This window comes from Protopterus annectens, chromosome 9.part0 (genome assembly GCF_019279795.1).
Source record: "Protopterus annectens isolate FY-2018-M chromosome 9.part0, PAN1.0, whole genome shotgun sequence".
Taxonomy (NCBI): Eukaryota; Metazoa; Chordata; order Ceratodontiformes; family Protopteridae; genus Protopterus; species Protopterus annectens.
In genome coordinates, this window is record NC_056743.1 from 1375267752 (window position 1) to 1375339840 (window position 72089).

Consider the following 72089-nt stretch of genomic DNA (forward strand, 5'->3'; position numbering starts at 1 on the left):
ATATTATGACAAGTATGTTTCTTGACTATTTCATGATGTCACTTCATATATGTAATATATTTGTTCTGAAAAATTTAGGAATGAAACAGTTACCATTTGTCATGTTTATTGCTTTTACGTAGTTTTGAAATCCAGCTACGTACTTCTTCGAGTATGACCTTACATTATCCACTGCAGTCTGTTTTAAATTTTGTTTCACTAGGAAACTTCAAATACACCTTTTTTACTTTATGTGGTCATAAACTTTCGAGATTTCTTGTTTTCTATTATGATTTTATTTTCAGCACAAAGATTCTCTCTACCAGTGTTAATTGGCCAACACCAGTTTGTCACTTTCTGTGACAGAGGGAATTTCCAATTCCGAAACATGGCAAAACTTCACAATCAATTATTTAGTGGATAACTATCATGTCTTTGAATGGAACACTGCACTGTCAGACCTAACAGTGCTAGTGCATTCCCTAGTAGCCCATGAGCCCATGTACTGTGGCAGAAAAGACACTTCCACTTGCATGTGAATACACACATACACACACACAGACACACACACACTCACATGCACACACACACACACACACACACACACACACACACACACACACACACACACACACACACACACACACACACACACACAGATATGTGCATGCACACATTCAGACAATTGCCCATACTTTCACTGACACAGTCTTTGAATACTTTCTATGAAGCCTAAAAAATGCAACATCAAAGCAGTATTCAATAGCTGGTCTCTTTTGTGTGGTATGATATGATACAGTGGACTCTATGAAGTGATTATACATGACCTTGTAGTGTAATATTTATGAAATTTAAATCAGTATTGAGTAATGAAAGCAAATTTAATTTAATTTCAGACAAATATACATGGGTATTTTGTCATCAGGCTTACAGATAGTGCTTTATGAATGATTCTTTTTAGTAAAATTCTACTCTGTATTAGCCAGATTAACAACATATACTCATCTTCAAAATTATATATTTCCATGGCTTTCATTCTACTGTTATATTCTTATATTATTTGATTACATTAAATGCATTGAAATTTGTGGCATTTACATGCTTTCTTAATGTACAACAACATGCCATTCTTTTTGTGTATATCAAAGGATATAAGATAATGTGAGCTGATTCTTTTAAAGAGTATACATCCCCACTTTACATTTAAAACTCAATACAATTGTTATGGCATATAAACATCTATGTTTGTGAGAACACGTCCAAGTCCAAGTGTGTGTGTGTGTGTGTGTGTGTGTGTGTGTGTGTGTGTGTGTGTGTGTGTGTGTGTTTGTGTGTGTGTGTGAGAAAGGTTTGTGTGTATATGACCATGTATGAATATTTACGTGTGTGTGTGTGTGTGTGTGTGTGTGTGTGTGTGTGTGTGTGTGTGTGTGTGTGTGTGTATGTGTGTGTGGGTCACAAACTGAGGCCAGTGATGTTTGTGTAGTTAGCATTCAGCTACTTTCAGATATTTGTATAATAATCAGTGTATAGCATTAGGAATAAACATTGAGGATTGTTGCTGAAATTACACTCTCTTACGACATAAACTTGCACACTCACAGGCTTAATAAAACACAAGAAAATAATGTGAGTTTATGAGAAATAAAATTATACTTGCAAGTACAAGTTTGTTATATTTATTCTAAATGTGGCTGAAGAAATGATTCTGTTTTGAACAGCAATCAGGTACACATGTGCAAGTGATCATGCTCATACCCAAGCTCAAAATTCAGACCCTTAATAAGGGTAGGTCAGATGATACTGCCAAGATGAAGGAGGGAGGGTTACCACTCTAAGAAATTGTTATTCATAATTCATTTTTATCACCCACCACCCCCCTTTGAGTATTTAATGTGACTTGGCAACTTTTTCCCCTCCTACACTGATACAGACCCAGAGAGAGAGAGAGACAGCGATAGAGTGAGAGATAGAGAGAGAGACTTCCTTGATTACAGTGTGACAGGATCTCTATCATATGTTGTTACTTTCTCCATTTCTATAAAGTGCAAATGCAAAATGTCTCAGCTTCAAGTGCAAATAGAGCTTTGTCAGTGCACAGTTACACTGTATTGCTAATGATGTTTAGATTTTTTGTAGTATCTAGCTGTGCATTGTTAATGCTCGTTAGCATCCAAACATTATTACCTGTGCAAGTACAAGGGCAGAGGGATATAAAGGCAGTACATGTGAGTGAGTGTAAAAAATTAGAGTTTTCGTTTTCTTTAAAGACTTTTATTCAAGTGTGAAACATCCAATAATAGCAGTAGAGTATAGCAGCATATTCAAATCAGCATAACCAGAGATACACATATAGCATAACTGTAAGAATGAATATCATAACTTCATCTAAACCAGTCTTCCATCTGAACAAGTCTTGCATCAGACTTGACTGACTGCTATCCTGTACTCCACATATTATATCCTTTTTCCCAGTAAGTTTCCTCTATAGACTACATTCACACTTTGGTTCTCAAGCTACGTCTTGTTTTGTAGCCTCACAGGAGCCTGGGCGTTACCTTATCTTTAGACTCTTCCCTTGAGAAAGGAACAGAACAGGAACTGTCTGCAATCTTCCCTTGAGAAACTATTATCTCATGCTTATTCAGCTAGGTCAACCTTCAGTGAAAGATTCTTTCTTTCTGCTCTTCTAAATGAAACACCATTTCTAGGCCTATTTTATTCTATAGCCTGTCTAATGTCTAATAACTACTTTAAAATAAAAAACCCTAATCTAACAGTTGGCACTGAGGTCCCTGATGAAGGTTTATAGGGACCTGCTTCTGTAGTTACCTCACAAATGTATTATGCCTGCATGACCAACCACCGTAATCTGGTTTGGACATATGGGCTTCATGCTACTTGCCTCAAGAAACTTGGCAAGGCAAAGTCTACAGAGCGATATTACAATGCTTAATGCTATTAAAATAAATATGACTACTAGAAAATATTTTAAAACTGTCCCACCCCAATCCTGGAATAGGCTTGCAAACCAATCCATCTATGAGGTGTCACCAATACTTTGTACCTTAGTCATAACCTCACTCATAATCTGCAAATGTGTCCAAATACATTCACTTTTATCTGGTATATAACTACAGCATTCCATCCCAATCAACTCACAAGTCCCATGATGGGACTCCAGCAGGTAATCAAGGGCTATACGGTTCTGGAGGACCACCATATGCATCATGGTCATTTCGAAAGTGATGTCCTTTATGCTTTCAAAGGTATTATTGGCCAAAACCTTCAGTAACTTGGCTAACTTGTGCAGTTCCCAAATGGCTTTAACAGCTCCATATGCAGGAAATACACCTGCTCCAGTTATTACCCCATCACCTAGATCCATAACTTTCAGAGTCTTCAAATCCAAATTCTGATGTATATGTGATCTATAAAAAGCCTGCACCTTATCCTGAAATTCAATTACAAGGTCTCTTTTGACTTTGTGGTTTCTGAAACTTATTGAACCAGGTAGTTATTTAAAATGTCTTATGGCTGGTATTACATATCCTGTATAACATGAGCCATACCAACTTGGTGGTAGCCATTTATAGGTTCTGTTCTCACACACATAATACATGTGCCTTAATCTATAGTTAGAATGCCAACCCTGTTGTTCCAGAAGTAGCATGAAAAAAATGCCATATACAGTTTCAACTTGTTTGTGTGAGTCTTCAGTCAAGTTAGACAAAGTATAAACTGTGACCCCTGCATATTTTCCTTCCCCATCTCTAAACACTGTAATAGTAAAATTACACCGATGATTGCCTTAGGAGTTGGTGCATAATTATACCACGATTCCTCTCTCTTATAGCAAATGAACCCTTTCCCTGTTGACCACAGAGTTAAATATTGGATACTATTAACATTGATTTCCTCAGACATTATACTGTTCAGTTCATTTCCTTCTTTATTATATAGCCTGTCTGGCATGATGGTTATTTCATGAAGACTAATTGAAACTGGTACTAGAGGGATACCTTTCCCTGCTCTGGCACATGCACACAAATCCAACATTGGGATAAATTGAATGCATGTGCATATGTAAACTGAAGCTTACTAAGTGTATTATAAGGTGGATACTAGCCTTCCCATTTTTGCACTTCTCTCTTTGCCAGTTGATGCTCTGCAGATATAATAGGAACCCAAAACTCACCTTGTAAAACTTGTTATTGTAATGTCACTACCTTGCATGAATACAAACCTGCATCTGACTTATACACTTGTGTCAATTATAAAATATACCTTCAGAAGTTTGAGACAAATCAATGTACATTCTACTGGCAAGCTGTTTGTCTACTAAAAAATCTGTAACATTTATAACATTCCATGCAAACAAAGTGCTAATATTTCTGTACCACTGATACTCTATTACATCTAAAGAAGGGTAAAAAAACAATAAGCTGTAAAAGTTTAATTCTCTAGCACATAAACTGTTTCACAGTCACTTTTCATCTTCAGGTGTACTTCTGCCTGTAGCCCAGTTGCACTAATCCCAAACCTTGCAAAGTATGCAATCAAGCCAAGCAACAATACCAAGGTAAGCCCTACACTCCATCATCCCAAGTCACTGCTGAAGCATTGGAAAGGCCTCCCTACAGTTCCAATGTCCTTTGATGTATCCCTTGTACAATTAGGCCTTCCAATCCTTCCCTCACTAATCTCTTGTGCAAGGCTGGATGGCTGTTGTTGACAGATGGCTATTTCAAAAGACTATATTAAAAAATCCAAAGCAGGCAATATGTTCTGTATCACGATCTGTAAAGCACAAAAAGCAGCATCATTTTCTTTTATTTGTATCTGCACTCTTAACAAGCTTTAATTGATCAATGTGTACAATTTTACATTTCCTGTCTCTGTGGTTCTTATCATTCCTCTTCATTTGATACACTAGAGGCCCTGCCTGTTTAACTGTAGTGTTTGGCCCTTCTCAATTTGAAGCAAAAAAAGCCTCCAGACACAGATCGCTTTTACATGACCTGTTGGCCCTGTTTCAGCTGAACAATATCAGCTGCATCTCCTAACATTTAGTACATCCTGCCTGCATGAAATAGACTCATGTTGTTGATAGATTCCTGCAAAGCTTGTAACCAGCCCTGATGATGTGTCTCTGTACAATAAGAAGGCTGTGACCCCAGAAATGGCTCAAAAGGAAAATTTAATGGCATTCTTCTTCCTGTCATTAACTCAAAAGATGAAATTCCTGACTTAGCATTAGGTGATGCTCTTATTCCCAGCACAATAGCTGGCAGATAGATACATGACCCAGTTAGGTCCCTTTTCCATACAAGTTTTAGTAAGTCTCCCCTTAATGGTCCTATTCATTTTTTTCTACTAGTCCGTTAGACTGTGGGTGATATGGAACATGGAATCACTGCTGTATCCCTAACAGGTTACACACTTCTTTCATAACCTGACTTGGGTTTTTTAAAATGTAGGGTTAGTCTGCAGACATATTATACACTCCTCCTGAATTTCTTTACATAGTTTTTTCAGCTGAGGATTCCAAAATGTATACTTTATGATAGGCCATATTTTCTGAAAACCTACATGACCTAGTAGCTGATGGTTGTACTTGATTAGCTACTTGGCCAAAAATTTTAGCATGTAGGGCAAATGTGCTCCTTGTTTTGTTTTATACACATACAACCTTACTCCAGGGACTCCACTGGCATCTTGGCATTGTGCCCTTTCATCAACACCCCCCTGCATGTCTTGGAACTTTGCCAGACCTGCGTCAACTGTTGAGCCCACTTGACTCAGCTCTGTTATACCTTCCACCTTAATCTCCTCACATGGCACTAGATATAAAGGAATCCCCTCCTTAGCAGCTTTTTTGTGTTGCTGCATCCACTATGGAATTGCCAATAATGTGAAGATTACTGTCTCTTACTTGATGTGCCTTTACCTTGCAGATGCTCCATTTATTTCTGTTTTTCCAGCGTTAGTCATTTAACTCCTTCAGAACTGCTGCATGCTGTAAAGGTTTACCTTTGCTGTCCACAAATCCCCTCCTAGCTCAAATTTCCAAATATACGATAAGGGGTGTTACCACATAGGACCTCTCACTAATAATGTTTAACTGACTGTCTCCATACTGCTTTATAGCATATAGCATAGACTCCAACTCTGCTCGTTGGACTAACAGATACCCAGGAAGCTTGATCATATGAGTCTCTGGCTGCACAGTGTTAATGTAAACTGCAAATCCTGTATAATATGTGCCTTCCTCATAAAATCTTGAACCATCCACATACACACAATTGGCCTCTGTATTAAAACTGGTCTGACAAAGGTGAATTAGGAACCTTGTCCATCTGTTCCTCACAAACATGTGGAGTCCCTCCATAAAGCAACTGTTGAGACAGATAATATTTCTCCCCAACCTCTATTCAAATATTCTTTTGCTCTAAAGCTATAATCCACTTAGATAATGTGGCCTGATTCACAGCTCTACATCTGTCTCAATACAATAGGGTCTTGTCTGTATGGTGTGGTGTTTGCACTATTAGTGCAGAGAACTGTGTTATAAATTCTGACTGTTGAATTCCCCAATATATAGCTTACAAAGCTTTTAGACAAGGGTGATAACCCTTCTCAACTGATGCCACCATTCTGCTAAAACAGGTAATAGCTCTTAGCCTGCTCTGATTTCCCTGCTGTAGGGTATGAGGGTATCTTTGTAGCAGGACTTCAAAGATGCTGTCATTTCCTGCTGTTGCTTGCAAATAAAAGAGATATTCTGCTGCTGGTATAATTAATTCAGTAACTACTGCCAGCTTTTGCTTCAGTGCTTCCACTGACTTCTTTCCCTCTTCTGACCATACCAAAATTGTAGTAAAGGGCATTTTGACATTAATCATTTTATACAAAGGGTCTGCCAAGACTGCATAATCTTCTATAAATTCTCTAGTATAATTCATGATTCCCAAAAACCTTTGTAAATCCTGAATGGTAGTAGGTAAGGGCATACTCAAGATAGATTGCACTCTTTCCCTGCGAGTGGACCAAACCTGGGGCTGTACAGTTACCCCCCAAAATTTGACTTGTTGTTTTAACTGCATTTTGTTGGCATTGACTTTGAATCTAGCTTTCTGCAAAGCCAGTAAGACATCATGTAGTATCTGCAAATGCTCCTCCTCGGTTTCTGTCTGTATCAGAATATCATCTATATATTGCAACACTTTATTGCCATAGTTTAATGGCTGCAGTACCCGTGCCAATGTCTGATGAAACAGCACTGGGGAATTTACAAAACCCATTGGTAGGTGTGTCATTAAATACTGTGTATCCTCAAAGGTAAAAGCAAACTGCTTCTGTAAAGATTCAACTAGAGGTATAGCAAAAAATCCATTTGCTAATTCAATAACTGTAAACCATTTACTCTGTGGATCTAATTTAACAGCCATTACAGGTGTACCAGGCACTACATGTGCTGCTGGAGTTGTGAATTTATTCACTAGCGTCAAATCTAAAACCAATCTGTAACTACCATCCTTCTTCTTTACTGACCACATGGGTGAATTACACAGGCTAGATTCTCGGAATATAACACCTTTCCTTTCCCAGTCTGTAATGCATTTATGAATATCTTCCACTGCTTTTCGTGGAATGGGGTATTGTTTCTGATAAAGTGGCAACCTGTCTGTAGGCTCCTCTGCCCTTACAGTGGCATTGGCAACCAGACCACAGTCTGTTTTATCTTTAGCCAATAATTCTGGACATTCTTGCATCAATTTATATTTTAAATCCTGCCCCTGTTCTGTGCAGTCTACTAAACACAACTTTTTGAACATCTCTTCTGCCTGTAATACTGTACATATTATGGCATCTTTATTCCTCCACAATATCTTATTATTAAAATCTAACACAACACATAATTCTGACATAATGTCCATTCCCAAAATTGTACTGTCACACTGGGGATGTAACAAGAATTTTGCTGTTATCTTCTTTCCAGGCTGATTGACTTTATTTAAAAATCTAATCTCCAAAGATTTGCCGCTGACTGCAGGTACCGTTGACCGTTCAAACCCTGATAACATAAGAACTGTACTCATATCCTCTGGCAGAGGTCTGTTTGTAAGTGAAACTAAAGCCCCTGTATCAAGTAACGCATTGTGCCACAATTTCTTTCCCATGAATAATGAAATGCATGGTCTGCCATCCTTTCCAACCTGGAATGAAGCCAAATACACCAACTGATTCAGTGTTGAACTATCACAGCCTGCATTCACATTCTGAAAATCTGGTACATCCCTGGCAACATTAACCTGAACTATGGCATGCTTTTGATCATCCCTTGGGCTTGAACTTTGTACATCACTTACATAATCCGCCCAGTCAGTAACCATAGTGTGCTGCCTTTTATCTGAAAAAGTAACAGACTTTCCTGCCTCTAGCCATGTAGTATGTGCACCCCCCTGAGAAAACAATAAATCAGTGTCAACTTCACTGGGAGCAGGAGCTGTAGGAACTATCAGTGTTGCATCTGGTTCAGATTTCAAAGCATCCAGACAAGGATACACTGAATCATACTGTGAACAATGAGGTGGCTTGTCAGAAATCTCACTCACTGCCCCACCCTCATATTTTTTAACCTGTCTAGCTTTATTAGAAACAACTGGAAGTGAGTCATCAATACCAGCTTCCACATGCTTGTGTTTCCTTGTAGTTAGGACACTGTTTCTTTTACAAAAAAAAAAAAAAAAAAAACATTCAACTGCTGGGACTGGTGAAGTCTGCTTTACTGCTGCAATATCAGTATCAACAGAATAAATCTTATTACTGACATCTGATGCTTACAAAATCTGTTTCTGTCTAACCACTAAATGGACAACTTCCTCTAAGGTCTTGGATGTAGCCATTACATTTAACTTGATAGCTGTATCTAGTCCCCAAACTCTTTGCAAAAAAGCTTCAATCACTTGACACCATCCTGAATCATTTATTTGTTGGAGTAATTGTGTACTACTGCATACGTTAAATAAAATAATGCTGCAGTTTCCATAATATTGCTTGTGCTAGTAATTCTGAATTGATCTAACAACCTAGGGTCAAAACATGTTCTCTGTGTCAAAGCTTGCAAAGCTGCATTTAGCTGGGCATGAAGTTTATTAAGAGGTAAGTCATGTATCTCAATATAAGTCTTAAGAGTTTTAGGAAGAAAAGCCTTAAACCATTTTGGCAATTCTTGACTCCAAGTAACCCCCGTATTATTGCACCAGTCTTCAAAAACCATAAGATCTTCCTGTCATCCTATTTAGGGAGTAACTGTAACAATTTTGATGTATGATACAATGCTCAAGCAGTGGTTACATCCACTACATCTGCAGGCAAAGATTCAGACTGAAAGGAAGAGTGCCCTTGATCTGACATGCCTTTTGTAGCTGGTTTAAAGGGCTACTTATTGTCTTAGGAAAGTCCTTTAGTCCATTAATAAGTTCCCCTGCATCCAGTCTAAAAGTAGTTATGTACTTATCCTTGTCTGCAAGCCTTTTTTTTATATTCCTGAACTAACTTATCCTGTTCACTTGCAGCATCAGTGGCTGAATTCCTACTGGACAGAAATGAATCATAATCTGGTAATAAATCAGGGTGAACCTTTTTCCGTGATGCATCAAGTTTGCTAAGTAAAGTATGCAAATCATCAATTTTCACAGCATGCACTGGCTAACTAACTAACATTAGTGCCTTGAGTACTGGAATTCTGATACAACATGTAGTTATGCATGCCTAGCACAGCTTTTGCAACAATCTGAAATTTAGCAGTACGTTTAAAAAAAATTCTGTCATTACATTGAACACTTTGTTGCATAACCCAGTCCATAATTTTTGACCATACAACAGCAGGTAATTCAACTGTAGAGATATCTAAACTAGCGGAACATTTACTAGCAGAGTTAGTTATAAAATCCAAGCTAACAAAAGTTATGTTTACATAAGGAGATTGAAACACCATCTGTAGTGGCTGTCGTCTGAAGAGTCGAGAGCCGGAGTTGCTGAAGTCTTCTGTAGAAGTATGGATATACAGCCCTCATCTAGAAAAATATCGGTGTGACCAAGTTAACTGAAAGGGTGGTCTGTAGCACCATGGATTACCTTTACTGGGTTGGAAAACCTCGCGAGCACTGTGGAAAGTCCATAGTACTTCTGCTGTATTGAGTTAGAAAACAGCCACTGTGAACTTAAGAAAATATATTCTGCACTGAAAACCTGAGTTGAAAAGGTTACACACTACAACTGAGTCTAATGTGTCAATTGACAGAGTAGCTGTGTGCTGGACACAAGAATGATATATCTCTCCCCAGACAGCAGGCTCGTTCGGGTGCCATTGTAAAAAAATCAGAGTTTTAATTTTCTTTAAAGAGTTTTATGCTAGTGTGTAACATCCAGTAAAAGCAGTAGATTATAGCAGCATATTCAAATCAGCATAACCAGAGATACACATATAGCATAACTGTAAGAATGAATATCATAACTTCATCTAAACCAGTCTTACATCTTAACAAGTCTTGCATCAGACATGACTGACTGCTATCCTTAGTCCACATATTATATCCTTTTTCCCAGTAATTTTCCTCTATAGACTACATTCACACCCATGACATTGGTTCTCAGGCTACATCTTGTTTTGTAACCTCACAAGTGCCTGGCCATTACTCTATCTCTTGATGCTTCCCTTGAGAAAGGAACAGAATAACAACTGTCTGCAATCTTCCCTTGAGAAACTATTATCTTGCTTAGCCAGCAAGGTCAACCTTCAGTGAAAGATTCTTTCTTCCTGTTTTTCTAAATGAAACATCATTTCTGGGCCTGTTTTATTCTTTAGCCGGTTTAATGTCTAATAACTACTTTAAAATGAAGAACCCTGATCTAACAGTGAGAAAGGATGAATTCAGCCCTCTTATCTAAAGTGTATTAAGTCCTACTGGAGAATCTCTTTATGCATTTTCTTCTGTAGCTTGTACAGCCCTTTCATGTTACTGTCTGCAATCTTGGTTTATGTCACAACTCCAAATGTACTGTGTTCGTAACAACATGTCTACTGCATTCCTAAATGGTAAGATACTTCAGTATTGCCACAACACTGCAAAGCAATATGTCACAGCTCCAGTTAGGACCCCACTGTGAATTAGACATCTCACAATAGGGTTGCCAGTGCACAATTGTTCTTTGTTACTAACAATCTGTGTCCCTTTTTTCTGTTTATCTTTCAGTTCAAAAATACAGTATGAAACATTGTGCTTTGTAGACACTGTAAATGCAGTGTCTTACATAACAAAACCAGTTAGAACTGTTTACTAATGAGACCTTGACTATTGGTCAAAAACACAGAAAAGTTAAGCCAAGGCAAAAAGAAGCAGTAATGAGATTTAGGAGATATTTCTAACATGACACAAAATGAGACAAAAAGGACTATTAAATCAATGAGTGCAGTAAGACACAATGAAAAAATATTAGAGGAAGAACAAGATCAACTTACCTAAAACTTTGAGATCTTTAAAAAGTTCCAGCCACAATTAGGAAAGTTTAAAACACTTTCAAGTATCTATGAGAAATGATGCTTAAAGGTGGATAAATGTCAAAATGTCATTATACTGAAACATCGACTAGATCAGCAATAATTTCAACTTATGTATTAAGATCAGGAGCCAAAGTTGATGAAAAACAAAAGACGACTGAAAGGTTTTGGGTATTTGTGCTGGTTGTGAACAAGCTTAGCTCAGGCTCAGTTTAAACACAGGAGCTGTGTCAAAGTGAAGCTGTCAGAACAGGTTTGAAAAAATCTTTTGCAAATGAAGGAATAATAAGGTGCACATGAGAAATGTGTGAAAACTCTGACTTTCTCATAAAAATAACTCTTTTACCACTTTTTCCAATCTATCATCACCTTTTGATGTATATCTCTGCCATGTGCAGATGAGTTATAAAAACTGAATCTGCACATTTTCTTTCTAGTTTGCAATCCATAAAGAAGTTCACTTTTGCTGTAAGCTTGGCTGGTTCCTGCAGTGAAATGCTCATTTAAGTAGTGCTAAAACCCAGCCTGCAGAGCAGTACTCTCCAGCCTAGAAAAATAAGAAGAAAGTATAGGTAAACGGTAGCTCTCCTGAACTTTACTAAGCAAGAATTATTCAACAGGTTTATAGTACACAGGGAAATACCATGCTTTGTTGAGTTAGTATGGTCCATAAATCAGAACTGGGGGAAAGCATGGCCTTCTTGTGGATATCAAGATATGTATATCTCTCACTATACTTGCCATGGAGACCTTTCAGAGACAAACTGAGAACACGCTGGATATCTCACAAACTTCTGCCTTGACAATACTACAGCAGTTCATCAATATATTCATTGTACATGTGGATGAACATATTTCTGTCCCAGAGTCTCCAAAGGACTGAGCCAGTGCTATGCAAGCCTTCTTTGGAACTTTCCTAAGATGCTTGGTGCAATAGATTGCACCCATGTTGCTATCAGGACCCCATTTGAACCACAGGGGAGTGGTACTAGAATAGGAAAGGCTACAATTCTATCAGCAGCAAAACAGGGTATTATTTATTATACATACCAGCTCGACATTCTGGCAGTTCCCATGTTTCTCACGTTTTGCATACAATTTCTCTGTACTGCTTCTTGTTGCTTGGTAGAATTCTTCCTCTTCACCTATTTGATGAGTGTAAGTTATTCTAATGTGTTACCATAGTTATTTCTGCATCTATATAGTGACATAGGTAGCACTGAGAAATCTCCCTCTATTTTGTTATGCATTCCATAACCACTGAAATCTCAGCTGATAACATTGGTCCATAACCTTCAAAAAGCTAATGAGGCATGCTTTAACCTCACCCTTCCCCAGTGTTCACATACTCAAAGCCCATTTAGGTTTCCTGGTACTACATCCAGTATGTTTGCTACCTGCTACATTCTGTGCAGCATGATCATGCAATGGTGTGGTATGCAACTGCCATAGCCAGGCACCGATAGTGGTGGTACAACTCCCTCTATCATTTGTCCTACCAGTGACAATAGAAATGGCAATAGCATTGCAACCCATGTACTAGGCATGTACACTATATGGATGGTCAGGCGAATAGAAGGTGTCTAGTCCACAACAATGGGTCATGAAATTCAGTATGTGACAGTGAAAGGTCACACATATTATTGATACAGGCAGTGTTATCTCTGGGCTGTACTGAGCACATGGTCAATATCAGATATTTCTGCACGTAATCATATATGACTGTATTGGTCATATGGCATTAACCGTCATCATTTGTACAATGATCACTGGCTCAAGTGTTTGTTATACTGGCAGACTTTGCATGAAGTGTAATGGAGCAGTGTTGTGAAATAAGTTAGTTCACTCTTTTGAGTATTTCACTTCAGCCTTACTTATTGAAGTTGTAGTTCTATTTGACAGCTAAAGGAAATCCATTTGGTTTTCCACCATGAAATGTATCATTCTTGCTGTTTTTTTATTTCTTTATGTGTGCATGTGCATGTGTGTGTGTGTCTGTGTGTGTGTGTGTGTGTGTGTGTGTGTGTGTGTGTGTGTGTGTGTGTGTGTGTGTGTGTATATATATATATATATATATATATATATGTGTGTGTGTGTGTGTGTGTATATATATATATATATATATATATATATATATATATATATATATATATATATATATTTATATATATATATGGATTCACTTTGAATAATCAAATGTTCAGAACATCGACGTTCAGATCATCGAGACCAGAACATCGATGTTCAAAACATCGAAAATTCAAAATGAACCAAAAAAAAAAATCACAAACACTATGCTATGCAGGGGGGCTTTGCCCCTCCTGTGCCCCCCACACCCCCTACTTTAATATTCCATCTCTCAGATCGCACTACAGTGGGGTAAGGGAAATCTCCCGTTTACTGCTATATGCGGTAGCACTAAATGGGAGATTTCCCGTACGTACCCTAACTGCAGTGCCAACACCCATATGGCACACACACACACACACACACACACACACACACAACATGCAGGGCACCTTGCTGCCCTGCATACACACCCGACATTCCACAATCTCACTTACCAGGCACTTCCACTTTAAACCTTTGATGTTCTGGTCTCGATGATCAGAACTTCGATGTTCTGAACATTCGATGATTTAAAGGGAACCCATCTATATATATATATATATATATATATATATATATATATATATATATATATATTTTTTTTTTTTTTTTTTTGGGTCGGCGCAGTGGTGTAGCAGTAAGCATTGTCACCTCACAGCAAGAGGTTCTCTGGTTTGATTCTCAGCTAACTCAGCACCCAACTCTTCTGAGTGCTCCAGTTTCCTCCAACATTCCAGAGACATGCAGTAGGTGGATTGGACACTCTAAATTAGCCCTAGATGTGAGTGTGGTGCACCCTCTGAGGAGGGTTGGGCCTTGGGCCAGCAACCTGATTCCATAAAAATCATACCTGCTATGAAAGCAATGAGTGCTGAAAGGTGCTGTATGCATGAAAGTGAATCCAGGATACATATATTTTTATTTATTTATTTTTGCTGTTTGTTTGCTTTCTTTCAAGTATATGGAAAAAGTGCAGCCTTTGTCCTGTGTGCAAAGTGACTCATTGGTAAGTAATTACTGTGTTACGGAAGGTCAGAACTTAACTAATTTTTGGAAGGTGTTGCACATGGTGTCTCACACACATAATATGGGTGATTGTCCAAGAGATCATGAGCAAGTACTGGCATGTGAGGTTGTGAAAATCTGATGAGGTTAGGCTGTTCTCTTCTTCTGGGAATCCTAATGAATGTTGGCAGAACTTCAGTGGCATACATGTGGTGCATGGGCTACTCATTCACCATGCATGTGAACACTCTGCCTTCCACATCATGCTGTGTCATCAATCTGTGTGTGGTAAATCCTTACTAATGGGTGTATGGAGGTTGTCATAGATGCCATGTATGCAAATATCCTGTGCATGTGGATCATTATAGCATTGTCCCTGATCTCCACAATTCTCATGTACTGGTAAATTTTTTCAATTATACCATATTATCACTCTAACCGTTTCTACCTGAGTCTCAGTGCTGGTAGCCTAGACCTGAACTATTTCACAGCACATCTGTTGCTAGACAGACAAGGGCTTGAGTGTCGATAGCACTTAACAGTGATATATGTCTTCACTTGGTACCCCTCTGTACAGGCATAACTATGGGAACTGCTACGTACAAAAGAATAGTGTCTGCATAAATGGGTTTAAGCTGTGCGCAAGAAATAGGTTTTGAACTATATTGTGTCTCCTCCCCCTGTTGTACTGGCATTTCCTAATTATATTGAGAGTGTGAGCCTGTGCCACTACCTACAGAATTATTCACCTGCTATTGAGTATAGATCTCTGTGAGTATACTTTGCAACTGTGTGCCACTGTCCTGAAGCTCTGTCATGAGAGCGAGAGTTATACCATTATTGAGAACAGCCATTCTGATGTCATCATCAGATGTGGTTAATGGCACCTGCAACAGTCACATGTGTTTTTTTTTTTTTTTATATACCTACTATGCAGCACTGTAGAATTTATGTTGCAGCTGATTTTGATGCAGTACACAATGAGAAAAGTTTTAAGAGGTATATGTACATAGGAACCATTGCAAGTACACCTTGCCTGAATTTAGCAAAGCCAGACAAACACTAATCTTGTGCACTGAGAGTGTGTGTATGTTATAGATGTATGAAAGTACATCACCTCGAATGATTCCTGCAGCATCCTTGTCTCCACCAAAGTCATCTCCCCTTTTAGAAAGAAGGTAATCAGCAGCTGATATTAAATATTGGGGTGTGGAAGGCCCATTACCAGTGCTGCAACAGGCAAGTGTATTCTGCCAAGCCCTTGTCCTGGCATGTCACAGCGTGTCAGTATCTCTTTTCCTACACTATGTCAAAATGTGATTCCTCCCCCCACCAGCATTTATATCTGCAACTACATGATCCAATGCCTTGTCTCTTTCTGTCTGCTTTTATCCCTCTTTCCAAACAGCAATTATATTGCCAGTGCATCCACAAGGATGTAGTTTTTGTCTGGACTGAAACTGTCTCTCCTGTGTCTTGCTCTCTGCTGCTGCAAGATTTTTTGACTGGAAAGTACATGTTTGCAAATAACTAAACATTCCTAATCTAAGGCAGTGTAATCAATTTGGAGTCATACATTTAATTCAGTAACTGCACAATGGTAAAAGAACAGTGAAGCATTATTTATGATTTCTGGCTTTATCTTTACTTTGTTGCACTGTCTGTGTTATACGTATCTTCTGTGCTATGTGTCAGAATGTGCATTGGAAATGTAGACATATAAGGCTTTGCTGGTTGGGTTGATGACACTGATTATTACTTAATTTCTTCTATACTTAATCTTTCATTTACAAGAAGGTAGCCTGTAGTGCACTCTTAAGCATTTTCATTGCCAGATTGCCAGACATCAGCGTCTACAGTAACCAACTTTAGACTTGCAAAGGTAATGAAGCCAGCACTGAATATGACACTTTATGAATTCCAATCATTTGCAGGTAGATGTATGATACTATTTCAATATTTCTTGCCTTACTGGTAAATTAGAGACTGTTCTTGAAGATGTCGCATTAAAATCTATTGATTACTGCCATTTTTTAATATGTTTTGCTATATCTGCCTTTTATAAATTTTTTTGACTAATTCACACTTTCCCGCAACCTTTGCATAAACAAAGCACCCAGTGGCTTTTAAAATGGCAAATTCAGCATTGACAAACTTAGCTCGATGAATCCCAACAAAGCACATATGTGCAGGTAGGGATCCCCTACACAATGCTTATATTCCAGAATGCCGACAGCCATATGGCCAACACCATATGATCGACATTCAGAATGCCGACATTGTAAGAAGTTCACAAAAAAGGAAAATAAAATTTCCTTTAAACTGCTAGCAGGGGGGCTATGGCCGGCTGCACCCCCCATGGGGGTATCTGCCCCCACACCCCTGTAACTTTAATATACCAACTCCGAGATCACACTACAGTGTAGGAATGGAAATCTTTCCATTCTGCACTATAGTGAGATGCTGGTTCCACATTGTCAGCATTCTGAATGTCGATCATATGGTGTCGGCCATATGGTTGTTGGCATTCTGGAATGTCGGCAAACTGAAGGGGACCCGCAGGTAGCTACATTCATGTAGTCATGTTCATACATCAGTTCATGTTTATTCATACATCTATGAGTAAGCTGTGAAGTGCTCATGCATGAGCACAGGCACAGTGCAAGCCTTAGACTGAAGGAGTGATTCTGATGCATGAGAAGCTAGTCTATGCATTCTTATGTTCTTCTGCATCCAGCAAATAACTGTGCCAGGTGTAATGAGCCAGACAGAATGACTTTACACCATAATGTGTGGTGTTCACACCCTAGTTGTTTCAGTTTCATTCTTCTGTATGTCATTCTCAACATGGCCCATGAGAGATGCAATCTTTTAACCCCTTGGGCCATGTCCCAAGCTGGTATGTAAAAGAGACTAAGATTCTTCTCTGTTTCCTGCAGGAGTTGTACCTGCAAAAATTGGAAGTTGCTACTCCTTGTGTAACTTTTAAAAGAATTAGATATTTTGGCAGAGCTGGGGGGATTCACTTCATTTCTCTGTCTCCCTTTGTGGTGAGCAGGGTCACCACAGATATAATGACCTGTAAAAGAGATTGGGGCCAGATGGCTGGGATGTTTTCAGAAGTACAGGAGATGATGTCAGTGTTCTATAGTAAGTACTTATTCTATATTACAGCAATGTATAAGGATGCCTATGTAAACATATACACATATTTGTATACCGTTTACCTTCAGTAGGTCGACTAACATGGATGTCGACATTCTGAAGGTAAATCACTCTACACTGAAAATGGAAAGGCTGACTTCCTAGTACACGTGCACTGAGGTTGCTTCTTGACATGTGCAAATGTTCAAAAAAAACTCCTAAACAACATCCCCCATTTCTATATAGGGGTTCAATCAATTTGCTTGACAGGGAGTTCGTCTGACATCTGTCTGACTGCATTTGGTCAAATATACAGATAGTCAACATAGGTGTGAGATCAATAATACCTGAGTAAGGGAATATTCCCTTTCTCCAGGGATTGTATGATCTCAGAGTTACTATATAAAATTAATAAGGAGTGTGAAGATGTAGCACCCTGATGGGGGGATGTTTCTGTTTTTTTTTTCAGCAAAATCTTTCCATTTTTGATGTAGAGTGGTTTGCTTTCAGGATGTTGACATTCATGTTTGTCAGCCAACTGAAGGTAAACCACATACAGGTAGACAGTTTACTACTAATTTCTGGAAAGTACTGAATTTGGGTAAGTGAGTCACTCAGTCTGCCTCATGGTCATAGGTGCTGTAAAAGTATAAAAGTGTTTGCAGATCACATACATTTTTGAACTACTTGATAAGTAACTTTTTATTTGCTTAATTTGTTATAAATTGAAGTTCAAAAAGAGTGTTGCTTGTTGCTGATCCTATTACTTGTCTTAGATTAACATTCATAACTCGGTTTGGTGAGTTTTTTAGTCAGAATTGTATTTTTAAAATGTATTAGTTATATGTTGCACTATCAAGGACCGTTACAGCACTGTTTTCTGAAAGATATATAATGTTATTGATAATGTATTGGGGTTGTTCAGAATTTTCTCAAAGTTCTGCAAATGTTCCATATAGAGACATCAAAGAGGATGTTATTGAGACACGTATTGTTCATTAGCTTTGCATTAAAGCAAACTGCAATGCTTTTGGCCCTGATTAATAAAGTATAAAAAAACTGAAAACATTATTGCAATATTGTATATGTAGTATCAATGTAACAGTGTAAATAGGCGAAAACAGTACCAGGAACAAAAGCAACACCTATTAGCCAAACTGGTATGGTACAAAATGAAAATATAGGCTGAATAAACGTTCCAAATTAAATTTATTCCAAAAGATAAAAATGGTCAAGCACTTTCATCCAGTAAGCCTGGACTTCATCAGAGCCATCAGAACAATTAAGACACTCCATTTAAATAACATAGAACAACCAATAAGAACACTCAGCGCAATGACACATAATTAATAAGTTAAAAACAAAAAAACAGTATATATTGCTAAAAAAAAACCTATATAACGTGTTCCATGAAATAAAAATAATGAATTATTAATCTGTATACAATTCATAGTTCTAAGGCTCTATAATTTAAAAAAGGCATAATAGAAATAAATTCATTAATACCGGGGGTGTGGGCAGCATTTAACCTTATTTGCCATTTCATTTCTGCTCTCGCAAGTGTATTAGCCCAATCACCCCCCCCACTAACGTTCATTACTACAATTTCTAAAATGCCAAATAAAAGCTGTGTACAACCCACACTACTGTCAACATGTTTAAATAAGGAGTTGTTAGTATTTTTCTGTTTAATGCCATACATATGTTCATAAATTCTCCTACGGAGAGTCCTTTCAGTTTTCCCTATATAAAAATGAGAACATTGCTGACAAACTGCCAAGTAGACACAACTCTTTGCTCCACAATTACCCACAACTGTCCTTATCAATAAACCGAATTCACCAATGTAAAAAATTGGTTCTTTTAAAATGTATTTAAAATAATTACAATGTCCACAACAAGTGTTACTTTTTTCCAAAACACCTTTAAAAAAAATTGGTTGTTTGAACAAAAATTTTAAATTAACATTGGTTTTGAACACAAAACTTGGATTGTTCCCTGTAATAGATTGAAGTTCCTTGTTAGTCCTAAACAAAACCCAATTCTTACACATAATATCCTTGACCTTTTTACTGAGACAACCATAAGGTAAAACCATACTGTTCACAAATTCGTTGGAGGTGGTTATCACTCCAGGAGTGTCAATAGTGTTTCCTAATAAGGGAATGTACCTAACACCCCAGTTCTCTTTCACTAAATTATAAACTTCCAGAACCAATTTTTCAGGATAACCTCTATCTTTGAAAAAGTTGGTCAATACATCCATCTACCTAATAAAACTGTTGAAGGATGAACACATTCTAGCCACTCTTATAAATTGGCCTTTAATAATACTTCTCTTTATAGAATAGGGGTGACTACTTCTAAATTCCAAGTAATCATTGGAAAATGTGGGTTTCCTGTATATAGTCGAGGAAAATTCTTTTAACGTAATATCTTTACTAATAATCACATCCAAATAGTTAATCCCATTATTATTATGCATGGAAGTAAATTTAAAATAATCACAGATATTGTTAATATAGTCACAAAACTGTTCACCATATCCATTGTTCTTCCATAAAATAAAGATATCATCCAAAAACCTTATGTATATGGACCATTTTTGTTGGAATTCTGTACAAAACACATTCTTCTTTTCTCAACTATACATAACCAAGTTGGCAAATAAAGGGGCACAACTTGAAACCATAGCCACCCCTTGGTTCTGTTTGAAGTATTCCCTCTCAAAACAAAATAAATTGTTTTTCAAAATTGTATCCATACATAACATAACTAAATTTAATAATGTATTGTTTAATGTTATTTTCTCCCTAAGGGCATCGTAGAATAAGTCCAAACCAGTCCCATGAGGAATAGATGTAAAAAGATCACACACATCAATAGTGGTGAAAGAACAATTGTCATTGTATGGTTCCTTCTTGAACCTTGTAAGGAAGTCCCATGAGTCTTTAACAATATACTCTATCGGGACCAAGGATTGTCTCACCAACCTGTCCACAAAAATATTCAGTGAATAAGTCATACTGTACCGGGTAGAGATGATGAGTCTGTATGGGGGTTCCAAAATGTCCTTATGTGTCTTTGGAATTCCAAAGACTAGGGGTATTAGAGGATGTTTGTTTACCAAAAAATTATGTATTGCTTTGTTAATACTACCCTGGTATAAACTATCGTCCAACATTAAACCAATTCTTCTTTGGGCTATGTTGACTTCATTCTTGGAAACCACACCAAACTTCTCCTCATCATGTAACATAGCTAAAATGTGACAGTTGTAGTCCATTTTGTTAACAATAACAATACCCCCTCTCTTATCAGGCCTCATCACTCTGATGTTTTATTACCTCTAATGTTGTCCAAAATTTTACTTTCACTAACAGATAAGTTAAAATGTTCCCTTATACTTGTGTTGAATAACTTGAATATTTCCTGTGTACAAACATCTTCAAAGGATACTATAGCTGGGTGTAATGGGGGGGTTAAAACAACTTTTTTTTCTTAAACTACAGAGGTAAATCCACACCCTCACTCTTATCATTGTCAGTATTATTCTTGAAGATAAACTTTAGATTCAACTTCCTTGTAAAATTCTTAAGTTCCAAAAGTGTATGGAACACATCTTCCTTTCTAGTCAGGATAAACTTCGTCCCTTTCTTTAACAATGAAGAATGTTCATGTGTGATAACCTCGTCAGAATAATTAAAAATATTAAACCCCCCAAGGCTTAAGAGCCTCCCATCATAGTTAACAGAAATACCCTCGGTCACAATATTATTCAATGATTGTAACTCCCCCTTCTCCACCCTTGTCCTCTGGGTGTTTGGCCTCTCCCACAACACTGTCTCCCTAAAAAAATATTATTATTATTACTATTGTAACCAGCACCCTTGCTCATAAGCCTTTCCGATCTCCTAAGAGGTGGGAACCCTTGTTCATATGTTTCCTCTTTGTTCACTGGATACTCATTGTCCATTTGGTTTCCAAAATTATTGTTATCTCTCCCATGGTCCCGTATATTGTTAGTGTTAATCAAATACGATTTAGGGAAGGGGTAGGCCAACCTGTCTTTATATTCAGTCTCATCTCTAAACAATTTATTTTTCTTTCTTTTAATATTGATGTCAGTTTGTTTTTTTATGTTGTCAAAAATACCCTCATACCAAACATTGTAATCAGTGAGCTGCACATCATTAACAATTACATTGTTGAGTTTCTCCACTTCTATTAACAACTTGTCAATTCTTTTATTGTTAATTTTAATAATGAACTCCATGAGTTCAAACCCATGCCTGTTAAACATTGCCATCAATTCTTCAAATTCAATATCATCTTTAGTTAGTCCATTAGTAAATCTATACACTCTAAGCCCTCCAGGTACACGTTGTTTATTTAAAGACTCCTTCAAAAATGCATTATTGCATTGAAGGTTACGTACAATAGAGATCATATTTTCAAAGTCCCTTAATCCATTTTTAATATTTCCTCCACCCGCCTTTAGGTTAGAGCCTGAAAAGCTAAAATTGTCTATATTTAGCCAATCTTGTACATTGTGAATGTTATTAGGCTTATTGGAAGCTTCTATCCCCTGAGCGCACGGCACCTCTGTCTGAGAAAGTGAAATGGAACCAGAGTTCAAAAATCCCAGAAGTGAACGATCACATGCATTCTCTATGAGTGATTCCTTGTTGCCACAAGAACCCGAACTCAAACATAAAGCAGTATCTTTTTTTAAATTGTCAACAGTTTCTTGTAACAAAGTCACTTTTTGTGTAAGAACCTTAGTTAGTTGGGTAAGGTTACCACCATTCAGTCCACAGTCATCAGTTGCAGTAAAGGATCCATCATTGAGCATATCGCTTTGTGTCCCTTCCATAGCAAAAGAGAATTCTACAGTTCAAAATGCTGACGTTACACCACCACCAATTAAGGCACACACCGTATGTAGAACAAAAAAAACAAGCAGTGTAAATAGGCGAAAACAGTACCAGGAACAAAAGCAGCACCTATTAGCCAAACTGGTGTGGTACAAAACGAAAATAAAGGCTGAATAAACGTTCCAAATTTAATTTATTCCAAAAGATAAAAATGGTCAAGCACTTTCATCCAGTAAGCCTGGACTTCATGAGAACCATCAAAACAATTAAGACACTCCATTTAAATAACATAGAACAACCAATAAGAACACTTAGTGCAATGACACATAATTAATATGTTAAAAACACAGAAACAGTATATATTGCTAAAAAAAATATATATATATATATATATATATATATATATATATATATAACATGTTCCATGAAATAAAAATAATTAATTATTAAACTGTACACAATTCATAGTTCTAAGGCTCTATACTTTAAAAAAGGCATAACAGAAATAAATTCATGTTGTGGACATTGTAATTATTGTAAATACTTTTAAAAAGAACCAGTTTTGTACATTGGTGAATTTGTTTTATTGGTGAGAACAGTTGTGGGTAATTGTGGAACAAAGTGTTGTGTCTACTTGGCAGTTTGTCAGCACTGTTCTAATTTTTATATAGGGAAAACTGAAAGGACTCTCTGTAGGAGAATTTATGAACATAGCTAGTGAACCTGTGTCATCCTTCCCCAGGAGTGTCTGTGTTTGAGATTTCATTTATATACAGTGTGTGTGTCAGCTACTTGGGCAGGGACATGAAGCTCTGGTTGGACAGAGAGGGTACTGGAGGTTTTGGCTTGACTACTCACTGAGATCTGAACCCTATAGCTGTGCCAGTGTGGAGTCTTATTGGGTATCTGGAGACACTGGGAGAAACCAGCCCCAGACTGACTGTGCTCTTAAGGGAAATTGTACTTTGATGTTTGTGTACTGTTATCCTCCCAATGTGCACCTCCGTTATTGGTGGTAGTCGTAAGGATTGAGGCTCCTTGATTACTGGGTCAGTGCACGGGCGTCACACAAAGAAATTACTGTTATTGTTTTCCACTCTTTTGGGACAAAGGCAATACTTAGATTGTGGTTGAAGAAAGTGCCAAGTGGTTCCACTTGATACTGTTTTAGGCCATTTAGTAGGCAGCCTGAGGTGGTATCCGGTCCATACAGGCTGTGTTTTTGGCCATGAAGCGTGTGGTTATGACCTGTTCTTTAGAGATACTAGGTAGTGAACTGGTGACATGTATGCTTTGGGGTGTGTCTGGTGGGGACAGGGGGGGTGAGGTTTGCTCCAAATCTGTCTGCTAGCAAGTTGATGTCCTCAGGGTCAGTATAAGTGGTACCGTCCACTAACAGTTCAGCACAAACCTGGGCCTTCCCTTTTAGTTTTCTGATGTAACTAAAGAATGCCTTGTGATGATCCTTAGTTAGGGATGCTAGTTTAACTTCGTAATTGGCTTTAGAGGACTTTCTACAAGATATCTAATTTGCTTGTTAAAGCTGTGGATCATGTCCTTCCTCTGCTGAGTCAGTTCCTTCTTGTTCTTGAACATTAGTTTCTTCCTGTTGTTGTATAACCTATTTATTCTTGATGTCCACTAGGGTGGTTTGCTTTTTGTGAGGATTTAGTTTTGATCCATTCAGATACAGCAGAGTCTATACATTTATATAGGTGTGGGCATTTGTGTACACCTCTGTATAGGAGTCATTGTTGACAGTGGTAGCATGGGGGTTGAAACAATTTATGCCATCCCTTAAAATTTTTCATCCTTTTTGCTCCTGGGGGGGGGGGTTAGATATGATCCTTACTTCAAACCAGGGAGGACAACATACTGGATTTAGTGCAGACACACCCCCTATGTTGGTGAGTTCTGAGTCTAAGACATTTGAGCCTCTTGTAGTGGTGGATACTACCTGTTCCAGAGCATTTGTATTAACAAAGTCCAGGAATCTTAGAGGGAGTGGGTGTGTGCTCTTGTATTACTCCCAGTCAATGAAAGGATGGTTGCAATCACCCATGATCAAGGTGTTTGGCTGTATAGTGAGTGATTCAAGTAGGTCCAGGTGGGCAGAGTAGTTCTCGTGGCTCATGGTGGGGGACCTATAGATAACATTGATGTGAAAGGGGGTTTACCTACAGTTAGTTGAACTTAGAGTAACTCTAGGGAGTCTTACTGTTTGACCTGTCTTGAGGTGTGTTTTTCTTTAACATACATGGCTACACCTCTGCCTTTGGCTCTTTCTTGCTCATTTTGAGGTCAGAACGTGTGGAAGGCATTGTAGCCATGTATGACTGGGGTGCTGTCTTTGGCCTTGAACCATGTCTCTGTCACTGCACAGACATTGGCATCTTCCAAGGTAAGGAGTGCTTCCAGTGGTTGCAGTTTCTGATTTAGGCTCCTAGCATTAAGCAGCATAACCTTGAGTTTGTCTCTAGTGGATTTTTTTATGTTTGGGAATTTTGATATGACATTGCCTAAAGGCACTATGGGGTAGGCAAGTACCTTTGCTAGTAACTGATGGCCAAGAGGTGACAGGTGAAGGCCATCTCTGGCAAAGTAGCTTATTCTGTCGACCATATCTTACCAGGCTAACAGGTGTTGGATCCCCTGGATTAACAACGGCAGCTACTTCAATTGTTGAAGTCAATCATTTTTTGTTTATTTTGAGGCATCATCCTGGGTGAAGGTAGAATGCTGCTTAGGGCTAGGGACATACCTGCCTGGGGCATATTTATTCATTCATTTATTTATTGCATTTGTTTACTGGGAAAGTCCACTGGACCTAAAAGAGCCCATTTTCAGTGGAGGCCCAGGGAGAAAAGCTCCAACGAGATACAGAAAAAAATATAAACCTTAATTACTACAGAAGTAGAAACAGTGTTATAGATAGTAAATGTAGGAACATACGTAGAATATATACATAAAAGCAAAAATCTAGTTTTTATTACAGTAATATATACAGAAAATATACATTAAAGCAGAATTCAGAGTGGTATAAACAGAGCTATATTAATCGGTATTATTGTACCAGTATCAACAAGTGAAGATAAAAATAAATATGGAGAAAGTATCATCAGTCACTAGTAGCAAAAGACATAGGAGTTTAGTAATCATATAAGGAGAGTGAAGAGGTTAGGTTATAGAGCAGGAACATAGCCAGGAAGAGTTGAGATGATTTTTCAGTATTTGTTTGAAGGTGGTGGTGCTGCCTGTTTCTTATAGAAGGTGGAAGTGAGTTCCATAGTTTGGCGATGGTGAAGGAATAGAGGAGTTGACCAGCAGGTAAGGTGGGCTTATGTAGATGATTTTCAGATCTTAGATGCCTGCTGAAATGGTATTTGGCAAGTAGAGTTGAGAGAGCAAGACAGTCTGTGGGTTTGTAGATTATTTTGTGCACAGTAGTTAGTTGGGTGAATGAGAGATGATGGGGGGGTTCCAGCCACCCTAATTGTTTGAGTGACTTACAGTGGTGGTATGAGAATTTGGCCTTGGTAGCAAATTTTGCTATTCTATTATAACACATAGCAAGTTTGGATTTTGTAGAATTTTTGGATATTAGTGAGGAGAGAGGGTAATAAAAAGGTAGTTGCAAGGATTTGTCTAGCAGAGAGGCTAAAAAAGTGTTGGTGCCTTTAGAGCATACCAAGCTTTTGGTGTTTCTTTTTGATGTTATTGTTTATGTGTAGGTCAAAGTTAAGGTTTTCATCTATAATGATGCCTAGTAATTTAGTGTGTGGGACAACTTCTGTAGTGGTATTGTCTTGGGCTTGTGTAGTGAAGAGTTTATCAAACAGAGTGGTTTTCCTGGGAGTAAAAATTTTAGTTTAGTTTTTTTGTTTGGATTTAGGGCAAGATGATTGTTAAGCATCCAAGATTCAGTAGATGTGAGGGCATTCTGAGTAATTTGCTGGAGTTCAGAACTGGAATTTGCGGTGCATATTATTGTAGAGTCATCAGCATACTAGATTACTGAGCATTGTGGGACAGTGGTGTGAAAGTTGTTAATAAAGGTGCTAAATAAGAGAGGACCAGGTATGGAGCCTTTGGGGGGGTACCCCTGTGGAACTATTGAGGAAGGGAGAGTAAGATTGTTGCCATTTGGTGGATTGCTGCCTATTGGAGAGAGAGCTGTTGAACTATTGTAGTGGAAGGTGGATAGTTTAGAGAGGGGGATAGTGTGGGAAATGGTATCAAAAGCTTTGGAGAGGTCAAGGAAAGGTGAAGCAATTATTTTACCAGAATCCCGTGCCTGGTTAACTGTATCAAGGAAGGATAGGAGGGCAGTAGTGGTGCTTTATCCTGGTCTGAAACCATGCTGAGTGGGTGATAAAATTTGATTTTCATGCAAGTGGTTGAGCAGTTGGGCATAGATGCATTTTTCCAGTATTTGAGAGGGGAGAGAGTATTGCTATGGGTTGTGTCTGTGTTGGTGCCACCTTTGTGTAAGGGGAGAATGAATGCTTTTTTAGATGTCTGGGACAAGGGTTCTTTAACTGATCTGTTAATGAGTATGCTGATGGGATAAGCTATAGGGTTTGCTGCTAGCTGCAGGAAGTGTGGGGGTAGATTGTCAGGGGCCAGAGTACAGGGTTTTAGCTTAAGTAAAAGTTTTTTATATTGTGCTGGTGGGTATGAGGGAAAATTTTAGGTTAGGGTTAAGGGTAGATTTGTTTTCTGAGATGATTTGGTCATCAGCTGTCTTGGTGGTGCTTTTAACTGTAGGAAAGGTGGCAGTTAAGTTAGCTATGGTGTCAATGAGGTAGGAATTGAAGAGGGTAGCAAGTTCAATGGGTTTTTTTGTGGGTCAGGGGATGGATTGCTTTGAGAGCCTGGGTGTAATAGTTGGCTGATGGAGGACCAGAATTTTTGGGGATTATTTTTATGTTGACTTTGTAGGTGGAAGTAGTGGTCATTTTCATCAGTGGCTATTAGATGTTTTGCCTGGTTACGGAGTTGCTTGTAATGTAGTAGAGTTGAGGGGTCTTTGTATTTCTGCCATAATTTCCAGATTTTGTCCCTTGTGGACATTACTTCTTTGGTGGATTTTGAGAGCCAGCATGCATGGTTATGTTTTATTCATTTTTGCCAGGTGGGTGCTTGCCTATTTAGGATGCCTAGAAATGTTGAGTTAAAGAATTCAACAGCCTCATTAAGTGGTGGGGATTTGAGGGGTTTCCAGTTTACTTTAGCTAAGGTTTCATTAAATATAAATGGTTGGAACTTAGTCAAATTTCTGGTTGATTTGTATTGGTGTTGGCCTGTGGTTGGAGTAGTTTTGCATATGATTTATGCTGGGTGGTGGTCACTAATGTTATTGGGTAGTATGCCTGCACTGATGGCATTGAACGGGTGGGACACTAATATCCAGTCTATTGTGGAGCCCCAGTTGTAATTTTTGTGAGGTCTGGTGATGTCTTCAATTAGTTGGGAGAAGTTATAAAGATTTATGTTTTTTGAGGTGTTGTTGTGGCCTATATCTAGCCAATTGATATTTACATCACCTAGAATGATGGTTTCATTATCGATATTTTGGGAAGTCCAGGCAAGTATGTTTTCTAATATTGGTATGTTTCCTGGAGGAATATAAAGAATCATTAAGCAAATGTTTTTGTGGTTAAGTTTTAATATAGAGATTAGTACTTCGGCTGGGGAGAAGTTGGGTGTTGATTTTGAGTAGGGAATTAATGTGTAATTGCTAGGGAAGAGTTATTCTACTCCTCCTCTCTTGTTGTGTCGATCGACTCTGGCATGAGTAGCTTGGGGGAAGAAATTCAGTGTCTTTTATATATGATTTCAACCAGGTTTCGGTAGCTGCTATAATATCTGAGTTGTATTTAGAAATCCACGCATGGAGTTCAGATATCTTGTTTCTAAGGCTTAGGAGATTTATGGTTGAGAGCATAAGAGGTTTGCTGGAGCTGAGGGGGGCTGGGCCTGGGTTGGGTTGTACATCACCACACTGGGAAATAGTGCTTTGGCAAATTTGTGTAGGTTATACTTCTCTGTTTTTTTCCTAAAAATGGTATAGTTGCTGCTGGGAGTATGATAAAGGGAGTGTCTTCGGAGAGGTAGAATTTTCACTTTGCATAGTACAGAGGTATCAGCTGTGAATAAGCTAGGGTGGATGTCTGAGTAACTTGATAAATGTGGGTTATGTGTGCTGGTTGTACAGGTAGGTGCAGGAGTTATGCTGGGTGTCTGGAAAGTTGCGATTATTGTTTGTGTAAGTGAGCGATGGAAGATCAAAGTAATAGTTGTGATGGACATGGTGGTTGAGTGCAGTGTGATAAAGAAGATGAGCAGGATAGAAGTAGTTTAGAGAATGGCGTACTATATGGGCTTATTTAGAAATGAAGGTGGGGAGGTAGAGTACAATGAGGAGGTATGGTATGATAGGAGAATAATTAGGGGGGTTATGGGATAGGTGGAAGGGAAGTATGGGAGGGGTTAGGCTAGATATAAGGTTGATGTTATGGGAGGAGGGTGGGGTCTCATCACAAAAGGATTCTCATCCAGAAAAAAAGAGGTCATTGTTCCCCTCTACTCATCACTCATTAGACCCATTATAGAGTACAATGCCCCTTTTGGTATGTACCTCACAAGACATCTACAACAACTGGAAAGACCACAGAAGTACCTCACAAAGAGGATTTCTGGCCTCAAACAGATGCCCTACGCAGACCGTCTCAAAAAACTACAGCTTTACTCCATCGCATATCACCTACTAAGGGGCGATCTCTGCCTAACATACAAAGCTATGTCAAATCCAGAGCTGTTGGACATGCTCCACTTAAAGAAATCCCAATCCCTTCGAGCTGCACACTCTAGGGACCTAAACCTTGTCACCACAATAAACAGAACATGCTGGTGGGATAGATTCCTGTCCCAGAGACTTCCCATACTCTGGAACAGACTACCTAGCTATGTCAAACAGAGCTCCTCATTAGCACTCTTCAAGAAAAATCTTGATGATTGGATGGGAAATGGGAAATTCACCCCATATATCACTTCTGTGGCTCTGCTCGACAGGGGCACAGGAAAATAATTTTCTTGGGTGGTGAAAGCCAGGGTACCTTTTTGGCTAGGCTTATATAGGCCCTAGGGCCAATAGCCTAGTACCTACCTATGGACCTATGGACCTATGAAGGCTATGGTGTTTACCTCACAATCACATGATACAAGGTTTGAGTCTCACCTTTCTAAGGGGAATTGTCTAGGCTTAAAATGTCCTGCAAGGACAGTTAACCTAGCACATACATTTGAACCTATAAAAAACTGTGTACAGACCATGCAGTCATTAACCAACCAGCTGACTAGTCAAGCTACTCAAATAACCTCCTTCAGCGTTTCTCCTTTCAATCAGTTCCCACAGATACTATCAAAATTAACTCAAAAAATTAAAGCCTACTACAACTGCCTCTGACAGTCTTTGTGGTGAATATCTTAAAATAGAAGCTGAGGTTATCACATACCTAGTTTAATTTCTGATAAATAGATCCATATCTGAAAGCAGCATCCCCTCACTCAGGAAAATTGTTCATTATTCCACTATATAAGAGTGGAATTAATACAGAACTTTTGAACTATAGGCCAGTTGTCATTTTATCTCTCCTATCAAAAATAGTAAAACAGCTTGATATGCAATTTCTCAGCTGCCTAATAGATAACTTCAACCCAGCATGGCTTATGTTCTCATCACAGCACAACTACTGCTTTGCTGGATTTTGTTAATACTGTCAACACTCACACAAATGTTGGAAGCCTAATCTCCACCATATTCCTAGACTTATCTAAAGCTTTTAATACTGTATCTCACCAGAAACTCTTACATAAATTCTCATTCCTAGAGCTCACCAAATCATCACTGTAATGTTTCTATAGCTGCTTCTCAAATAGACCACAAATAGTGAAAGGGAAAAATGATTTCTTCACCTTCCTGTCAGTAAGCATCGGTATCCCACAAAGATCTATAATTTGCTAAATGCTTTTCAACATATTCATTAATTACCTCTACAATGCAACAAACATGCTACCCTAATTCAATATACTGATGACTTGACACTAATCTGCTCTGCCAGCTCTCTCTCTCTCTCTCTAAACTCCATGACTTTACATAACAATCCTTATTGACTGAAATAATTCACAACTACCTCTAATTTCTAAAAATAATAATTTATTACTTTTCACCACAAAACACATCTTTAGCAAATCAACACCATTCTCTATAATTTCTGCTAAAAATAACTTCATAGAACAAGTAAACCACATAAAATCACTGGGTGCTATCATAAATGACCATTTGAAATTCAACCACCATGTATCACACATGGTAAAAAAAATATCAAAAACTCAATACATTATACACAGTGAAAACCTACCCCACTGACATAACCAGAAGATATATCACCTCTACTTTCTTATTGCCATCTTTCCTCTATGATGCCCCAATCTTCACTGACCTTTAAATTGGAGTAACTGGGGAGATGTTTTTTTGAGCTATGGTACAAAATTGGAATTGCCTAGACATAATAAGGCCTTGCTGAGTCTTATTATGATGGCCGCCAAAAAAAGCAATTACTAGAAAATGGAAATCAAAGTCTAAACCAACTTTACTAGAATTAGTGAAGATAGTAACAGAGATAAAACAACTGGAACTGAAATCCTTAGAAAAGGGTAGGAGCAAATTACATAGGAAACCCAGTAAACAAAAGCAAGATACAAAACAAAAAATAAATAAATAAAATACTTATGAGCCCTTCTGCATCTCTGTCTTTCTTTTCCTTTATCTTTTTCATTCCCTTTTTTGTTTGTTCAATTTTCTGCAGATCCAAAAGTAACTGGGTAGCTTGACTGCTGTTTCACAAGTGAGGGAATGTTCTCTTTCACTCCCTGCCCTCCCAGGCACCACTTCACAGGAGGGTGATGGCTCCACCCCTGAGATCACCTGGTACGTGGCAGCCTAGCAAGTTAGGAATGTTGTCTTCAGAACCTGGTTGAAGCAGCAGTGTGATGAAGAGGAGTTGTCCTGTTATGAATCCCTACTCCAGTTGGTTCAATACTTTCTATCCCAGGTTACTCCTGCCATTGAGTTACCAGGTTCTTTGACCCCTTGTTCATTATCATCATCCTACCCAGGTCCATCAGGGTAGGGGAATGTTTAAGGCTCCCTGGACCAGGATGGTATCAGTTTAGGGACCTTCCTCACTCTCCCTTTTGTCCATCTGTATGTGTTGTCTCTCCTTCAGACTGTCAGCTGACTGTACATTTCTTATATGTATTGTTTGTTTTTTACCTTTTGTCAAACAAATTCTTATCTCTTCCCTAACCCTCTGTATTAACCACTTGCCCTTATTCTTTCCCCAACCTCACATATAAAAATTGGAAAAATGGGGGTCTATTCCCACCAAAAAATATTGTCCACCTCCTCCTGTAAAGCCCTCTTAATGTGCACCTACTGTGTTTTGCCTTTTCTTCTCCTTCTGTCCAGTCATCTCCCTTATCCATCATTATAAAAACTATAGCAGGATGTCCATATAATGACACCCTCATTGTGAAAAAAGACTAAAAAGTTTTGATAAGCTGTGGACCAGCAGCACTGAGTCAAAAGTAGTGCAATATCTCATAGAAAGTCTCAAGTGATCTGTGTAGATCTGTGTTCCCTACAGCTTACCAAAAATAAATGACATCATTTATGAATTTCCACACATTTATTTTTTCCACCTTTAGCTAAACTCTGTTCAGCTCACTTTCTGTTGATTCATAATCTGTGAAAGTATGTTGCTTATAGCAAGGCTTATTGACTGTGTAAATGAAAAAAAAAAAAAAACACTTGGCTACGCAGTGGCTGTGCCCCATCAACTGATAATTATTATGAACAGTTTTTACATCAGTGAATAAGTAACTGATAAAGGAGAAACAGAACAGTTAAGAACTGATAACGGGAAATGGCAAAGCTGTATACTCTTCCTTAGCTGTTAACTTATACACAGAACAAATCACCAGAGAAAAATGATTCTTGGAAGAAAATAAAGATATAAACACAGGAGGAGAAATTGTCAAAATTCTTCACTAAGCTGATATTATCTCACTACTGGGTGAAAATGAAGGTGACCTGAAATATCTGCTTGTCAAGGTTAAATAGCAGGCAGGGAGGGGGTTGTTGCAGTGGTCTGTTTATGTATGGGAGCTTATTCATGGTTAATGCCTCAAATGTTGCTATGCATCTTTTTGTCAACACTTTCCATTTGCTGGCGAATCTTCTTGGTTTCATAGTAGCATATTTTTGGGACGTGAACAATTGGTTGACTTCTACAAAGGTATAGAAGAACATTTGCAAAAGATATGGGGGGGGGTCTCACATTAGGCTAATGAAGGAGGTTTTGATCTGCAGGTTGTGGGTTCCAAAGGATATATCTAATTTTGGATGAATGCAATGTCAGTTCTTGATTATACTTAAGCAGAAATGTGAAACATGTAAGAAGTATGTATCTCCACCTTCTGTACAGTTTTGGAAGGACAGGACATGCCAAGGCATTCACACCTTGATAAATTTGACAAATATTTGAAGCAATGCCACTAAGGTGACATTTTGGTAGGTAAAGGGTCTGCTGCCACTAGAGTAAGGAGGAAGCTTTTCGTAATGAACTTCTGTCTTGATGTTCTTGGTTATGTAACCAGTGTGGTAATGATTGTTCTTTTATTTATGAGAGATACTGGATATGCCTAGTTAGTCAGGCAAGTGTGTGTGTGTGTGTGTGTGTGTGTGTGTGTGTGTGTGTGTGTGTGTGTGTGTGTGTGTGTGTGCGCGTGCGTGCGTGTGTGTGTCTGTGTGTGTGTGTGTGTGCGTGCGTATGTGTGTATACACTTGTGCATGTGTCTAAATTTGATGTTAATAATCTACTTTATCCTGCTGATTATTGAAATTTGTGCTACTCATTTAACCAGACTGGATGGGGAAGTAGCTGTTGTGGTTCAGTCTTAACCTAGGTATTTAGTTTTGAGTTGTTTCATTCTTTCATTACACTGTAATGCCAGTTGGTAATAATTATTCATGTAATGTGTTCTAGAAAGGATGAACATATTTATTAGTAAACATATAGTACACTGTTTAATTAATCAAAAAGTAATTTAAAATGATTTAGCTACATAGTCTTAAAATATGTTGGCACCTTAACATAAAGAAGGCAAAGATCCTGACAAATGAGAAGACTAATTAATTATTTTTGAAATGGAAGATACAGAAACAGGAAGTACCTTCAGATTGCTTGGATTGATAATCAATAATGAAATAAAAAGAAGGCGTGAAATCTAACAGTGACTCAAGGCCAGATTCATGAACATCTCCACTACGTGCACACCATTTTGAGTGAACAGGCAACATAAGCCTAACTCACTCCTTCATCCTTATTTTAATTTTCCTACTGATTTTCTTGCAGTCATAAATATTGAGCGGCAAAATGGCTGTGAAGGAATTAGATAAAATCTTCAAGTGAAGATACATATCATCTGCATACAAAGATTCAAATTGTTCAAGTTATTGTATTTTGAATGTCCTATGGCTGTGAATGTTGGACAGTGATGAACAAAATCAGGAAGAAAACCATGGTCTTTGATTTATGCTATTGCTAATGAATACTGGTTATACCATAGACTGCCCAAAAATCAAATCATTTGGCTTCAGAGGCCATAAAGTCTAAATATTCCCAGAAGCCCTAATGACAAGAGTCTGACGTTCATACTTCAAACATATAAAGGTGAGAAAGACGTTTAAAAAACTCATCATGCATGGCATGTTCAAAGTTCAGCAACAACAAAAAAAGAAAGCTTATCAGTTCCAATAGATTGATGCAATAACATCAGTAATGGAAACCCTGCCATCTGTGATTAGTTGTCTGATACATGACTGAAGCAGGTAAGGCAGGGGATGGGGCCAACGCAAAGATGGATGAAGAACCCGGGTGGAATTGGATCACAAAATAGAACCAAACTCTCATGCTACACCTGTGACACACTTAGCAATGCATATACCCTGCCTTAGATGTGTTTTCCTCTTAAGGAAATTAAAACAGAAGCCCTTGAATAGAGCACTGCTTTTTCTCCGCAAAATAAAAGTTAATATGACAAGATTCTATAGGTATTATCTGTCTTACTCACAAACTACTCTCTTTATTTATACAACTTTTGATAATCCAGTGTAAAGTGCTTAAAGGGGCACATTTGCTAAACTGTATTTTGCTTGTTACAGGAGAGGGTGCGGCTGTGATTTTATTCAGTTTACTGTCGTTGCACCACTATTACATAAAATCCCAAAAATGCATAAGAACTGTACATTTGAGGAAGTGTACGTTTGATAGAAATGCATTTCACAAAATAGGTCAGATTAGATGGACATTCATTGAAAATGTTACTAAACATTATCCGATTGTTGTTTTTTTTTCTTTTTCTTCCGTATGAAACTACCACATTAATAAGGAATAACATGATAGGTGATACAACCAAAGATGTCCTGATTTAGCTACCAGTTTAACATAAAGTTTATCTTCAATGCAGTTCATACCGTACATTGTCTAAAACATTCGAATGTATTAAACTCCAGTTATTTATAAAATGTGACATATATATAAATCTCTACCGAACTTGCCACCCTCTTCAATTCCTACTTCACTGACACCATAGCTAACCTAACCACCACCTTTTCTATGATTAACACAACCACCACCACCACCACCACCAAGACAGCTAATAAACAAACCATCCCAGAAAACAATCCTACACACAACTCTAACCAAAAAATTCTCCCCATACCCATTACCACAATAAAAAAAACTTTTACTTAAGCTTAAATCCTGTACTCTAGCCCCTGACAATCTACCCCCACACTTCCTGCAGCAGCTGCAAACTCTATAGCTTATCCCATCAGATTACTCATTAACAGATCAATTAAGGAGTCCCTTGTCCCAGACATCTGGAAAAAAGCATTCATTCTCCCCTTACACAAAGGTGCACCAACACAGACACCACAAACTTTCGACTCATAGGTATTCTCTCACCCCTTTCTAAAATACTGGAAAAATGCATCCATGCCCAACTCCTCAACCACCTGCTTGAAAGTTAAATTCTGTCACCCACTCAGCATGGTTTCATACCAGGGCACAGCACCACTACAGCCCTCCTCTCCTTCCTTGATGCAGTTAACTGGGCATGGGATTCTGGTAAAATAATCGCTTCTCTTTTCCTCGACCTCTCCAAAGCTTTTGATAACATTTCCCACAATGTTTTCCTCTCTAAACTATCTACAATCCACATTTACCCACCTACCCTACAATGGTTCAATAACTATCTCTCCAATAGGCAGCAATCCACCAAATGGCAACAGTCTTACTCTCCCTTCCTCAATACTTCTACAGGGGTACCCCAAGGCTCTATACTTGGTCTTGTCTTATTTAGCATCTTTATTAACAAGTTTCACACCACTCTCCCACAGTGCTCAGTAATCCAGTATGCTGATGACTCTGCAATAATATGTACTGCAAATTCCAGCTCTGAACTCCAGCAGATCACCCAGAATGCCCTCACCTCTACTGAATCTTGGATACTTATCAAGCATCTTGCCCTAAATCCAAAAAAACTAAACTAGTAATGTTTACCCCTAAGAAAACCACTCCCCTAGATAAAAAAAAAAAAACTCTCCAGTATACAAGCCCAAGACAATGCCACTATAGAAGTTATCCCACACACTAAATTACTAGGCATTATTATAGATGAAAACCTAAACTTTGACCTATACATAAACAGTAATATAAAAAAAAATACACCAAAAGCTTGGTATGTTGTACAGGCACCGACACTTTCTTAGACTGTCTACTAGACAAACCCTTGTAACTACATTTTTATTACCCTCTCTCCTTTATGGTGCCTCTCTCCTCACTAATATCAAAAATTCTACAAAATCCAAACTTGATACGTGTTACAACAGAATAGCCAAATTTGCCACCAAGGCCAAATTCTCATCCCACCACTGTAACTCACTGAAACAATTAGACTGGTTGGAACTCCCCCACCATCTCTCATTCACCCAGCTAACTACAGCACACAAAATAATCTACAGACCCACAGACTGTCCTGCTCTCTCAACTCTACTTGACAAATACCAACCCAGCAGGCAACTAAGATCTGAAAATCATCTACTTCTAAAAGTAGAAAAGCCCACCTTACCAGCTGGTCAATTGCTCTACTCCTTCACCGTCGCCAAATTATGGAACTCGCTTCCTCCTTCTATAAGAAACACAGGCAGCACCACCACCTTCAAACAAACACTGAAAAATCATCTCAACTCTTCCTGGCTATGTACCTGCTCTATAACATCCCTTCCTGGCTGTGTACCTGCTCTATAACATCCCTTCCTGGGTATGTACCTGCTCTATAACAACCCTTCCTGGCTATGTACCTGCTCTATAACCTAACCTCTTCCTTCTCCTTATATTATGACTAAATTCCTGTGCTTTTTACTACTAGTGACTGATGATACTTTCAACATATTTTTTCTTCTTTCATCACTTGTTAATACTGGTACAATAATGCTGATTAATTTATCTCCATTTTTACCACTGTGAATTCATCTGGCAACCAACTAAATTCCTGCTTTTATGCATATATTCTGTATATGTTACTGTAATCAAACCAACTAAATTCCTGACTTATGTATATATTCTGTATATATTACTGTAACTGCTATGTGTAACACTGTTTCTACTTCTGTACCAATTAATGTTTAATTTTTATTTTCTGCATCTATGTTCTTGTCCGAGCTTTTCTTTCTGAGCCTCCACCAAAAATGGGCTCTTTTAGGCCCAGTGGACTTTCCTGGTAAACAAATGCAATAAATAAATAAATAAATGCATACATAAATAAATACATAAATAAATAAATAGTATATAGAAAGATAGATAGATATATAGATGGATAGATTAAACAGAGTAAGAAACTTCTCTGCGTGGAAGATTTTCAATCCATATATATCTAGTTAATCACTGTACATTAATCAGTTCAGATAATGGTAGTAGAAGTAGAGAACTTAAACTCATCCTAAGGCAAAAAAATAATAAAAAATATAATTTGAAATGTTATACAGAATTACTAAGTATTCAAAAGTAATCCAAGCAGGGGAGACAGTCTGTTTCCAGTCAAAAATCTTTTATTAAGTACACAAACAAGTGATCCAAGTAAAACAAAAATAACAAAATAATAGTCTCTTCACAAGCTTTCTAACTATATATATATATATATATACATATATATATATATATATCTATATATATATATATATATATATATATATATATATATATTTTTTTTTTTTATCAGGCAAGGGAGAGGTTTATTTAGTATACATGTTAAATTCACAGCCCTTCCCTCATCAGTGTGACATTTGAGCTGGTACAGTCCTACTTAGTAGCTGTCATAATAATATAACCCTTGTGTACTTTCAATAAAATTAATAATGATGTTTTACCTCTTATTTAACAAGATTATTAAGTCTGTGATTTTATCCAAGACAATATACCACATGGCTGGAAATGTATAAACTTTAGACCATTTGGCAATCTAAAAATATATAAATATATACAAATACATATACATTTTGCATCCAAAAAATCCATTGTGCAAATCATACACTATTTCCATAGCGTATTGTTAACAAAGGTCACTTTCTTCCTTCTAGACTTCTTCAGGTCTGTGTACAAGAACCCTCAAAACTATCTATAAAAATATTGTATAATTAGCTAGTATTGTTATTACACATAATTTTAAATAAAGTGAAAAAATAAGAAAAAGAAAAAAATGTTTGATGATAGAAACAAAATATGCACTTCAATTAAAAAATGATTTAACATGGTATTTAAAACCAACTGGAAGAATAAAATAAAATAAAATTTGTCACGCAGACAATGTGGCATTTTTTCTGTGTTCCAGTACACTTTTAAATAAACAGTAATAGTTTACTCCAGGCTTCCTAAAAGAGTTTAGCTTTAATTGCCACATGAATTCACTTTTCTCTAGCATATTCAGGGTGTCTCCTTCATAATCACCCATGTCTGTGCGATCCATTATCTGGAACTTAAAACCTGTGTGTCTTTCATGAAGAGCAAGGTGTTTGGCTAGTGTATTTATTCATCCAGACCAGATTTTTGCCAGATGACATGAAATTCTACGCTTACGTTTTTTACAATCTTGCCCACATAAAATGCTTCCCATTCATTACGCTGTGCCCTGTAAATTACCTTTGTAGTGTTATAGTCGCACCCTGCACTGGTCCTAATGATTTTCTTTAAATAAGGGCAATAAAAAATTATAACCTTGCTGTATAAATTTACAAAATGTACAATTAGCTTCACATCTTTTAGTGTTTCTCTCATATAGTCTAGGTTTAAATTCAGCAAAACTTCTAATGTTCCTGGCCTTCCTGCAAACAAAGGATGGGGCTTAACCTAAGATGTTAATCAGGAAAGGGTTTCCTGTGACAGTGGCCCAGTTTTCTTTAATAACATTTTTGAGTTCTGTAATGGGTTTCAGGATTTTTTTTTTTAACATCTGACTTTCATAGCCTATCGTAAGATATATATGGTATTGGACGATAATGTAATACAAGGTACTGTTAATAAGCAATTGTTTGATTTCCTAATGGTTACGAAACCATATATTCCAGGAATTTTTGGAATCCTGAAAGTACATAAGGACCGACTGGATCCACCATTGAGAACAGTAGTAACATCAGCAGATTCTAAGACTCAGCCTTTGGTAATATTCGTGGATAGAAAATGTAAAGCTTTTTATGGCTTATGCCCCCATATCCTTTTAGAGTCATTGGATTTTTTGACAAAGATAGGGAAAGTTGAATTTAATGAGAATTTTTATTTTGTGACTATAGATGTGAAGGACCTCTTTTCAGTAATCCCTCATCGGAATGGACTTGAGTGCTTTGAGGAGATGTTAGGAGACTTCAAGTTTTTAAATCAGAATGATCTTAGGATGATATTAGAGAATATGGGGTTAGTTTTGAAATACAATTGTATTTATTTTCAATGGGAATATTATCATCAGTTGGATGATGTGTGTGCACCCATTTTTGCCAATATAGTTTTGTTGTACTGGGAAAAACATTTTGCATTTGATTCTGAATATAAACAATACATTAGCGTGTATTATTGATTTTTTGCATGACATCTTTATGGTTTGGCATGACCCCCCAAAATTAATTGAACCCTTTCTGAGATACATCAACAATAACACTAATATTTTGCATTTTATCCAAGAGATAGGGGTTAATGAGGTACATTTTTGGATGTTAATATTCATAAGGACTTAGTGAATGGGAGTTATATATTCAATTTATTTAGAAAAAATGGTTCTCAAATTCTTATTCGTACTTTGAGAGTAACCATCCATTTACACAAAATAAAAATATTGTAGGGGCAAATGGTGTGGGCAGCCTGTATGACCTCCATTAGGGAGGATTTAGAGAAGGAATTAGATTATATTGAGAGGCTTTCTATAGAGAGAGGATATCCTGATACCTTGATTAAGCATGTCAAAGATGAAGTGTCATTGGGGTGGGGAAAAATACATTCCCTTATTAAGTAATGTAATAACAGTTAGTGTTAATTATGTAAATAACACAGGAGTTTATATGAATGGAGAAACCAATGGAGAGGATATAAATCTACCTTATTTAGTAGCATCTTATAATCAAGATGTGGGGAAGATTCAAAACATCATTATAAAAAACTGGAAGTTATTCTTGAGTATGCCTAACAAGTTAAATGTGTTTTCCAGGCCTTTGAAATTTAGTTTTAAAAGGAATTTGAGTTTGAAAGATATTTTTGAAAAAGGACAGACTACCTGCCCGAGAAGGAAGGCGCTAGAAAAGGGACTTTTAAATGTGGAACTTGTCCCCAGTGCTTCTTCATGGGAAATATGGCTGAGATTAGATTGAATAACCCTAGAGTAAGACAACAGCCAATAGGATATTTTAATTGTTTAACCAAAGGGATGGTTTATCTGGCCTTTCGTTTGACATGTTTTTCATTGTATGTGGGGAAAACTGAATGTAGCCTTACACAGAGAGTCTATGAGCATATGTATGAAATAAATAGGAGAAAAGAAACTAATGCCCTATATAGACATTCAATTAAGTGCCAAAGGGCTGATTTGGGGTTTTGGGTACTTGGAAGGGTTAAACAGTAAGAAAGGGGTGGAGACTGGGAGTCCAGGTTAGAATTTAGAGAAATAATCTGGTAATTGCGTTTAGACATGTGTGTCCCCCCCCATGGACTTAATGACCACATTTCTTTAGCAAAAAAATAACGGGACCAGCAATTAAGGCACCAGTCATTTATTTTAATTAAGTGCAAAAGCACATACAAGAGTGAAAGGACAGACCAGTTTCGGCTATAACATTAGTTAGCCTTCCTCAGTGTAAATTAAATCAAAAAACAAACACTCTTTATATAGCTTTAACAAGACATCTGGCCATTCAAAATTGTTCATTTTAAACCAGGTGTGAATAAAGCCCCTAACTTAATTATCCACTTCTTTTCTTTTTTATTTAGTATATTATGCCAACCAGTTTTATTGTTCCTTGGTCCACTAATTTTTTCAATTACTGTAAAACTGAAAGATGCTTTAACATGTGTTAGGGTAGGTTTGTATAGGGCATTCATAATTTTGTGATTTTTAGCTTCACTAAGGTATTCTGACATCCTAATTCTTAGTGGTCTAGAGGTCTGTCCTACGTAAAAAGCAGAACATTGACAACTAACTAAATAAATTACCCAATCAGTATTACAATTGGCAAAGAAAGGGATATCAAAAACATGAGATGTATTTTTGATACTGAAAGTCCTAGTTTTGAGAATTTTTGGACAATGGACACAATGTCCACAAGGGTGACAGCCTATTAAAGGTCCAATAGTGGCTAGGGATGGATCCCAAATTCCTGCCTTTCCTGAAGGAGAAATGGCATCTATCACCTAATATTTCACCTAGAAAAGCATCAGCCAACAATATATTCTAATGATGTTGCACATATTCCATCAGAGCGCCTGTGTTTCTACCATAAGTGACAACAAACCTAAGGGGGGGACTTACTGTCCTCGTTTTTATGTTTATAGAGGAGAAGACTGTCCCATGTCATATTATCAACCTTACTCTGGGCTTGTAAGACATCCCCCATTTTATACCCTCTGTCCTTAAATCTGGATCTCAAGTCATCCCTATAGTATTTTTGCTTGGTTGGCTCAGAACAAATCTGTTTAACCCTCATAAATTGTGATTTGGGAATGTTCCTACAAATATGGGGTGGATGATAGCTGGTGGCTTGGAGCAGAGAGTTATATTTGGGGAATTTATGATACACTTCAGTAATTAAAGTGTTATCAGGAACCCTTGATACCAACACATCCAAAAATGTAATTTTGTCCCTATGATGGCTCAATGTAAAATAAATTCCCCATCTGTTCTCATTCAAATAATTCACAAATTCTTTGAGATATTCAACGTCTGATTTCCAGACCAACCAACTATCATCCAGATATTTTTTCAGATATCCATCTCACCCATAAAAAGATTATGGGAGTCATCGTAAATAAGCTGTTCTTCTATATATGCCATAAACTAATTGGCGTATATTGGCGAAAATGATGCCCCCATAGCAGTACCCTAAACTTGTAGGAAACATTTATTTTGATAAAAAAATAATGTTCTTAGTTAATACATGTTCCGCAAGAACAAGCAAGAATGTATTGAAACCAGGGGGATAAAGCCCAGATTTGTATAGCCAAAATTCAAGGGCATCTATACCAGCCCAATGAGGGATGTTGGTTTAGAGGGCTGTCACATCCAATGTACATAATAGCCAATCAGGCTCAAGTTATATTTCTGAAATCACTTGAAGAAACTCTGTGGTATCCCTGATTCTAGCCTGTACCCATTTCAATAATGGTTTAAGGTATTTTGTAAGGAAATGTGATAGGGGTTCCGTCAGTGAGCCCCTCCCAGAAACAGTGGGTCTTCCTGGTGGATTGAAAGGATCTTTATGGATTTTAGGCAGAAAGTAAATGTATTGTTGACTGGGATCGGAAATAGTTAAGTGTTGTTTGGTAGTTTTAGTAATGATGCCTTCCTCCATAGCTGACTCAAGAAACTCATCAATCTGTTTCTTGAAATACAAGGTGGGGTCAATATGCATGTATGTATAATAGCAGGCATCCGAAAGTTGTCTCATGGCATCTTCATCATACCGTGTCCAATCCTGGACCACCACAGCCCCACCCTTATCAGCCCCTAGGTTGACCAGGTCATGATTGTTAGCTTGCTCTGATGGAATATGTGCAACATCATTGGAATATATTTTGGCTGATGTGTTTATAGGTGAAATATTAGGTGATAGATGTCATTTCTCTTTCAGGAAAGGGAGGAATTTGGGATCCATCCTTAGCCACTATAAAAAAGGATAACTCAGGTAAACCCCACAAGTACAGACCACACTTTCAGGTGGACCCTTAATAGGTTGTTACCCTTGTGGACATTGTGTCCATTGAACAAAAATTTTCAAAACTAGGACTTTCAGTAGCAAAAATACATCCCATGTTTTTGCTATCCCTTTCTTTGCCAGTTGTAATACCGATTGGGTCATTTATTTAGTTAGTTGTCAATGTTCTGCTTTTTACGTAGGACAGACCTCTAGACCACTAAGAATTAGAATGTCAGAACACCTTAGTGAAGTTAAAAATCACAAAATTATGAATGCCCTATACAAACATACCCTAAAACATGTTAAAGCATCTTTCAGTTTTACAATAATTGGCAACATTAGTGGACCAAGGAACAATAAAACTGGTTGGCATGATATACTAAATAAAAAAGAAATGAAGTGGATAATTAAGTTAGGGGCTATACAGAGAGAGAGAGTGAGAGAGAAGAGAGAAGAGAGAGAGAGATATGGAAATGAGTGTCTTATGTTTTTTTGATTTATATTGTTTTTATATTGTTTATTGTTTTAATCATACACAAAAATTAGTTTAAAAATAGATATTTTTTTTTTCCAATAAGCTATTTTTTCCAACAAGATGTTTTTGTGAGTTAATGATTGGATGTTCAGGTGGATTTGAACAATGAGGCTGTGGATGTAGCTTTTTAAATGTGAAAGGGAATAAGATGGCAGATTTTGATAAAGTTTCTGGTTTTGGAAATTAATATGCTTAATCTGTGGTGTAAATAACTGCCTATTTACTGTGAATAAACAGTCTCCGGGATTCATGAAGCTTGCGCCAGGTGCAGGCGTAGCATCGGCGTTCCAACACCAAATATGGCCGGCAAGCAATTCAGGTATGAGCTGTTCCCACGTGCACTACCTGCTTATGCTAAGCCCACACAGCTCCTGGGCCCTGTATGCTAATTACCCCATGAGCAGTAGTGTAGCATGCAAATGAAGGTATGTAGTGATCCAGGAAGTGGTGCAGGCATGGTGTAAGCATGCAGAAATGTAAACCATAAAAAACGGTTTACATTTTTGCAAACATAAAATCGGAGCCATGACAGCCGACCAAACACATGTATTATATTGTTAATATATGTCAATGGCTAAACCATTGGCATAAAAAACCATGTACAAAATATAAAAATAACATTTCATTTTTTGTCTCGCACTATCGCAAAGTGGAAACGCAGGGCAGTGGCGCGCAAACAGGATTGCAAGGAAAATAGAAAAATATAGAATAAAACTGCAATGTAGCACATATCATGATTTCCCCATCATAGTCAATGGCTGGCATGCTACACCACACCATGGCTCACGGGTTGCTAAGGGGCTGTGTTATGCATGGTAGCTAGGAATTAGTAGGCAATGCCATGCAAATGAGAGGAGTAATAGTGAATCACAGATTCTTCGCTGGTGTAAGGATGCATCTCACAGCGTGGCGTTATAACACCGAGGTGTGGCCTTGAGATAAAGATGACATCAAGAGAGGGGTGTGGCACCTTTGCTGTAAACACATTGGAGCATTGCTAATCCGTTTGCCCATAGTTAAGCAAAGCTGCAGGACAGGGGTGTGTTGAACTGGCTATAGCTTTGCTTAGCTGAGAATACACAAGGTAACTGAGTATACATGTGAACAGAGATGAAAACGCTCTTAAACTCAGTAAATGGGTCTGCACGGCGTGCACTGGAGCTGAAACAGAAAGGATATAGGAAAGAAATAAGGAAATGCTGCAGCAGGGAAATTGGAGTACAAATGACTAATTAACACCTAGGAACCTACAGTGTGCCATTGACAACAGCTAACAAAGCTGCAAGCAGCTACCTGCAAAACAGGAAAGGGGATGGACTGTACCGGAAAGAAAACGGTAAAGTGTCACAGCAGAACAAAGCAGATTTGCATTATATCAGCTACAAGACACATTTTGCAACACATGACTGGGTAGGGAAAGTACAAAACAAGAAAGATGGCAGGTGAATGCATGCCTGATAATGGGAGGGGATCCAGGTTTAAAAGTGAATTAAAGGGCAACAGATTAATCAAGGCAGGCAAGCATAACTCCACACTAAAGGTGCCACACGTGCAGTACTCACTGTAAAACCCAAAATTAAGATACCCTGCAGCTGAAATTGCTCATACACACCCAATGACATCAGCAGCATCCATAGCACAATAGTATAAAGTGTGAAAGCACCTCACACACACTTGTGTATTCCCATACAATTTGCACCATTGGTGTATACAGACGGGGAACTTTTAATATGTACATGTTAGGGGCTGCCATAGCTTTGATTCACCAGCATGTGTTGGAGACTGAAGGTGATGTGGAGGTTGATGCACACAACTACCTCAGGCACCAGAGGAGGAGAAGAGTGTTCAGACCCAGGGTAACCTACCAGGGGCTACATGATCTGGAGATAGTAGAGCATTACAGGGTGGACAGGGACACCCTACAGCAACTTATGGAGCTGTGCTGGCCACACCTTAGAGCCAGAACAATCAGAGGGGAACCCATCCCAGTGGATATGAAGGTATGTGTAAGCCTAAGAATACTAGCTACAGGTACCTTTCAAAGGCCAACTGGGGATATCATGGGAATCTCACAGGCATCAGCATCCAGGGTACTCACCAGTTCCTGGATGACATGTTACCACATGCTAATGAGCACATATACTTCCCCGAATGCAGGAGGAGTTGGTCAGTAATATGAGTTTCTTCCACCATGTGGCAGAATACCTGGAGGTACTGGGTGCAATAGACTTCACGCACATGCACATCAAGCCACCACCCAGTGAGCAGGGTAGGTGCTACATAAACCGCAAGGGATACCCCTCCATCAACTGCCAGGTCATGTGCAATGCCCAGGGCATTATCATGGATGTGTGTGCTGGCAGCCCTGGAAGCTATCAAGACTCCCACATCTGGCATGCCTCACAGCTGTATCAGGTATTTGCCGGGGAGACATCCCATATGGCCACCTGGTGGGGAATGCTGGTTATGCACTGGAACTGTGGATGATGACTCTCATCAGAAATGCACACACACCCATGCAAGAACGCCATAATGAGGCACATGCACAAATCAGAATCATCATAGAACATGTGTTTGGGATGCTTAAATCATGGTTCCATTGCTTGGACATATCTGGTGGAGACTTGCAGTACTCTCCAGGCACATGTGCCCACATTTTCATAGCATGTGCCATGCTACACAATATGATCTTGTGGAAACAGCTGCAGCAGGGACAGAATGGTGAAGGCCCTCACAGCCCACCACCATTGCCAAGGGCCCCACAGGTACAGAAGTATTCAGACCACAAACACCCTGAGCCAGCCCCAGTAGGCAGACGGAGGCATGCCCAGTATGCCCATGCCTTGACAAGGAGGGAATATATAGCACACACACTGACAGTGTAGATACCTAGGGACTGACGCCTTTCTCCACCTGCAGACACAGTAAATATGAATGGCACACACACAAGGCTACCTGTAAATTGTCATGTATAGGCAGTCTACTGTGTGCATCCAACATAGGCAGCCCTCAACTATTGCATACACAACTGCTATTGGCACAAGTTAAGTGAACATCTGAACAGTAAATTAAGCTATCATCATGTGCTGATACTGTATGTATAGGTTCATAGGTTCATATGTAGGTACTTGGCTAACTACCTGAGGGCATTCATAAGTCTAGCCAAAATGTGTCAGCTTTTGCCACCCCATTGATTCATTTACTGTCCCTCTGTGGAGAAGAGCCAATGGCGGGATCCCTGGGGTGTATCTACTGTTCCCCATCCACTCTTCAAGGTTTCTCTTGAAGAGTGTTAGTGAGGGGCTCTGTATAACGTAATTAGGGATGTTGTTCCAAAGCATGGGGAATTTCTGTGACAGGAATCCGTCCCTCCAGCATCTTCTAGTTATTGTTGTGGCAAGGTTTATCTCACTACAGCATGTGGCTCACTGTGACATGGATTCCCATAGGTAGAGCATATCCATTAAGCCTTTGTTCGACATGGCTTTGTTGGCCACCAGAGATCATCTCTGAGTAAATGAGATGCCACTGAGTAAAGCAGGAGTTTATTCAGTCTGGCTGCATAGGACATATGTTTGAAGCCAGTAATCCTCTTGTCGTGGTACATTCATGAACCTTCCAGCTGTCGGAAGTGTCTTCTGAGGTACATCCCAAATGGGTTATTATACTCTACGATGGGACTGATGAGTGATGAGTAAAGGGGCACTATAACCTCAGTATGTCTAGATGCGAACCCTTTAGCAATCAGATGGCCTACATAGAAGGATCTTCTAACTACTTTGGAGATATAATTGTCAAAGAAGTGATCACTATCTACCTTAGTCCCCAGATACCCTGTTACCTCATCTGTATTAAAGTGGCTGTCATTAATGTGTTAATATGTGGGTGGTTAATTTTCCAAAATGGAATGACTGTGCAGTTTGTGGCACTTAGCTGGAGGCCATGACTTTGACACCATGCGTTGGTCTCCATGAGGTCCCTTGAAGGATGTGTGTGTCAGCTGGACTGTTAATTATGGCTCCCAGTTTGCAGTCATTGCCAAACATGGTCTGCCGTAGTCCACCTGTGTTTGCCTGTACCTCTGAGAAGTATATGCCAAACAGTAGGGGTCCCAGGACTGAGTCCTGTGGGACACCAGTTGGGACTGGTTAAGAGTTGGACCTGGAGGCTGCTAGTTTTGCCATGTGGGTTCTGTGTGTAAGCTCGTTGGCAACCCATCCTGTGATGTATGGGTTTATGTACAGGCTGGTGGGTTTATCAGTAATACCTGAGTGGGAAATGGTGTCAAAAGCCTTGGTAAGGTCCAGGTAGTATGTGTGAACCACCTCTCCCCTCATCTAATGTCTTGGTGACTGTCTGTAAGATGTCAGACAGGTTCAGTATGCATGATCTGCACTCAACCAATCTGACCTGGGTTGCATCAAGTGTTTGGAGGTTACCAATGTCTTTCTTAATGAGTGCCATGAGGATGCTCTCCATAGCTTTGCAGACCAGGCTAGTCAGGCTTATGGGGTGGTAGCTACCATGGTCAGTTGTGTTTCCACCTTGGTGGAGTGGAATAACTATTGCTATGCGCCATTGTATGGGAATGTAGCCTGTGGAGAGGCTGAGGTTGAAAAGCTTAATTAGGTGGAGGGTTAGTTTGTCTTGTAGTGTTTGCAAGATGCAGTCTGGGACACCATCTGCCTCCATTGATGCCATGTTGTGCTGTTAGAGAGGGCCATTTCCACCTGTTCGTCTCTGATGTCTGGGATACTGTACTTTTCGGGTATTGTTGTGGGCTCTTTAGGAGGTGAAGTTTGCACTGAATGTATCTCCAAGGATGTTGGCGATATCAGTAGGGTCAGTATATTTTGTGCTATATTTTACTGGCACAGTGTAAATCTGTATGTTATCACTTAGATCCTTGAAATAGCCAAAGAAGGCTTTGTGGTTATCTTTCGAATCCTTGCCTATTTCCCTGTTGATGTTAGCCTTGGATGATTTCATGAGGGACCTAAGTTTCTTACTAATACTGGTCACGGATACCTGCCCTTCTTGGGATTTGTTGTTTTTTCTGGACTACTGTCCTACTTCTGTTGTATAGCCTGTTTATTGCAGGAGTCCACCAGACTGGTGTCCTTGGCTAGGAGGAGTGAGTCTTGGTTTACCAGTAATGGCATGACCCATACATCCTTGTAGGTGCATATAGAGTGCATTTGTAAATCTTTCTGTATCTTGAGCAGTGTTTTCCCTTAGCATGGGGGCTGTGAAACCTCCCACCTCTGTCTTTAGTAGTGTGAATTTAGCTGTAAGAAAGATATTCAGTGTGGTTTCCGTGGTTGGGGGAGATGGTTGGGTGTGGAAATCAGTGAATAGTTCATGGTCAGATCTAACCAGTGACCAGTTTAACTCTGCTGTGGTGCACCTGTCACCCATGTTGGTGATTACCACTTCTAGTATGTTTCCACCCCTCGTTAGGGAGTTTACCATGTGATACAGGGCATATGAGGTGATAAATTCCAGGAAGCGCTGGCCCTGGAAGTGAGTACTTGAGTAAGTTTCCCAGTTAATGGTAGGGTAGTTGACATAGACCAATACCAGGGTGTGCGGTTGGACTGTCATGTTTTCCACTGTCTCCAGGTAGGTGGAGTGGTGGTCCTGGTCATGGAGGGCGATCTGTAGCAGGCCACAGTTTGCATTGCAGTTTTGGCTGATGTTAGCTGCACATGGATGATCTCAGAGGTATCATGCTGCCCCAGTAACCTGAAGGTGTAGGTATCCCTGATGAATATGGATACACCCCCTCCATGTTTGTGTCAGTCCATGTTCTGTGGCCATAATGTGTGGTATGGGTTGTAGTCCAGTAGTGCTGGTGTGCTCTCAGGAGCCTTAAAACAGGTCTCAATTACTGCACAGATTTTGACATTGTCCATACTCAGGAGTGCTGTGAATGTATGCATGTTGTGATCACAACCCCTGGCATTGAGTAGCATAAACCTCATTGATTTTGCTATTGTGCTGTTTATGCAGGTGGGATTCACCTTTGAGACTTGCCTAAAAAAGAAACCATGGGGGCACCAATAGCCTTAGCCAGTATTCCAAAGCCTAAGGCTGACACATGCAAGCTGGTATGGTATTGTTGCATGCATGTTTCCATCTGTGCTTGTTTCTAATATTTCCTGTAGGTAACCTACTGGTAAGCAATAGAAAGCCTTAAACTTATACAAGTCTTCTAGCTTCCAAGATAGGCATTTTGAGTGATTAAGTGTCAGTGTTCTGTATGTTCTTGCTGCACTTAACTGTTTTCTGACTACATGGTGATTTTTCACTGTATATTGTGATCTGAAAGCTCTGTTTATTCACATATTATGTCTGTGATGGCCTGCACTTTAGAAGTTCACAGATAGGTAGTAGGCTATCTGGCCAAGGTCATTTAGAAGCATAGGTACAGTGTGTTGACTTTCTCCACACAATTGATGAAGTAACTGAGCCTCTGTCAAGCATAGCCAATGAAGTGATTCCAGGCAGAGTTTCTGGAAGCTGTTGAAGACTGGGGTGGAGGATGGTGATAGGGGCACTTAGTGATCTAAAGAGGGCAAGTTGATGTGAAAAATCAACACCATTCAATTTCCCCAAACAGGTCTTGCAGCTATAAAAATGGAGGGGCTCATTGAGGGCTATTCCTAATGTAGTTAGGAATGTAATTTATAGTCTCTCATTTCATTTGTTATGTTTTTATTTCAAGAGTAAGTGAAGCTCAGTGGGTTTGGGCACCTCCACCCTTTGCTTAGCCTAGCTTACACATATAAATCATCTGAATAGGAAATAGGCAAAAGCAACATTAATGTCAGTAGTGTAATGATTACAGCATTTGCATAGTATTTGTGCATTCCTGGTTCAAATCCCAATAAAGTCAGAGATGTTTTTCATGATAAAAAGTATACCTTAACCACAGCTTGCATATCTAGGTAGTATTCTTCAGTATAATAAACATTTGAAACACCCATATATACCCATGTGTGCTAGAGGGTAAAGTCAACAGAGAATGTAATGTTATATAAGCACATAGTGAGATGTTACTTCACTGAAATGTATATATCCTGAGTAGTTAGCAGATGTGGTCATGTTTGCGTGCACAGGTTATACGTTTTAAAGTTTGTTTAACTGTGTTTAACTGCTGCTTTATATATATATATATATATATATATATATATATATATATATATAGAGAGAGAGAGAGAGAGAGAGAGAGATACATGTGAATATATAGAGATATACATATGTATGTAGATATATAGATAGGTTAAAAACATCTACATATCTATGGAGGTACATATAAATGTATGCAATAATATATACCATATATCTATATCTATAGCTATATAGATATATATATATATATATATATATATATATATATATATATATATATATATATATATGGGTCACCTTTAAAATCTCAAATCGTTTGCCCGAACGGAATCCGACGGGACGAGAATACCGAAACGAGATGACCGAAAGGACGGGCTCGGTAAGTGTGCGATTGAGTGAGGGATTTAGTGTTAGGGAGCGGACAGGTAAGTGTGCGATAGTGAGGGACTGTGGGTTAGGGGTGGGTTAAGTGAGTTAGGGTTAGGGTGCAGGTAGGTGTGTGTGCGATGGTGAGGGACTGTGGGTTAGGGGTGGGTTAAGTGAGTTAGGGTTAGGGTGCAGGTAGGGTGTGTGTGCGATGGTGAGGGACTGTGGGTTAGGGACTCGGTAAGTGTGCGATCGAGTGAGGGATTTAGTGTTAGGGAGCGGACAGGTAAGTGTGCGATAGTGAGGGACTGTGGGTTAGGGGTGGGTTAAGTGAGTTAGGGTTAGGGTGCAGGTAGGGTGTGTGTACGATGGTGAGGGACTGTGGGTTAGGGGTGGGTTAAGTGAGTTAGGGTTAGGGTGCAGGTAGGGTGTGTGTGCGGTAGTGTTGGACCTTAGGGTTAGGGTTAGGGTTAGGGATAGTGCATATGTTATGTAGTGTACTGTGTTGGTGTAATGGTTTTCGGTGTTTTGCGTTGTCGGCGTTTTATGTTTTCGGTCTTTTCGTTTTGGTCGTTAGTGTTTCGGGCAAACGCGGTTTCGAGGTTTTAAAGGTGATCCATATATATATATATATATATATATATATATATATATATATAAATATACACATACATACATATATACATACATGTGTGTATACAGCATCTGAAGTGTTCAAATCTAAGTATAACATGGACCATAGCAATCACACATTCTGCCACCCCTAAACAATATGAACGTAACATATGAAGAGTATATGCCAATACACTCTTACAAATATGTTCTATGGACATGAGCCAAATAGGATTAGTCACCAACACAACTACAATGACTGCAAATATCCATGACAGAAATAATCTTTCATTTAGCAAAACTTTATTACATTCCGATATATTGCCAAAAGGATTCAAGGACTAACATTACCTGCATACTATACAGGAAGCATTTAACAGTGCCTTAATGAATCAGCCTGCAATTACCATAGTATTAGTCCACTAAGGGATAGGTGTTTACATAGGGAAAGAACCCCCACACAAATATAGAATATGTATAAAAGCAGTTCCTACACACATGCATCTGCTATGTACACCCACCAATATCTCCCCCACATCCAAACTAATTACAACAATACATACTGTCATACCATAACCAATTATTCACCCACTGTACGACATCTGCTGAAACCTTAACATACCTGGACACAGACACACTAACATGGCCCTATGTGAAATAGTTGCTGTTATACAATGGAACAGCTGCTGATGTTACAGGGTTTGTTTGAACTAATCCCGTTTCAGAGGGTTGAAAAGTAATTACACCAGGAAGCGTTACCAATTACTGATTATCAGCACAGTATGATACACATTTACGTCAAACTAAAGATGTCTGGTGAGCACACGGTAAACCCCCTAACATTATATGCATAGCCATACAGCCTAGAGCTGGTCAAACATCCTGGCCAGACTGAAACATATGCAGAAGTATTAGATACAGACAAACCCTGCACAAGTAGCAATGTTCAGAAATATAACTGCAGTACTCACATTTAGACCAAATCTTCTAGGCATTACACACAATATATTTGTGTTTGTCTCCATACAGCTGTTGCAATAGATTTCAAACAACACTTCCAGGCTGTCTTCCTCACAAGTAAGGCAAAGGGACAACTCCCAAGTGGAGTACTCAGTTATACTCCACTGTTGCCATGGTATTGGCTAAGGCAGTAGCTGCATAGCTGATGTGCATGTAATTAACTACTTTGGAGCACCAATTGCTGATCAGGATAGCACATGTTACTGATCTATAACTATAAAAGGATGCCTTGTCACACATTCAAACCATCTGTATCTACCTGCAGAACAGTACAAAATACCCAACAGCAGATTGAAACACAAACCGAAAACAATTAATATACCAGTCAATAACACCTCCAATTACTAAGAAGGTATGTATAACATTTAGTATGTCTATGTATGTAGTACCTGTTCTGCAATAATTACAGTGTAATCAATGCATATAGTGGAAATACTTATCTTGTAGTGATGTATTGTTGAGCAGTAGTAATGCTTGTAGTATTCTATGTGTGTACTGATGTAGGTCACAAGGCAAACTCCTCATACACCACAAGGGATTATATATATGGGCTTAGAATTCACCAATTTGTTTCCAGCCACTGTCAGTGTCAGGGTTGGTCCAACAAGTATGTGCTATAACAGGGGATAGTATATGCTGATATATTGTAACAGTAGACATATGTATGGGTGTATTAATGAAATGAGCATGTCAAAGGTGGGCTTATTGTGCAAATATGATTTGCATTGTGGGATATTGTGCCAATAACTGTGTAATGTACAGTATTTTAGGCAGATCTGTATTCCATTTTACATAGCATTTCTGTTATGTTATGCAAACATTAGTTATGTCTATTGGCAATTACAATACTCAATAACAGGATACATATGACTTGTATTCATCTGACAGTTTAGCAGCATGATAGCAAAGAAAACTGGAAGAGCTAAGTAACTATTCATGCACATAACACATGTAATATCCACCTCTTTAGTATCGTTTGCAAGCAATAACAGTTGTGCATGTGTACATGTTATGCAAATGTGTAGTGACCCTTGTTACTTGGCTGGGCCAAATGGCTATATGCACACCTACATAGAGTGGATATTGAGAGTAGAGACACACTGGTTGAACTTTCAGGTTTGTGTAGCCTAACATCTCATTGCCAACCTAACAGCCGCTTGCAAATACTGTATGTAAGGTTGTGCACAGTACTGCTAATGAAACAGGTTGCATATCATCTTTAACTCCAGTGTAACATCTGCAGTAGGAGTGTAAGATGTAGGAGACTGCTGCCCAGGTGTAATAGCTGCTTCATAGGTGATGGCTTACACTATCTGATTATATCCCGATCATGTTGATAGTGGCAGCAGAGTCTATTGATACTTGACTCTGTTTGGGGAGTGGGTTTCTGTGCCCAACAGAGCTAATGGTTCTGGTGGATATGTGAGTATATACCCAGAAAAGGATACAGACCTGTTGACACTTGCATCATCTGTAATCAACTATCAGGATGTGATGTGCTCCTCAGAAGAGGATTGCTGCTAAATGTAGCTACTATGTATCTGTAATAGCCAGTGTTGTCACGTGCATAACACAAATATTTACTTGTGAGCATCACTGTCTAAAACATCTTCATAAGCAATAAGTAAACTAAATACAGTACTTGGTACTTGTAGTACTGAATGCTCATACAGGCATGTCCACTAGTCAGCTACTGGTGTTTACTAATATCAGCTTTGTGTATGTGGCCATCCTGTGGGGAATGTAATCTCTATGCCATGTACACTGCCAAACCCACCTATCACCACACCCCAGACATTGTCTGGGATGCAGCTACAGGGGTAAGCTGGAAGGCAGTCCAGTCTACAGCCATCACTGGACTGGATAGTCATGAGGTGTAGGTTAACACATGCATCTCATCATCACAACCAACACATACCCTTACCAGAACACAGTAAGAACACCCACACACACTACCAGAAATCACACACATTCACAGAGGCTTCTAAGTATCTGGCCAAGCAAGTGACCTCCCAAGCTGGAATAGACAGACAACAAAATACACAAACTGTATGACATAGTTTGCATAATTGTGCCACACCTCAGAACACGTGGCTGGAAACATGCGCAACAGTACTCATTTGTGAATTCAAACTCTAGCACTATGTTACACACCAAGCTATACGAGGGCAAACATACTGTCAGCTGCCTGGCTGCCATGATTAGCCACATGCCCATATACCCAGACCACCTTTTGAACTATACACATGGCTCTGGCATATTCCATGTTGTTGTGCAGGACCTGTGATGCAGTAGCCTGTACTGCATGGAAACACACATGTAGGAACTGTCAGGTCTTGTAGCCCATGCAGTATTTCTCAAGGCCTGGGTAGCATTCTGGCATTGGTCAGAATGATACTGCAGTACAGGGACAAAAGGATTGTATTCCACAATTGTCTAATGTATTGGTGTAATTCAAAGGGTATCCAGTATCTCTCTGCCTGGGATAACATGGTTGACAGTCCATGATGCTTTGCCAGACAGGGCCTGCACCTGTCACCCCTGGGAATCTGGATACTGATTAGGGCTCATGCTTCCCCTATAGTCCCTTCATCATGCAAATTTCAAGTGAAAGTCCACTGCTGTAACAGGGACAGCCAAGCAATAAACTGTGGGTCTTGCTACTCAATGATACATTTCAGAAACTCAGTATGGACTCACGTCAATCCTTAACATGGAGAACATATCTGTGCAGTGACTGAGATATGGTTCAATGCTCCAGAGAGCACCCCTGCATGACCATGTTATAACAAATACCTCACCTCTTGCCCATTATCCTTTATTGGAACACACAGGCCACATGTGTGTCCATCTTCCTGAAGGATATGTACACCCACGCTAGTTGCACTTGCATAACTTCAGATGCATTATGCTGAGCAACTACCTTTGTGCCAAAGTGGAATCCAAATTGAACCTTGCAACAGATCACCCACCATGCCTCAGAATTCCCAACTGTCATATTGTGCTTTAATGGGTAATATTAGGTTTGAGACAGAAGACCATAATAATGGCTACTCTCAACTATCCCATTATGAACTGGGAAGACTCCTCATATACCAGCACCTGTGCTCAATGCATGTTGGATTTCATCAACCCACATGATCTGGATCACCATAGTCACACAAACAGGGCTAACAGTATACTACACATAGTCAGTCTCCAAAGCCAATGCTATGCTTCTTAAGAGTGAAGTAGTGACTGTCATGGCACCCATGCAGATGGACAATGCATGTGCAAATGCTGAATCCTATACAAATGCACTTTAAGCACTCACATAAGTGCAGTGATTGCACCATTGAAACAGAACTAAGATTCAACCAAACACAAACAAGAAGGCAAACTGGTGGTACCCTGCCTTAAACTGTACCACAGAAGGTAGTAACTGTTGCAAGAGTGAACACACATTAGTGGAGGTGATCCCTGGTCAGCCTCAGTAAGATGCAGATACACCATATAAAACCACACAAAGCTACTGTGAAACTAATCAGCCACATAGTATAAGGCCAACCACATGACCCATAATAGATCACATATTTCCTTTAAGGGTTATTGGCCATGTTCAGATGGCCTACACCAGCCTTCCCAATCCGGAGCTCCACTATGTTAGCATGATGCCTACCCTGAATAAAGCCATGTCTGTCCAAGAGATATTGGATATGCTACACTTACACATCCTGATTTCAAATAAACACATACTTCATGGACATCCACCTTTCTAGGATCACAACATGCCTGACAGATCCCTGTCCCATACACTTTACATACTCCTACCATACTATGCATCCCTGTCCAGCAAAGCCGCACAGTGCCCCTCTTTGAGACATGGTGTGATGACTGCATGGCAAATATATCAGTAATCCTGTGGATCATTTCTGTGGCACTGCTTGAACTGGCCACTGAAACATACCTGTCTGTTGGCTACAGCTAGGTAATCTTTCAGCCTAGGCTCATAAATGGCCCAGGGCATATAGCCTACTAGTTCACTATGACCATACATGCTATAGTTGATATCCAACCCTGCAAATACCATCAAACTAGCCATTGTTCCATATGTTTCACATGTGCAACACAGGTAATACATGGCAGGATGCTAAACTGCTTTACAGTGCCATGTAGATGTATATGGCAAAACACAAACATGTAAAACTTTCCGTGAGCAGGTCTGCAGGGTCACATGTTATGTCCCTTAAGGCTGTGTATGGCTATGTATGTGACATATACACAGCATTAAGGTCTATTGCATTAATGTCAACATATCCAGGCATGTGCTGATAGGTAAAGACACCAGTACAGGCAAACAGACATGCCCACATCAAGAAAACATCCACATGGAGTATGAGCAATTTCATCACTTGACACACACACACATATATGGTGATAACATTAAATCACCAGTAAGTGTCAAATGTGTTTAAGTTAAACATGTCAGTGGTGTTAGTGTCATGTAGATTTGCAAAGGCATATTTGTAATCTTAATAAATGTGATACACATGTATGTTCAGCTGTACTTCTGTACTTCTCTGTGAGTTACTGTGACCTGTCTCCATCATTATGTCTTCCAGTTATGCCGTGTGCCAGGCTGCCACCATACACCTGCTTGGAGGATGAGGTCCTCATTCCATACCTCCTTGACAACCATAAAACACTCTTCAGCCATGTGCCACAGGATGAACAGCAGTGGGATGCCCAGTGGGAGGAACTCCACAGGAGGGTAAATGATGTTGGCGGCCACAATTGCACCTATCAGCAGGTGCACCGACACTGCACCAACCACATAAGATGGGCGAAACAGTGTGCAAATGCAATCACCAAGGAACAAGGTGCAACAGGTGGGGGGCCATTCACCCAGGCCCCCACTCACACGTACCGAGGAGCTACTGGCCAACTTGGGGACAGCTGCAGAACTCCATCCATAAGCTTTAGCTGGTATTGTGGAGGAGGGTGTCTCACAACCACTGAGCCTGGAGTTGCCTGGTAAGTCACTAATGCACATATAACACAATTATATTTCATATAGTTACATGTGTTATTGTACAATATGTAATGTAACATCATATGCAAGGCATGTATGCACACATGCCACATACTATAGTTTGCTACTCTATGTTTGCACAGATGTACATACTCCATGGTATAGTCTATTGTACTGGCTTATGTACTAACATGCACATTGCACCCTGTAGCTATCACACAGGTGTGGATAATGATCTTACTGCTGTGACACTCTTATTTAGGTACCTCTGGCATTTTGCAGTGATAGCAGCCTGTTGCAGGTGAGATTGTTATTATTTATTAGACTTGATAATGCACAGATCATATTAATTGCATGCTATCTGTCATGTGCCATTTAACACATGTACACATAATGTATGGCAGTCCTGTTAACATATACAGGTCAGACCTGCAATACATCACAGTGGTTACCCAGATGGAATAATTGAAGACTATATGACATACCTACACTAAACCTTACAAACTGTCATTACCAGATGTATGGACAGCTGTGAATACAATGGTGGAGGTGTGGTTCACTGTAGGGACATGTAATACAGATCAGCGTTACACATGTGGGCAATACAAACAGTACTATACAGAGAGCTTATGTGTGCACACACTGTAAATGTTTTCTAGCTAGAGTATGACCAGCCCACAGGATTCCCCCTTGTGGATTATACCCTTGCTATGAATGTCACACAATGTCATGTGCTATCTGATATGTCCATGACATTTAGTGGGCTGACTGCAACACTGCTTATCTATCCTAAAAAACATGATATCTCACACCCCAAACATACCACCCTTTGTCTGCATAACCCTGTCTTCAGTGGAGCATGTGATATATATGGGTGTATATCATATGGGACAACACTGACATGTGAAATAGATGCCCATCACAACCATTGGACGAAACATGTTTACACATGGCCATGGAGGATGGCCAGAGGCATGAAGCAGTACACACAGTAGAAGTGATGTACATGTGTGTACACCCTGTTGTACATTGGCTCGACACAATACAACCATGGCCTTTGTGTAATCAAGATATTGCAGATGTCAAACGCTAAACATCATACAGGCCTGTGCACAGCTTTTGTAGCCATGACATCAAAATACCACATAACATGTCTTGAACATCTTGCATGTGTCATGACATGAAAGCATTCACATATACAGTATCCAAATACATACATGTGTTGCACAACATATACATACAACCACATCAGGCCACAGATACAGTACATTCACCTTGCTGGTATCAGACATCACTGTCATACTTGCTCCTCATGTGTGTGAGGTACACAGATTGCATGTGGGACATGGAGTACTGCTAAGTTAGCCATGTCTGGGCATAGTTGCCAGGCATCAGCAATATGGTTGCAGGGGTGTCAGCTGTATACCCTTCAGTGACCTGTGTCACACATTCCACATTAGGGTTTGGTGTGTATGAACCTCAGTGATGTGGGTCACATTCCACATTAGATATGTATTGTATCTGAACACAGTCATGGCTATGAACTGTGTCTGTAACTCACACTGTATAGCAATAGTGAAGCCACATGATGCCCTGTAATGGCTATGCACATCAGCTCAATGTGCAGTATGTCACTGTATAACTGTAGGGCAGACTGACAACATTGTGTCAGCTGAAGGTCCATGTTAGTATAACACATCCCTGCATTGGGACACCATTACCTCACTGTATATTTGAAAGGACACCATGTTAAACATGTATCCATGTCATTCAACATGTAAGCAGAAGACATGTCATACTACATGTGATTGGCAAGGTTACATGACACACATCAGGCTGGTATACTGTTAACCTGTGCTGGTCTGTGGCACCATTGGAAAGTAGGGACAGCCATGTCAAACATGTGCTATTTGTAGACTCATCAAAGGGGTAGGCAGAATAATGTTGAACAGACATGCACTGCTTTGGGGAAGATATGCAAGCTAGGGCTCAGGAAAACATAGTATTCACTCAACATACCCTTCTGTTCATGTCCTTCTCACACATAGGGGCAGTGGCCAACACAAAGCATCAGTGGCAGATGTACAAAGGTTAGCAATGATCTGTTAACATGTGGGGTATGTTGCACAAAACATGGCAGTGTGGTGCAACGGTGCATAGTGCATGCATTGTGTTGCAGGTTTTGGGCATATTCTACTAACACAAATGGTGCAACACAGGGATGTATGCTAGCTGCTACTATAATTGTGTAAGGTGCATGCCTTCTGCTATAACACATGCATGCTGTTGTGTGCAACTCAGGGATGTATGATAACTACCACTATAATTGTCTAAGCTGAATGCCATCTGCCATATCACATGCATGTTGCATACTGTTGGGTGCCATAGCATGTGTCTCTGTGTATGTCTGTCTGTCTGTGTCTGTATGTGTGTCTGTCTATGTGTCTGTCTGTGTGTGTCTGTGTGTGTGTCTGTCTGTGTGTGCTGTGCTGTATAACTCGTAATGTACAGTTCTTGTCTGCCCCTCACAGGTGGTGATATAGGTGCATTGCCCTCCTGTGGTCCACCTCATGTTAGTGTCCCTACAGACTCTAGCAGTGATGATGAAAGTATGACTGAGGCACAGGTAGGGTTGTAGGGGGCTGAATCTGTGCCATTGGTTGCCATTCTACCTGTATCCCCCTCATCCCCGCACACAGTTCTCCTGCCTACACATATCCCATCACCAGTGGCCATAGAGGAAGGACAGTTGGCAGGTGGTAGCATGGAACAGGGAAGTGTGGAGACTATGGAAGGTGTGCCTGCACACCATGATCCCAGCCAACTGACTGGTGATGTCCCATGCAGGCATGTGCCCAGTGCTGCTTGTAGGAGGACCTCTGGCCAACATGCCCCTGCAAGACAAAGCACATCAGCTGTTGTCACCAGACACATGTTTCAGGCTGTGATGGAAGCACAGGTACATGCTGAATGGCACAACAGAGAAGGTCTGAGGCTTCAGAGGGCTGCTGTCCATTCTTTAACTGACAACATCTAGGCAATTGCAAATGCTCACCATCATCTTGAAGATGTTTTGGATAGATGATTGGGTGACATGTTGGGAGTCCTTAACCCTGGCATATCCATCCTTGAGCGTGGAATGTCTGTGCTTGAACATCTTGTGGGAGTGAAGAGTTGGGCATGTGGATGTAGGCCAGCTACATTACCTGTTGAAGGTCTACGTGAACATACTACTTCACATGCCCACTCCCATAGTGGCGGTAGCAGCAGCAGTGCAGCTGGTACTGTGCTGTCCACACCAGGACACAGCAGGACACGTGCACATGGTCCTGGACAATCCCAATGGGGACACGGTTCCAGTAGACATGTGTCATCAGACAGTACCCAATCTGGACCTTTGCCTGGTAGTGCCCATGCAACCCCTGGCAAACGCAGGTCACATGGCCATGCCAGGACACTGGGAACTGTGAAACCTGCCCTGTACAGTCTACAGCTGTCAATAATACCCTGGTATAGGCCAGCCACATGCCAGATCTGTGTGCATACATACAAGCACACCAGAAACAAATGTAGGGCACCTCAACACACACACGCATAACATCCACACACGCCCAATGAGATCAAAGGCCCTAACCCTCACACATGAAGTCATCCAAAGGTGCAGCATAGGCCTCTGGCAAACATTATCACCCTGTGCATATGATGATGCCTGTGTCACATCCCTGTCATCCACACCATCGGTGCAGGGACATGCTCATATGGTCTGATGCACAGGGTGAACATACTAGGAAGACAATTGTAGATTACAATTGTTGAGTAGTGTTGACAGGCAGCAGACATACCATGTACTACAGTTTTAGAATGCATTTTGTATGTTTGACAGTATGCAACATGTGTAACAACAGTAACTGCATGTTGATGTTGATGTTCTGCCTTCCTCTTTCAGGTGTAATTGCATGTGCTGGGAGATGTCAGTGTTTGCGGTTAGTGTCCCATATGTAAATGTAGACTACTCACAGGTCTGTATGACAATACCTGCATGCACTTTGTAGCTTCCACATCACAGTTATAATCTCCCAAGTTTCAATTATGTTTACTGATCTATTGATCCAAGAGCATGATAGCTCTGTAGTAAGTTACTGTGTTCAGAGCTGTCGCATCCATAGTGGGTGACATCACAGGTATAGTTACCTGGAGCAGGGATGAGGTAAACGAGTGGTTTAGCAGATGACAAGGATAAAGGCCAGTGGAAAAAGTGGTTTCTCATTGGGAAGCAGTAATACCCGCTCTCATGACAGGATGCAAACACATACACACCCATACACTCAGGGATTCACAGACACAGTAACACACTCACACACTCAGGGATTCACAGACACAGTAACATACATTCTGACGCACACAGACAGTTGCCAGTGTTGGGATAAGAAGCCTTGCCTATGTGCAAATCATTGTTATAGTACTACGCAATTACAAGACGCACCACAGAGATTGCACATGTACAGGTAGTCAGAATGGCCTAAGATTGAGGACATCAACAGGGATACTAGATTGCGGTGAGTGTATGTGGGGAAGGGGGTTCATCAGTAGGCTATGTAACAACAAGTCTCACCCCAGGGCGTACATGTTTACAGGTGGTTAGAATGCCCTTCTAAGATTGATGACATCAACAGGGATACTAGATTGCATTGAGTGGCTGGGGGGAGGGTGCCTTATCATTTCACTATGGTAAAATACAGCCTCACTCCAGGGACCGGATAGCCATACATACACACACACACACACACACACACACACACACACACACACACACACACACACACACACACACATGCACACACACACACACACACACACACACACACACACACACACACTGTGACATTCACAAAGATATACACCTATGTCACACACACATACAGACACTTGACATGTGTGAGATTCAACCACCTGCCTATGTCTTGTTTTCTACACGTCACTCTGTACTGATGTCTACAACAGTGTTTAGGAGAGTGAAAAACATTTGGGATGTATTCCCCACCATACGTGACATATACGGACACACCCACACGTGCCAGTACTGTGAATCAGACACCTGCCTATCTCATGATAGGTATTACAGAGTTACAGCATTAACGCACACGCTACAAAGCATACTGACTCTTTCCTTTGCCAACTGTGCTGATATATGCACAATATATGCACAGAGGAGGTTTTACTGTTCCAGGTGTCAAGAGGTTTACCTTCAGTGTCACCCTTACTGCATTCTATGTTGTGTGTCTTCCACTTCAATTAACAAAACCATAGCTTAGCAGTTACACAGGTTATTGTAGGAATGGTTGTAACACACCTGTAAGCTGTCCTCCATAATCATTCATCTGCAAAGTAGTCCCACCACTTAGAAGTCATGTCCAAACATCTGTCCATACCTAAAGTACAGCTTACTGTACTTTGAGCATATCACCATATACAGTTGGCAATGTTGATGCTGCATTGCAACAGCATGATGTACTAAGACAACAGTCACCTTCAAACATCAGACACTGCACACGCATGGAATCTAAACACACATCAATACATGTACACATATGCAGTCTCCATCAGTAAGTGGACTACCAGGTCAAGAGGACACATTCCACACCTTCCCCACACCATGTGTGAAACCTAGCCAAGCATTACACCATCATGGATGTTGTATTCATGTACTGGTAGGACACAAAACCACCTTCACTGAGTAGCCAAGTGTACATTTATGCCAACAGCACATATCAACAAGACACACACACACAGCAATATTCCATGTCATGATCCCACAAACTGTTAGTTGACATTTTCACTGTGAAGCCAGGGCACTGTAATGGTCAACAATGAGCACATCATATTTGCCAGACACACATCATACTTGCCACACACACCTCACAATTACTGGAAGAGTGCCAGCAATGTGCTCTGTTTGAGCTAGGCATTACACTCATTCAAGCATGTGCAAGGTCTGTGGCTTGTAAACATCTCACCCCAGCAAGTTCTGGCTATTGTGGTAATAAAGTTAATGTCCAGACAGCACACAGCATGCATGGCTTACAATTGTTGACATGGGGTATATGTAGGAGCTGTGGGCATACATGGCTGTACATGTCATGGACATATCACCTGTAACTACTCAGGAACATACAGAGCATAGCTGTATTTCCCTGAGTCTGTAAATACAGGCCATGTGTGTAGGTCCTATGCTCCTGTTATTTGGGTATGTTTGTAGGCATTGAATTTGGTGGACATGTCTAATGACATACATGCCACATGGGTTGTTGTATGATATGATAGGTGGCATGAGTGACGAGTAGAGCGGGAATAGTACCTCTGTCAACATAGATATCAAACCTTATGTACTGTTAGCATTCAGCAGTCATGGACCTATCTTCAATGTGCATATGTGTAATGAATGTAGCCACCTGTATGGAAAAGACAACAACAGCTATGGTATTTTCATTTATGTTGTATGAGTGTGGTTTGTACATATCCAGGACAGGTACATTTAGGTTATATCCGACCATGAGGGTGTTGTTTATTGTTGTACAGCAAGAGTCAACTGTGTTAATGCTGACAATATCCTAGGGACCCTTGTATGTGTACAACTGACCTGATTACAAACAGTGGTATTATTGCATTGCATAACACATTATGCAACTGTGTCAGTAGATGGGTACTTTGCACAGTTGATGTAGGGCTAGGTACAGTCCACCAGTCAAAGGTTATTTGGTGTTCTACCATAGTATGTCATACCACATTTATGGATGTGTGTTGGTAGTCTGAGGACATGGTGGTGGATGTATATGAGGATACAACCTAGAATGCAGCTTTTGCCACAGTCACCTTTACCTGACTCATATGTGATGACTTATGCCGGAGTAGTCATCTTTACTTGTGAGTAGCCTTTATGAATATGTGGACACCACCACCTGGAATGGTCTATACCAGTGTTATGGCCCAGATGTCTGGATCTGAGTTATATGGTGGTAGTGCTATTGTGCCCTACAGAGCCTTCAGCTAGGTGTTCCTCACTGCACAGATGACAGTATTCCCCATTGTAGGTTCTACATTGAGCAAATGGATTACCAAAGCCACACATCTAGCACTGGTTAGCATAAGCATCCAATGCAATTGTCTTGTAGGTGTCAGGGTGTTACTTCTGTGTTTAGGACTTTGCCTTGGAATGCCACTATATGGGTAAATGCGACCTAGGTATTATCCACACTTCCTTGAATCATGGATGCATGTGCTCTGTGACAAAGGCTTGTCTTTCAGTCATGACATCCCGGAATGAGAGACACTGGACAACCTTATCAACCTTATAATTACAGCAGGACATTGGCTCATTGTTTTGGTCAAGCAGTTGCCACTCGTACCATGACATCACTGTGAATGGCAGTATTGTGCTTGGTATCAAATGCTACATCTAAGGTGATGGACAGCAGCAGACATTGTGTATATGAGATATACTTAGTGAAGCGGTTCTGCTAATAATGACAACTACTAACACAGCCGGGAGAGGTCATCTTGACACCTGCACCTCAGTACCATTAGACAATGGGGCTCGCATATTATGCTTGCACATGCCACTGTTCCAAGTATAATGTCACTATCCACAACCTGATATCAATGTATGACTTTCAAGGCAGCAATGTGTGTGACACATGCTGTAGTTAGCATCCACCTGTGTGTCCCAGTTAGCCTATTGTCTGTCACTTCCACACATGCATGATTGAGCATACTTCGCATATATATATGGCAGTACTTCATGTACATATTTGCATGTGTATCACACAGCACAGACACAGCTATATCATTTATGGGCCACATACAGGTATCTGGTAGTAAACCTGTATGATGTGCATATATACTGACAGTTAAGATGTACATAGCTGTAAACCTGTGTGTTTACAATAGGAGTCCATTACAACATGTTCTGTACATGTAAGTGTATGAGCATGCACACTGTAGCCTTCTGTGGTTAGAAACGGAGTGCATCCCAAACAACCCTCTGCTATTAAGTGTATGAGTGTACCCACTGCCACCTTGTGTAATTTGAGTCAGTGCATCCAAACAAGCCCTTTGTTTCTAAGTGTATGAGCATGCCCAGTATAACCTTCTGTAGTTGTAGTCATAGTGCATCCAAAACTGCCCTGTGCTACTAAGTGTATGAGCATGCCCACTGTCACCTTGTGTAATTGGAGTCAGAGTCAATGCATCCAAACAAGTTCTGTGATTCTATGTGTATGAGCATGACCACTGTATCCCTGTATAGTGATATTAGTTGTCCATTCCACAGATGGGCATACTCCAGTTCAGGGCTTGTTGTGCTACAACAATACCTCTCAGGCCTACCTATGTCTTACCTGCAGATGATATGTCTTGTTTGTGCATACAGGTTGTAATGGACTCATACTTTAAACACACAGGTTTACAGATATGTACATCTTAACTGTCAGTATCCCTGTTGATGTCCTCAATCTTGGAAGGGCAGTCTGACTGCCTTGAAATGTGTAATCTCTGTGGTGTGTCTTGTAACTGCATAGTACTGTAGTAGTGATCTGTAGATAGGCAGGGGTTTGGATGCCATCACTGGCAACTGTTTGTGTGTGTGTCAGTAAATGCCTGAGTGTGTGTGTCAGCAATTGGCTGAGTGTGGTTGTGTGTGTATATTTGTGTCTGCATCCTGTCATGACAGTGGGTTTTGTTGCTTTCCAAAGAGAAACCACCTTTTGCACCGGCCTTTATCCTTGTCATCTGCTAAACCACCCTGTTCCCCTCTCCCCACTGCAAATAATCAGTAATGTGATGTCACCCAGCTCAGAAGCAGAATCAGAGTAAGTGTAATTGTATGGGTTCTGTGGCACATACCACAACTGCATACCACTCTACTAGTTACCTTTACATAGGCAAGACGTGTATGCACAATACTGGCAAGTGTGTGTGTGTGTGTGTTTGTGTGTGTGTGTGTGTGTGTGTGTGTGTGTGTGTGACTACCCTGTAGCCAGGCATACATGTGTTATGTCTTTTTACATGCTGCACACCATGGTAGTCATCTGTGGTGGGTGGAGTCTATAAATTATTACATAGTTAGGAATAGAAAAGAATAGACAGTCAAGAACGACTACTGTTGGGTATGTTATTTTCCTGTGCCACTGTCGAGCAGTGACACAGAAGTGGTCCCCAGGGTGTATGTCCATACCCATCCTTCCCCCATCCAAACTCCACAGTCCCCAGGGTATATTTCCTTAGCCATCATTCCCCACCCCAAACTCCACATACACAATGACCATCCCTTCTCTGGTGAACTGATTAAGATTTAAATGTTATAAAACAAGAGTTGCCTCTGTTTTGTGTACACGTCAATTCCTTTGGAACCCTTCTGTGTCACAAAGGGTGTTCAGACATGTATATATGTATGTATATATATATATATATATATATATATATATATATATATATATATATATATATATATATACATACACATACATATATATAGCTATAGCTGTGTCTGTGTATTTATATATATATATATATATATATATATATATATATATATATATATATATTTATATATATATATCTATATATATATATATATATATATATATATATATATATATGTGTGTGTGTGTGTGTGTGTATACACATCCCGTAAGTGCATTCATGCATTTAGTATTTAGTTATGACAGTTGTACAGATGTAGACCTATGTTGTTTCACAGAGTACAGTACATTCAAGGGTACTGTACATATGTACACAAAGTGACTGTCCCATTTGTTTTCAGTACTGTGGAATACCTGTAGTAAGATGTGTATTATAAAAACCATGAAACGTGTATGTAGCCCAAATGGCTTAGTGGTATTTCCAATGACCTCAGTGTGCATGGTCCAGGGTTTAAAACCTGCAAGAGTTGTTGATAATGTCATTTAGGACTGAATAAGGGAGTTGTAAGCGGGTGTAGATGTGTTTTCGTGACAGTAAGCAGTGGGTAAAAGACATATGAAACTCACAGTACACTTGAAATGCCCTTCTTTGGCAATCCTGCTGATGTCCCCACCTAGAAATACACCTCTGGGGGTGCTGTAATCCAATAATCTCTGTAGCACATCCAGTAACTGCATAATGCTGTAGTCTAATAAACTAGTTTGGTAGGTGTTCTAATCCCAAACATGCCAACTGTGTGTGTGTCTGTCCGCCTGAAAAGGGAACAATGCTATTTAGAGTATGCACACTCCTTACAATTCACATGCTCAACTTTGGCAATCCTGCTGATGTCACCCATCTAGAAATACACCTCTGAGACTGCTGTAACCTAGTAATCTCTGTAGCGTGTCCTGTAACTGTGCAATGCTGTAGTGTGATAAACTAGTTTAAAGTGTTCTAATTCCAGACATGCCAACTGTGTGTGTGCGCCTGTCTGCCTCAGAAGAGAACAATGCTTTTTAGAGTACGCACACTCTTTACAATTCACATACTCAACTTTGGCAATTCTGCTGATGTCACCCACCCAGAATTACACCTCTGGGATTGCTGTAACCCTGTAATCTCTGTAGTGTGTCCTGTAACTGCATAATGCTGTAGTGTGATAAACTAATTTGGTAGGTGTTCTAATCCCAGCCATGCCAAGTGTGCGTCTGTCTGCCTGAAAAAAGAACAATGCTTTTTAGAGTACACACACTCTTTACAATTCACATTCTCACCTTTGGCAATCCTGCTGATGTCTCCCACCTAGAGTTACACCTCTGGGACTGCTGGAACCCAGTAATCTCTGTCACGCGTCCTGTAACTGCATAATGCTGTAGTGTGATAAACTAGTTTGGTAGGTGTTCTAATCCCAGTCATGCCAAGTGTGTGTGTGTGTGTGTGTGTGTGTGTGTGTGTGTGTGTGTGTGTGTGTGTGTGTGTGTGTGTGTGTGTGTGTGTGTGTGTGTGTGTGTCTGTCTGAGAAGGGAGCAATGCATTTTTAGAGTATGCACACTCCTTTCAATTCACATACTCAACTTTGGCAATCCTGCTGACGTCACCCACCTATAATTACACCTCTGAGACTATTGTAAGCTAGTAATCTCTATAGTGTGCCCTTTAACTGCTTAATGCAGTAGTGTGATAAACTAATTTGGTAGGTGTTCTAATCCCAGACATCACATACTCCTTACAATTCACATTCTCAGCTTTGGTAATCCTGCTGATGTCACCCACCTAGAATTACACCTCTGGGATTACTGCAACCCAGTAATCTCTGTAGCGTGTCCTGTAACTGTATAATGCTGTAGTGTGATGGGTGTTCTAATCCCAGACATGCCAAGTGTGTGTGTCTGCCTCAGAAGTGAACAATGCTTTTTAGAGTATGCACACTCCTTACAATTCACATACTCAACTTTGGCAAGGGTGCTGATGTCACCCACCTAGAAATACACCTCTGGGACTGCTGTAATCCAGTAATCTCTGTAGAGCATTGGGTAACTGCGTACCACTGGAGTGTGACTTAAAACTGTGGTAGGGGTCTATCCACAACCATGGCAGTTATGCTTCAATGTCTGTGTAGGAAGCAATGCATTATAGTCTACTCACTCGCAGGACATTTACAATGCCCTACTTTGGTAATCCTGCTGATATCATTCCTTGTCAATACATCTCTAGGAAACAAGTTCCCTAGTAATTCTCATAGTGCATCCTATAACATCTCCATGCTGTAGTGTGATATAGATCTTGGTCATGGGTTCTATACCCACACATGTCAGTTGTGTGTGTCTCCCTGTCTGTTTTGTGAGCAATGCATTTTGGGCTACTCACTTGCAGGAAATTTGAAATGCCCTACTTTGGTAAACCTGCTGATGTCATTCCTTGTGAAATACACCTTTGGGGATGGGGAAGCCCAATCATCTCCATAGTGTGTGCTATAACTGAGTAATGCTGTAGTGTGATAAACTAGTTAAGAAGGTGTTCTATTGCAAGACATAGCAGGTGTGTGTCTATGTGTGTGTGTGTGTTTGACAGTCAGAGCCTGTGTGGAGGTGGTTGTGAGTATCTAACCACTGGACATGTTGAGGAGTGGGTTTTGTAGTTTTCCTATATGGTGGCCATATTATATGTCACAATGTCCACCTCACGAGGATTACAGATTTCAATCAGCCAAGAGACTGGGTTGCCAAGCCATACCCCTACATCTGGCAAAAGGCCTGGTGAACAAAGTAAGCAACCCTACTATTACCCAGAATATGGTTTGAACCCATGTGTCATACACAAACACACTTGCCTAGAATATCCCACTATGTGACTAGTACCCTGCACATTGCTGACAGATAGTAGGTTTGGTGTGATTGCAGTGGGCTGCAGAGGGCATGGCACCCTGTCCAACAGTACAATAGGCACATAATCGTGGACAATGAGCCTTCACTATGTTCCCCACTGGATGCCTGCAACATATGTGGTGCCATCAAATGTGATCCACAAAGGACATACAATACCTTACACACATGCCCTGTTTGGACAGATGCCACTGACACCAGGGAATACCTGTATCATGCTATTAATGCAGGTGCCGGGTCAACCTGCTGTCTATTAGCAGGTCCTGCCACACCAGGCCAGTATTGGCACATCCAATGGTAACAGTCTGTGTACACAACATGTGCCAGGCAAACCAGGTACACTTAAACATGTCACTGTACATTAATGTGGGACATGCACATCCCAGGCAATGTCCATGTCAAGGACTATCAAACACAGACATGGCATGCATTGAAAAGCAATGGCCACACACAATGGTAACCAGAATGACAGGACAATTAATAGAATACCCATTTGTGTGGGAAATTGTAGACACTACACCCATGAACCACAATGCAGACCATTGTTAGGTGGCCTGATGACAAGGATTACCCCTCACCCAGCCTTGTACAGCCATCTTGCACAGCCAACCACTACACTCCCATGAAGCAATGCACACATGCATGTCAGTACTGGCTCCTTATGTCTGCGTGTGAGGTATGATGTTCCCAACCGCAGTCACACCCAGTATAACTCCCATTGGCATACTGACTGATGTCAGACACGTTCACATGCCCTAGCCCATAAAACCTCAGGATAACCCCTGTGGTGCATGTAATACCTGTGCATTACTGTACTGTGACAAACTAAGTAGTAAGACAAAATGATCAGCTTTAACAATTGGCTTAATTACTGGTGTCATTCTAAGGGGATCCAATGTCTGTCTGCTTGGGATGACATGCTTGACAAGCCACGCTGCTTCGCAAGGGATGGCTTGCACCTGTCACACCTGGGCTTCCAGATATTGGCCAAGGCTCTTGCCACCCCCATAGTGCCTTTTTTAGGCAAGGCTCAAGTGACAAACCTACCTCCCTAGAAAACACAAGTGGAAAAAAACTAAGGGTAATGCTGCTCAATGCCAGAAGTCTAAACCTCAAGATGCATGCCCTCGAAGCCCTCCTCAGTATGGAGAACATCGATGTCTGTGCAGTGACTGAAACCTGGTTCAAGGCTCCTGAGAGCACCCCAGCACTATCAGGTTTTACCTCATATCATGCTTTCCGGCCCCAAAACTTGGACCGAACCACAAAAGGAGGGGGAGTATCCATTTTCATCAAAGATACCCACACCAGGTTAGTGGCAATGCTAAGCATCGGAGACTATCCAGGTGCAACTAACCATAGGCAAAACTGCCTTACAGTTTGTAGCATGCTACAGACCACCCTCTCAAACTCAGGAACCCCACACAGCCTTCTGGGAGACACTGGAGAGTATGAATGTCTCTCCAAATACCATCATTTTGGGAGACTTCAACTACCCAAACATAGACTGAGAACATTACTCAAGCCCCAACACCCTATCCCAAAGGTTCCTAGAATTCATAAACTCAAATGCAATGGAACAACTAGTCACCATTCCCACAAGAGGAGACAATATACTAGACCTGATCATCACAAACATGGAGACAAAATGCTCCACACCAGAAGTATATCCCTCTTTGGTAAGATCAGACCATAAATTAATCTCACTGGAAATCCACATCCTGCCCCCACCCCCTGCACAAAAGACCACAGTGAAGAACTTATCAAAAGCCAACTTCACACTTTTTAAGACTGAAGTGGTATCCTTCAAGGCCC